The sequence below is a fragment of the Lathyrus oleraceus genome, chromosome 7, assembly GCF_024323335.1.
Source record: "Lathyrus oleraceus cultivar Zhongwan6 chromosome 7, CAAS_Psat_ZW6_1.0, whole genome shotgun sequence".
Lineage (NCBI taxonomy): Eukaryota > Viridiplantae > Streptophyta > Magnoliopsida > Fabales > Fabaceae > Lathyrus > Lathyrus oleraceus.
Window position 1 is genome coordinate 500090637 of NC_066585.1, and position 72089 is coordinate 500162725.

A 72089-nucleotide genomic window follows, 5' to 3' on the forward strand; every position below is an offset into this window, starting at 1 on the left:
TCATCTCCCATTTCGTCTGCTCACCCTGACGGTCAATGTCAGTGGTTAAGAGCCTCAGACACCTTCCCAGTTGGCTTGTTTGTCAAGGTCGATATGACCCCTTGACTAAAGCCCAACCTTGCATGAGCCACTTGTTTGCGTATAGTGTGTGCCGATTGCTTTTGATGTTTATCTGTTTTGCTTCTCATCTCCTTTCTGTAGGAGTCGTATGATCAACTTTCAAGGAAGTTGAATGTACGTAGAGATAGACTTGAGTTGATTCACTGCCTGTGTGAGTCAAACTCTTGTTAGAAACCTCAACCTAGGACTATTGTGGATTACATAACAACTATTAGGCTCGAGTCAGTCTCCCTTTTAATTTGTTATTTCCCAGTCTCTGGTTAGGATAGGAGTTTCTCCCCTGTTCAGGGGAACTACGTCGCCCTGATCCTCATACCAGATGAGGTACGTAGGCAGGAGATCGCACGAGATCTCTTCGGGCAACCTTTTCTGTTTTGTGTGTGTTTGCTTGACAGCTATTAGGCTCGAGTTCCAGACTCCCTATTAGCTCATCTGTTTGATAACCTTTCTGTGTGTGTTAGGAGTCTGATGTAAGTCCAGCGATTGGCATTCAGTTTCCTGTGTGTGTTTGTTTTTGTGGAGTCTGATGTAAGCCCAGCGATTGGCATTCGGTTTCCAGTTTGTTGTTTGTTTGCGGAGTCGGACGTAAGGCCAGCCATTGGCAGTCTGTTTCCATTTGTGTGTTTGCTCTGACGTCTCAGCGTTTTTGTGTGCGTTTTATTTAGGCGTGTGTTAGCCGAACTACGGTAGCTCTGATTCTCATTCCAGATGAGATACGTAGGCATAGGATGCGATATCCTAGCGAGCCCGTTCCCATTTCCCCGAACTATGTTGACTCTGATGTTTGTTTCTGACAAACTACGTAGGACCAGGATGCGACATCCTGCCGAGTTACCTTCCTCCGTCTTTCACCTGTGTTGTATTCCAGTGTTTATGCATTCTTTGAGCAGTTATTTAGCAACCTTATTCTATTCTTCTGAGCGTGGATCACGTCGAGTACGACGGACGTGAGGGGTGCTAATACCTTCCCCTTGCGTAACCGACTCCCGATCCTTGTAATCTCCGGTCGCAAGACCATTTCCTTTCCAGGTTTACTTCGAGCGTTTCCTTTCCCTTCTTTGGGATAAATAACGCACGGCGGAGGCTCTGTTTGTTTGTTTTTTCCCGCTGGTTGTTTTTCGCGTTGCGACACTTCATAGAAAAGCATTTCCCCAACCAATACTTTACTTGTTGTAGGGTAGGGACATTGTTTCAAATGAGTAATATGTCATCTACATATAATACCAGGAAAGTGGTCATGCTCCCACTAACCTTCTTGTAGACACAAGGCTCGTCTTCGTTCTTGATGAATCCATATTGTTTTACTGTTTCATCTAAATGAAGATTCCATCTTCTGGAAGCTTGCTTCAATCCATAGATTGATCTTTGTAACTTATATATCTTTTGGGCTTCTTCTAGTATGTCAAATCCTTCAGGTTGTGTCATGTACACATCCTCAAGAAGATTCCCATTAAGGAAAGCAGTTTTGACATCCATCTGCCATATTTCATAATCATGATATGCAGCGATAGCAAGTAAAACCCGAACAGATTTGTTTATATCCTTTTGCAATCAGCCTTGCCTTATAGGTATGTACCTCACCATCCATGTCAGTCTTCTTTTTGAAGACACACTTGCATCCTATAGGGTTAACTCCTACAGGAGGTTCTACCAAGGTCCAAACTTGGTTTGTGTACATGGAATCAATTTCATATTTCATGGCTTCTAGCCACTTCTCAGACTCGGGACCAGTTATGGCCTCTTGGTAGGTCACATGCTCATCTTGATCCATGAGTAATACATCACCTTGATCAGTTATGAGATATCCATATCTCTCAGGTAGGTGACGTATCCTGCTTGACCTACGCTGGTCTTGTTCTACTTGAGCAGGTTGCTCTTCCATAACTACTTGTGTTTCCTGCTCTAATTCCTCCATAGGTGTATCAATGCTTTGTGATTCTTGAATTTCTTCAAGCTCTACTTTCCTCCCACTGATTCCTTTGGAAATAAAATCCTTTTCTAGGAAAACTCCAGTTCGAGTGACAAACACTTTGCCCTCAGAAGGATTGTAGAAGTAATACCCTCTTGTTTCTTTAGGATACCCCACAAATAAGCATTTGTCAGATTTGGGCTCAAGCTTAGTTGAAATTTTTCGTTTCACATAAACTTCGCAACCCCAAATCTCCATGTAAGACATATGTGGTTTCTTACCACTCCATATTTCATATGGTGTCTTCTCAACCTTTTTGGATGGAACACGGTTACGTGTGTAAGCTGTTGTTAATAGTGCATGTCCCCAAAAGGAGTTTGGAAGATCGGCGTGACTCATCATGGATCAGACCATGTCTAACAGGGTTCGATTTCTTCTCTCAGATACACCGTTCCATTGGGGTGTTCCAGGAGGAGTAAGTTGGGATTGGATCCCACACTCTTTCAGATGGTCATCAAACTCTAAGCTTAAATACTCACCACCTCGATCTGATCGAAGAGTTTTAATATTCTTACCTAGTTGGTTTTGTACTGCATTCTTGAATTCCTTGAACTTTTCAAAGGCCTCTGATTTGTGTTTCATTAAGTACACATAACCATATCTACTGAAATCATCAGTAAATGTGATGAAGTACTGAAAACCTCATCTGGTTGGTATGTTCAGTGGTCCACATACATCGGTATGTATGAGGGCCAAAAGATCATTAGCTCTTTCACCTTTTCCTGTGAATGAAGACTTTGTCATCTTTCCAATTAAACAAGATCTGCATGTCTCATATGATTCATAATCAAAAGATTCCAAGATTCCATCTTTATGGAGTTTGGAAATGCGTTTCTCATTTATGTGGCCTAATCGACAATGCCAAAGGTAAGTTGGATTTAACTCATTAGGTTTCATCCTTTTAGTATTAATGTTATAAATAGGCATTTCAAGATCAAGGACATATAGTCCATTGTTCATTTGTGCAGTAGCATAGAATATATCATTTAAATAAATTGAGCAACAATTGTTCTTTATTATAAATGAAAAACCAAACTTGTCCAAACAAGAAACGGAAATAATATTCCTGCTAATTGCAGGTACATAATAACAGTTTTCTATCTGAATTATTAAACCACTAGGTAAAGTCAATACATAAGTTCCTACGGATAAAGCAGCAACCTTTGCTTCATTGCCAACTCGTAGGTCAACTTCACCTTTTTCCAAATCTCTACTCCTTTTTAGCCCTTACACATTGGTACAAATGTGAGAACCGCATCCAGTATCTAATACCCATGATGCAGAAGTAGATAAATTAATTTCAATAACAAAAATACCTGAAGTTGAAGTCTCTACTCCATTCTTCTTATCTTCCAGGTACTTTGGGCAGTTTCTCTTCCAGTGTCCGGTCTTACCGCAATGGAAGCAGGTGTCTTCCTTTGATATGACTCCACTAGGCTTCAAAGCAGCAACAATGGGTTTGGGTTTGGAAACTTCCTTGCCTTTCCCTTTATCACCCTGCTTGGTGGGTCTTTTGTTTTGTCTCTTTCCATTTCCGATCATCAGAATGGACTTTCCTTTTGACTTCATATTTTGCTCAGTAATTCTTAACATGGCTAGTAGTTCAGGAAGAGATTTATCCATATCATTCATATTGAAATTAAGGACAAATTGACTGAATCTATCTGGCAACGATTGCAAGATCAAATCAGTCGCAAGTTCCTTTCCGAGGGGAAAACCCAACCTCTCAAGGTTTTCCAAATACCCAATCATCTTGAGCACATGGGGACCTATAGGGGCTCCCTCAGCTAACTTGCCTTGAAAAAGGGCTTTTGAAACTTCAAGCCTTTCATGCCTTTCTTGCTCTTGATAGAGCATCTTCAGGTGTTCGATCATATCGAACGCTGCCATATTCTCATGTTGCTTTTGCAACTCTGAGTTCATGGTAGCTAGCATGAGGCAAGCAGTTTCATTGGCATCATCGACATGCTTCTTATAAGCATCTCTTTATGCCTTAGGTGCAGAACTAGGAGGTTCCTCTTCAGGAACAGGTTTCTCCAAGACATACAACTTTCTATCATGTTTGAGGACAATCCTCAGATTTCGATGACAATCCAGAAAATTTGTCCCAGACAATTTTTCCTTGTCAAGGATTGATCGCAAAATGTTGTTAAAGGTGTTTGTTGTCATGGTAATCTACATGAAAATAATGAAAATATAAGTATTAATAACATATTTAATTAGGCCTTTAATTAAATATGCTCCCACTATTTTACTCAAAACAAATGACCCTCACCATTTGATTCGGAAAATCTCGTTGGAAGATTTTCTAGTGGGTCGAGATCCACATTTCACTTTGTTTTAAGTCCGCGTAGGCGGATTACACAAAACTAGGTTATTTAGGTAGGAACTCCTTCCAAATATATCTAATACAACTCTCGAATATTTTAGTTGGGTGAATAACTCCTTATTCCAATCCATCACATGGATCATTTCCAACTCTTGCTTTTAAACATATATAATCTTATTATAATTTGTTTAGTTAAGTTTGACCCATTGTTTTAGCAATTGGATATTACAATTATCCCATCGCACCTTACTAATATAGAATATGCACCTCGCGTAGGCGAAACTTAATATTTAATTTGAGGGAATTTGCAATTATTCTGATCTCAACGGCTTATTTATCATATAAATCGTCTCTCACATGCATCAACATACATTGACATGCATCAACATACATAATGAAACAGTTATGGCCCCTAGCGCAATTGTTCTCCCAAGCCAATGGGAGAACCTAAGTTAACCTAATAACAATCTAAGCTTCTCCAAGCAAGATCTTCAAGGTTGTCATCCTTTGATATTGTATTCTTCTCTTTCTTCATAACATTACATTACATAAAAGAAACTCGTTTTACATACGAGGGAGTGAGATGAGAAAAGAAGTTACACTAAGATATTAAAAGAGAGGCACAACACGCAAGTCGTATTTTAAAATCCCAAAACAAAATAAAGGAAAACTAAGGCCATAACTGATCACCACAAGACAATAATAATAAACACATTATTATTATTAATTTAAATTCTATTAATTAATTAAAACCAAACTAAATTTCGGCGACCGATCACACTATGCAGAGTTAGTCGGGGGTTCCGCTGCCCGATCAGCGGACGGGGGTCAAGGGGGCAGGGGCCCCTTGCGGGATTGCGGGGCAGCGCCGCGACTCAAATTTTAATGAATAATTCATTTGAAATTGACATTGTTTTTCGCATCAACCCTTGATACTTTAAAGCACAACTCTTGTGCAGTCACAACCCTAATCGCATAACTCTTTGACAACACAACCCTTGTGTCGTCATTAACCCTAATGCACCAATTTCAGACCGTCAAACATACCTCGATTGTTAATTCAGTATGACTGATCAACACGTCATTGCTTCACCATACTAATGTCGGATCAAGAAGCAAATGACCATTGATCACTCAAAGGAAAACAACCATTAAGTGTTTGAATGAACGAAACAGAAATAGTATATCATATATACCGTATTTTGCATCAGGATTACTTATATCATATATATAACTTGATCGATCTCAATTACGTAACCTATGGACGATCGATGTATCGCTGCTTCACCATACTAATGTCGGATTCCGAAGCATAGTCAACATCAACCATCCAAATCGTACACACATGATGCCAAATTTAATTACTCGTTTATTCTTTGATTCATTCTTTCTTTTAATCGTATTAATATAGAAAATATAGAAAATAAACAGCTATCAGATGCATGGTTTCGTAAGTGGCTCTGATACCACTGAAGGAGAAGAGCGATCCAAAATGCAGCGGAATTTAAAAAATTTCTCCTTTAGTGATCCTTACGAATGGGCATGATCATTGATAGAATCGTTACCTCTTGTGGAGATTGTAACCTTTGATGCAGATCTACGGAGCGATCAAGAACGTTGAACGATGACAACGCCTCTACTCAGTCCACACGAACAGGTTCCTTCAATCTTAGTGCTAGCTGCTACGAATGAAGGCTTTGAGTCAGTGAGTGTGTGTGTGTGTGTGTATGTGTGTGTGTGTGTGTGTGTGTGTGTGAGAGAGAGAGAGAGAGAGAGAGAGAAACAAAATTGCAACTGCACAAATACTTCTACACAAGGGTTCTATTTATAGAACCACTTGTGTGGGATGTAAGCTAAATGGCCCACTTAAGTGTATGTGGCCCATACCTTATAATATGCCAAAATCACTTAAGCGCGTGGTACCTTACCATATTTCGTATTCTACTTAAGTACATCGTACCTTACGATGTCCTACAATTCACTTAAGTGCACCGTACCTTACGGTTTTCCTGAGTTACTCTATCTCTCATCAATCCGTCCTTTTGTATGTGACCCTGTAGGTTTTCGCGGCATTGGCAATTATATTAAATCACGTATTTAACATAATAAATAGTGAGCGGTATCTAGCAACACATCACGGCTACCCAAGACACGAAAATGTCATGTGATCTGACAAATCCTTTTGTGATAATACTTATGTGTACAATTACCCTTTTGCCCTTATATCTATATTGAACACAAGGCATGGATCGTGTCATCCTTGTCCAGTTCAATATTGGGCCCATAGACATTTATCCTATTACGCAGGATGGGAAAATTCCATCTAGGTCACTCATGTCCCTTAGCATGATTCGTGGAGTACCCATCAACTGTCTTTATGGTCATCCAGTTACGGACAATGTTTGATCAACAATAAGGCACTCGACTATACATCTAGGGTCCATAGTGGTTTCAGGTCGAAGGGTGGTATACACCATTATCACCATGAGAATAACTTATGACACTTTGCATAACATTCTATATAGTATTCTCATAGCGGGTCAAACCAGTATAAATATTACTCTTAATATTCATACCTATGTTTAAGACTTGATAACTCCTTATCCATGATCCATGAGATGTGATCATCAGTCTATATACATAATAGTCTTAATGTTTTAATGTTATCCCACTTCACAATAAGGCTCGACTACGGATACTTTAAGAATAATATCCTTATGTTTAATGTGATATTATGATTAAGTCACACTTGATACATTAAACAGACTAGCTATTCTAGGAACTTTATTAAACAACCATAATAAAGAAAAAGCCTTTTATTATTAATAAATAATTCGATACAAGTACCAAAAGTATTGGCCTCTAGGGCTTACACCAACACATAAAATATTTCAGCTTGATGAGATCAAGCTCATGGTACAAAAAAAGTACTTGAGCTTTTTCTTTCTAAAACCACTCGTCCCCAGTGATGAGGTCATCCATTCAGGCCTCTTCAAGGTCCATTTTTAGACTATCCACCTTGACCTTGACTTCAACAAGCTTATCATACTAGTTATGGCAAAACGTCTCAAAATACTTTTTGTCCCTCAAAATGGAATCTCTCTCTTGATCCACCTTCTAGAGAGTGGCTTGTGTAACACCCCAATTTTAGTAATTTATTTTATGTAATTCATTTTGATTTAATTATATATTTTGTTAGAAATATGTATTTTTATGATTATTTTATTGTTGGGTGTTGGTGGAGTATGTGTCCTTGAGATGAGAGAATAATTATGGGGTTGTGACCATAAGATTAATCTAGAATAATTTAGAGTTATTTTAGATAATTAAAATAATAACAATTTAATTGATTATTTAATTGAATAATAAGAAAATGGAGTGTGTAGAGAATTTAAGGACAAGGTGGTAATTACAAGGTTAAGTTGAGGGCAGTATAGGGAAAGTCTATTGGGAGAAAGAGGTTTACTAGAAAAAGAGGAATTAGGAAAAAAGGAATCAGAATTCACCTTACGTAGAAATTTGGAGAAAAGAGAAGGAAGGTTAGGGCAAGAGGATAAAGGTTATCTAGAGGAAGAGAGTGAATGTTTCGCTTTCGAATTTTTGTAAGGAATTTAGGTAAGGGTGGGAAATTATTTCAATAATAAGGGGTGTGATGGAAGGGTAAAATGGGGGAACCCTTAACCTCCTTAGGATTTGAGTGTTCTAAATCTGAATTCAGATTTTTGTGTTATAATTGTTGTTCTATGATGGAATTGGTGTGAAATTTGTGAAATATATGTATGCATATATTTTGTTTTGATGTTGTTGATGATGTTTTACCATTGATTGATGTTTGAAGATTTTGACCTTAATTGTGTTAATTGTGATTTATAGATGACGAGCACGATGAGATTGTTGTAATATGATGTTGATTCATGAACCTATGGAGTAAATGAGGAGTTAGGAAGCTATAACAGTAAGAAATTGGATTTTGTTTCACGAACCTATTGAAATGAATTCTCACCCCTTATGTTTGAGTGTTGCCTTTAGATAGACATCATGCAGATACTCAGGAGTAGCATTGTTGAAGTAAGTGGAAGCCATCTCTTAGAGTTCCTTCTTAGTTTAGTGTTTTCTTTAGTAGCGTCTTGCTCTAATTATGTAACGTCGGGTTGGGAACGCTTGCTTTAATTTTATGACATGTTTATGTTGAAGTCATAAGACTACTTTTTTTATTGTGCATTCTTAAGCATGTTGAGTGGATTGATTACAACTTTCTTATTTGTTATTAAAGTTGGAGTTTGAGACCAAATGCAATTACTTACCTTATCTTCCATAATTGTTGACAATATTTCCACTGTGATGATACTTTAAAATGGAAGTGATCATGCGATGACAGGTTTAATGTGAATTGATGTAACCCATGTTACGGAGCAGAATATGTTTGATGTGAGTGACACCCTATGTGGTTGTACTTTTTATTAAATTATGTGATAATTTGTATGTGGGGTTTTAGGGTGTTACAACTTAAGCGTCTTTCAAATTATTTTTTAGAGTAATTATCCTTTCATTGATAGTGTTCAGGAAGGTCTTGTTACTCTCTTGGATTTCCTTCATATTCTTCATCGTGACCTTTAGGCTATTTTATTTTTTGTTGGATAAGTTAACATTTTCTAATGATGCTTGCCCTAGCACAACACTCCTCATCAAGTAAGTGTGGAGAAGCTGGAGCATTTTCAGAGTTCCCATCAATCTCGCTTTCTCAACATCATCGATGGCATTGAGATGATTGTAAATGAACACCAACTCGTCAAAGCTCTTATCCCAAAAATGAAACTCCCTACACCAGTGGCAGAAGAGGAACCCCCTTTTTTATGGCCTCCACCATTGTACATCATAATATTTGTCCATTTCCACATCTATAGAAGCAACAACATCCACGTCAATTGGAAATTTATTAGAGTTTAAGTTTCTAGTTTTTATGGAGGTGACTTCGCACCCTCGGTGACAAGAGTAGGCATAAGTGTAGTATTGTCCTTTAAAATATTTCTCTCTGCAACATTTTTCTTCTACTTGGCCACTCGGATTTGGAAGTAGGCAAGATCATTGTGGTGCACAGGTTGAACCTCGCCACTGCGAGCTTTGGCTCTTCCCATCATATTCTTTTTTGGTAAGGAATGCTTAGAGAATAATATAGATAATGTGCTTTAAATGATTATTAAGTTAAAAAAATTAATTAAAATTTAAACACGATAAATTATCGCACAAGCAATTTGTTTTTGTCTCTTTAGCACTATTATTTATTTTTTACTTTAAAAAGAGACATTTATTTAATTTTTTATATTGAAAAATGAATTTAATATGCAAAGTAACAACGGGTTTTTGGTGAGGCCTAAAGCCCTTGGTTTAGTAGCGCCACCCTTGGGTCGGCCCAGATTGTTGTTCTTTTGGCTCTTGTTCTTTATCCATTAACATGGCTTAATTTTGTATGTCTTGAACAAACTAACACTTGAAGGAGACATATCGATTTCTATTTTCTTGTCTTGGCTTTAATTGGCTGAGAGGTAAAATTGTAAATAAAGAAACACTAGAGAAATGGTATGATAAGATAGAAATAAATAAGAAATATATGAGATTTTATATGTTGCTTGAAATAGAGAAAATGAGAATAAATATATGTAAAAGAAGGAGGCATGGCAACAAAACTCGTACCTACGTGTATCTGCCTGAACCGGCTCCAAGTTTAATGAGAAAAATCCACTTTGACGGGATTTGAGTCAAAGTTTGAGTTTTCTCTGATTTTAGAAGATGATTATGAGTTGGGTAATGGACCAAATACTAGCACTCACCCCAAAACCAGTCATAACTAGCTAAAAGCAAATAGAAAGACACTCATGAAAAGAGCACCTTACAGACAAAAACACATCTACATGGGGTAACCCATCTCATATCTGAATTCATCTTTTACCTACATGATACATAACTACTCCAAAAGTTTAATTGCTTCCCTCTTTGTCTCACTAAGTTTCGTCGAGTCATAACCCGTGATGGCAAGAGGTTTGCTCGTATAATATAGGGGAAACCTTTATAATCCATTTTCCTCGTTGACAGCTTCGAGGCATGTGGAGCTGCCTCTAACCCTAACAAACTTATCCTTCAAACTTTTGTAGTTTGAAGTATATGGAGAAATGAGAGGTCGTCATGGGATATATTTCACATAAACCCACCCTTATCGAGCCACACCTTTAGTTTCGCAAAAAGAAAAGAATATTTCGACTGTGGGGGTGTGAGGTCAAGACCCTAGTGGGTGATCGAAAATCTTCAAACAAACACCATACTATTCAGATGGTACTGAGAAGGGTAACGTTGAGTATCCGAAGAAAATCAGTTTAAATGAGGGTGAAGAAGATACAAACCCTAAAGTTTTTAAAAACCTAGTGTAAAACTAGTAGTACTCACTCGCCACTCTAAGAGGTCTCTGCATGCAAGCCTTATTTCCTCAAACACAAGACTTCAAGATCACGTCGACCTCGTTATCAATGCTAAACAAATCCAGACCCACTCAAAAGGAATCCACCCAGTCATCTTCGAGACAAAGGGAATGTAAACACATAAATTACTCCCAAAAGGAACTCGAAGGAGAAGTGGAGAGCTCTATGATGAATTTGACTTAACTTGAGGAATAAGACAACAAATCAGCGTCATTATCGCTAGACGAACAACCGGAAAAAACCAAACATCTCCCTCTTCACAAATTTCCATGTCACTTTCACTGTTCCATGTTTCGAAGCTTGCAAGCATTGATTACATAACTCATATTTCTCCAAAAAAGGGTTGGATTCTATAAATCAATTTAGGTTTCTATGCCTTTTCTGAACATTTCACATTCTCGAATAAACACCATAAAAAAGAAAAGGATAAATGAAAAGTAAAAAGGCCAAGATATTACTTGTGATGTTTATCAACTAGAGAACACGATAAGAGATAGAAGACTGAGCAAAAGCACAAAAGAAAGGGTTTTAGTATATTTAAAGACACAAGTGGCAGACAAAAAAATGACTATACTTAATGCTAGTAGTCTATGGATGAAGAGGTTAATGATGAACCTGGTTTTTGTGTGAGTCTCGATGCACTTGACAATAATTGAGGCTAACTAAAGGTAAATCTCTAGTGGTAATAGAAAGTTCAAGAGGCAAAAAAAAAACTAACAAAAGAAGGTTATAACTTCAGTTGAAAACAATAAGACTAAACATATCGCCCTTGTATAGGACTAAACATCCCGCCATTGCAGAGGACTAAACATCTCACCTTTGCATAAGATTAAACATCTCGCATTTGCATAAGAATAAACATCTTGCCCTTGCAGAGGACTAACCATCTCTCTTTTGTATAAGACAAATCATGTCACCCTTGTAGAGGATTAGACATCTCGCTCATGCATAAGACTAAAGCATTTTTCTACTAGACCTCAATTAAAGCGTGTATAATATGGTCTTTCACCTAAGGCATTTCTCCCCCCTTACATATCTCATGAGAGACGTTGTACAATTTAATCTCTCATATAAAACATTTCACCCGAACAAACCTCGTGTTTGAAGGACTGTGTACGCAATTCGATCTCTCACTTAAAGTTTTCGCCCCTACAAACTTCATGTTTTAGAGATTACATACATATCCAATAAAATTAGACGAGATCAAATCTTAAACTCAATTGAGCCCACCCATTAAGCTATCTAGGGGCAAGGCCGAGCAGTTCGACTTTATAGGCTAAACCAACCAGGCTAGCCCATAATCAACATATTTGCTCCTAACCAATATACTCTAACACAAAGACAAAGAAGCGTGAGACTTATATCTATTAATCGACTGGTTTTAATGGTCAATCAATTCTTAGTAAATTCAATTAATAGTTAGAGATATTTAATTATATAAGAGTTTGAATATGAATTCAATCTCATTTATTCACCATTAAAGAATAAAGTAAATAAAATAATCATTAATAAAGTAGTTACAAGTTACAATGGTGTGAAATGGTATATATGCACTCCATTCCTTTTTAAGTTTCTCTAACTTATAGGTTAAAATAGAATTGTTGTTAAAAAAGATAAAAATTTTAAAAAAATGACAATTACAGAGGAATTAAAGAGGAACAGAGGGAGTACACTAAATTCAGAAAAATGTTTTCTTAATTTACTAAGTAAAACAATACTTTTAATTCAAAATTAGTTACAATGAAATGACGTTTTAAATAGAATTTTCTGCTTTGGTACTGCTGCATTCTTCTATTCACAGAACCTATAGTTATTTAATCGAAATCAAATAATTCAAAAAATAAATTTTATATTACTTTATATATTAAAAGTACCTACCTAGTTTGAATTTAAATGATATTTTGAATGCAATGCCACACTAATTTAAACTACTTAGGAATGAAAAACAATGTAGATTAAAAATATCTTTTAAAATCGAGTATTACACCCAGATATCATAAATCTATTTTATTACCCTTATGAAATTAATTTTAAACATTTACATCATGTGAAATTAAAATACAAAACTACATATACGGATTATCAGACAGAGTAATTAAAAACAAGGCTGGAATGGTAAATTTTACGATAGTACAATCAAGAACGGAAAAATTGGAATTCCTAAAATGGTAACAGTATCAAATCTTAAAATTCAGTCCCAATCATTAAGAGATTATTGCGCACAATCAATAATAATCAAATTGAGGAGAAAATAAGCTATCATAGTATATGAATGAATGCTAAAATAGTACTAGATTCAAATCGAAGTCTCTACAGAAGTTCTCTCCTTGCTGTGTATCCATATTCAGATCTCTGTATGTTTTGCCGGCGCTTCTTGTACACCATCGCTCCCAATCCAACCACACATACACTTGCAATCACTCCAACAGCTATCCCTGCTTTCTTACCGGAACTCATTCCTTCTCCGCTTGATTTATCGTCAGCATCTCCAACGCCTGCGTGGCTTACTTGGGAATCAGCCGCGTCATCCGGAGATGGAGATGGAGAAGAAGAAGGAGAGTTTTCAGGTGAAGGAGCTGGAGGCGAATCGGGATGAGGAGACGAAGCCGGTGTTGGAGTTGGAGCTGGCGGTGAACTTACCGGAGAAGAGTTCGGAGAAGGAGAAGGAGATTTTAGCGATGAATCTGGAGTCGGAGCCGGTGAATCGGCGGATGAAGCGATGTTGACTAATAAAGAGAAGAAGAGAAGAACAGAGAATCCTGCAATTGCGCGATTCATCTTCGTCTCCATTGCGATAGCGTGAATTTGAATTTTGAATCGAAGAAAGTTGGATCTGAAATGGAGTTGAAATGACGGTTATGAAAAATGCGTGAGAAACGGTTTGAACGGAAAAGAAAAGAAGTGTGGATCTGGAAAAGGGAGATAAGACAGAATGGAATGATATGAGGGTTTATAAAAGGATGACACTTCAATGCGCGGATGAAATGGAGGGCGGTGATTGGATTGAAATCTTTACAGTGGGGCTACCGATGTATGACACGTGGATTGTGTGTAAATTTGGGAAGATAAGCGTAGTGTAGCAGAAAGTTGGAAGTTTCGTGAATCGTGAGAAAGCGAACGTGAAATGGGAAATGGGACGCACTTGTGTTGTGTAGCTTGACACAGCTAGCTATCGTTAATTACTCTATTGGATGAATGCGATAATTATTGTTTAATATAAACAGTAATTCGAAATTTATTATTTGAGGCAACAACATAAATATGCAATTATGTATCACTAAATAGAAATTAATCAATCTAATTCAAATTCTACACCAGCCTATGTCTTTGGACGGATGAAAACGACAATCAATAAGTTCCAGTATACTATTTTCATTTTATACCAATGTTTATTAAATTTAAGTCAATGAATAGAACAGTTGATACTTGATAGTCCAATAGGAATATCGGATCCACAAATACAAATTCAAATTTACTGTATCTTATTTGTTCGTATTTAATTAGATGAAGATCAATTATTAAACTATTTAAACCAAAAAAATTAATGTACAAATATTTTCTTTTAATTGACTGATTTTCTGACTTCCTTTTTTAATCTCTTACGAATTTTCTTTATTGTGAAAATTACACCATTTTAATTGTGACTTTTCTTTTTATTTTCTAAATTTATTTATTTATTTGTGATTAAAGTTATTAGCTATTATTTAAACCAATAAGTAATTAAAATATGAAAAAATAAAATTACAAATGTATCTTATAGGAGTCAAATTATTATCTTAAGTTTCATATTAACGGGTCAATGACAGTTTTGTTCGGGAAGTCATTCCTCCCCCTCGTCCCAAATTCCTTTACAAGTCCATTAATAAGTTAAAAAGTGTCTTTTAGATTCTATCTACAGTGTGTGTTTGAAATGTTATGATTTTAAAATATGAACATGATTGTTCTAGACCACCCATAAGATCTAAAGAATAAAAACTAATTGTAATATGAAAGAATAAAGCGTCAAATATGTATGCCTTATTTTTTTATAAGCAATTGGGCGCGTACGAAAGCCTTATTGACCATCCAGATCAAATATGACAGTTGGTCGCGGTTCGCTCCTCTTTTCACGCTTACCGTTGTCAATAGTTTCTCTTATTTAAGAACGAAAACGAATAATTTTTCAAGTACTTAAATTCATTCTCATTCATACGTCACTTTTCACTCTCATATTAACTTAGGCATTTGAGTGTTAACCTTGCAAGTTAATTCCATTTCCACTGCACTTGAAGCTAAAGACCAGTACAGGAAGTTATGCCTCCTTATTTACCGATCAACTCTAATTCCACTACGAAACATTGACGTCGTCTGTGGAAATCTATTGAAAGAAAATCCACAATGCAGCGGAATAACTCAACAACATAATCTCCCCTAAAAATTAAATACAACTTAGAGACAATCAACAAAATACACCAAACAAAACAACACAATTTTAGCGTGGAAAAGCCTTTGTTAACTAAGAGTAAAAAATCACGGGACCCGTAGGCCACTTAAATCTTCACTATAATCAAACAATTGATACAATCAAGGCACTCTCTAACACTAGTTAGAGATATACATCAACATACTCAATACTTACAAGCAATCTCGGAATACAACAAGAAACAAGAGATATAATCAACAAAAATAACCACAAAATTTGCACCTCATAAAACCACTCAGCAGACAGATCTAAAAAACTCAAAATTCAATCTCCACCGTTCAAAATATCCCACTATCAGTTTTGAACACTTTCACCAAAAATCAAGATGATTTGACGGTTGGATTGTGAGAAAACTCCAATCTTGTGGGATTGGTCTGTGCTAAATTGGGACTGCGGGAATAATGTATTCTCTCTGGATTTTCTTCTTTTTCTCTTACACACTCAATTGAATGACCTAATTCTCTGTTTTGAATAATAAAAAAAAAGCTTACACACACATGGGATACTAACCCACATTCATTTAGGTCACTCCAAATAGGAGAGATAGCCCAACAAACTCCCCTGACCGACTAGTTGTAGGGCAACACCAATTTGGCTACCGTGCAACAAAACTCAAATTTTCCCCTAAGCAAAACCTTCGTCAACATATCCAAATCAATGACATCAGTGTGAATCTTCTCAAGATACATGAACTTTGAAGTTAATGCATCACGAATCCAATGATAATCAATATGTTTCGACCTCGAGTAAAAGGAGGAATTCTTCGATAAGTGAATGGGACTTTGATTATCACAAAACAAGACATAATTTTCCTGTTTCACACCAAGTTCCATTTCAAATTTCCTCAACCATAACAACTCTTTTGACGCTTTCACAGCGGCTATAAGCTCGGCTTCGGTAGTAGAGAGTGCAACAAACTTTTGCAACTTTAATTGCCAAGCCACGACTCCCCCGAGAAAAGTCACCATATACACCGAAGTAGATTTTCGATCATCCAAGCTTCCAGCTAGATCTGAATCTGTATACCTAACATGTAACACCCTAATCCCCGACTCGAAATTTAATAACGTAGTTCAAATGAAAATCACATATTAAAGTGTCACGCATGCTTCGCCAAAGCATAAAAATCTCAAACACCAAATAGTCATGTAAAATAAGTAGCGGAAATTAAACGAGTCTGGCGTAAAGTCTCAACATCAAACTCCAACATAAAAACTGATCTCACCTGATCAGGAGGGCCTTCCAAGGTCTTGGTGAATGGGCCGGAGAATGAAATGAGAGGGGGGGGTGTACCTGCAAGGTGCTCCAACGCTTAAGTCAGAAAAGGTACAGAATGAGATTATCAGAGTGTGAGTTAGAATACCTGCCCCTTTGCCATGAAAGGGGTATTTATATTGAGCCCCCAGCGCTGGGCCAAGGCTCCTAATGGGCTGGATTAGCTAGGCCCAAGGAGGAGCTGCCAGGGGACGCGTAAGAAGCGTTAAGACCTAGACCAAGGTCTGCCCCCTGGTCCAACTGCCCCTATCCCTAAGGAGACAATATAGGGGAGTTGGGTGACGTGGTGAGTGAGATGCCGTTATGGCTCTGCCCGACACAACTTAGGTGCCCGCGGCGTGGGTTGACGATGAGTGGATGGAGATCATATGAGGAGGACCCGCTCGTTGTCCGACACGTATTTAAGGGGCCGGGGAGACATTCTCCGGGCGGACGGTCGTTCACCTGACGTGTCCCCGTGGTCGCTTGGATACGGTCGTTTGGACGTGGGCTTGGCGAGCATTGGGCCGCGCCGTGCTAAGCGTCGTGGCCCAGTCCAGAACAGGAGCCCCCCAAGTCGAGTCTCTGAGCCAGAGAGATGACTTATGTTTCAACTAAGGGTTCCCCGAGACGATGGGGAAGCTTGATCGTTAGACAGGTGAGGTCGCAACAGACCTATTCATGACTGACATTTCTCCGGGAATGTCGGGGATGGAGGTGATCGGTTGATCTGCTCCTTCCTTGTAGTAAACGTGGGTATGGCGCGGGGAGGAGGCGTCTTGGTGAGTCGAGGAGACGGACAGGTGCTCGGGTCGTTTCAGCTTCTTATCTTTGATAGACGTGTCTCACGATTAGTGGCGTCGCTTCGTTTCGCGCGCAAAGACGGCGTAGGCAGGCTAGGCAATGATGACCTAGCGTGTTGGTCCACGTGCCAAGCCCTATAAAAAGGGGTTGAGTAACTTCATTTCTACCTTTTTTTCTCGCTCATACGTTCACCGGAGATCTCCACCTTCTCTCTCGTTTGCTTGCTCAACCGTCTGGACCGCCGTCTCCGCCCGTCCTCCTATCTGAACCACCGTCTTCTGCTCGGACACCACCGTACCCTTTCAACTTAACTATGTCAGGTACGATTTTCCACTGTGACCCATTCTTTTTCCTTGTTGTTTTCTGTCAAACGCATGATAATGTTGTAGAAATGTGGTTAGGTTTAACTTGGGAACAGTGTAGTGGACTGTAGGTGTATATTAGGTGGTAGAAAATAGGGTTGGGATCCTACTGTACCGGGCATAAACTTCATATGCTGGGCAATACTTGCATAGGCTGTATGAAGTTTATGCCCGGTCTCCATAGAGTGCGCGCGCCACCGAGTTGAGCACGGTTAGTGTCCGTCGCCGCTACGCCCTTTCACTTGACCTGCGGTGGAAGGGTGGATTTGATATGACGTCGAATTCACTCTTTCTGTCTGCGTTTCAGGTGCTACCGGGCGCTTACGACCGAGGAAGGAAGATTCTGGGTCCTCCACCGAAGACGCGACAATCGCTCGTCTCCCTGTCGGGGATGGGAGTGTCCGAGATGGTACCGAACACGCCTCCTCTTCCGGGCAGGTCGACTTCTCATGGGTTGCGGACGAGCCCTTGGAGGAGGAATCCGACTTCTGTGACGAGGCCATCACTGCTCACGCTATGGTCGAGACCATAAGCCGGGAGGATCCACCAAACTGGTATTGCTGCGCCCCCAAGGAAGAAGACCGCATTTGTCATCATTTCCCGGGGAAGCAGTTCACCATGTATGAATTTGCTTTTCGTGAGGCGGGGATCAGACTGCCCTTCAACTCCTTCCAGATGTCGGTCTTCAAGTGGCTCCGGCTGGCGCCGTCCCAACTACATCCTAATGCCCTCGCATTTATGCGGGCATTCGAGTTAGTTTGCCAGTTCCTCGGCATTGGTTGCACCCGGGCTCTCTTCTTCCACGTCTTCCATCTCCAGAGGTCCGGTTCCCGTGGTCGCCACAGTTGGGTTTCTTTCAAGCAGCCCGTGCGTCTGTTCAAGACGTACGAGGATTCTGTTCGCCATTTCAAAAGCCGGTGGTACGTGGTGATGCCGATTACCCGGGCTGCCCTTCACTCTCTATACTACTATCAACGGGAACCCAACGGGGAGGAGACGCTGATGTCGAAGATACCGCTGAGGTGGCAGCGTGATCATTTCGATCTCTCCACGGCGCATTACCGGGTCAAGTACGCGATGCTCGGCGAGGAGGATAGGCTCGCGTACAAGAAGCTGGTCGATTACGTGCAGAGCTTCAGCTTGGCGTTCTGGGCGAATCGACAGGGCGTGCCCTACCTGGATGAGGCCGGGGAGCTAATCACCGAGACGCGTTATATCAATACGAAGGCTCTGCTCGAGTGTGATACCGAGGAGGAAGCTCTGGCGTTATTGAGTAGGCAGACTTTGTTTAGCTTTTTATTTCTGTTTATGACTTCGGTCGCTAATGTTTGTGTGTAATTTACTTGCAGGTGCCATGCCCAATGCTCGTGATCGGGTGCTGAAGCTAGCGAATCAGGTCGGCGCTCCTGACCGGGTGCCCAAGAAGAAGAAGAAAACTGTGGCCCGTGTCTCGGAGACTGCTGGCGATGCCGGGGTCGGTCCCTCGCAGGCGGCGAGCGTGATTCCTTCCTCTCCTCCTCGATCTAACCCGATCACCATTCCTGATAGCAGTCCGTCGCCAGCGGCTTCTCCCCTCCATAAACGGAAGCGTCCGGCTGGGGCCCTTACCAGGTCGTCTCCAGGAGGTTCGCATGGACCGGGCAGCTATCTTCTGCCTCCCTGCTATGTGGAACGGTCGTTCTTCAAGGCCGAGGAGTCGATTGCTGTGCCTGCGCCTGAGGCCAAGGCTATTCTGGACCAGGATGTTGCTGCCCGGAGGAAAGATCTGGCCAGGGATATTGCTGCCGTCATCCGGGTGATGGAGACGGCCATGGTTCTGACCGACACTTCGGTCTCCACCGCCTCGCTGGAGGAAGCCCTTTTGCAGGTTCGGACAGAGAAGGAAAGACTATCTCAAGATCTGTCGGACTACAAAGAAGAGCATCAGCTGCAGGAAGGGCTGCGCCAGAAGCTGGAGGAGGTGGAAAGGGAGAGGGACCAGTTGAAGGCTGCTAAGGCGAGCCTGGAAGAGCAGGTGGTCGACCATCAGAAGCTGACCGAGGACAACGCCTACCTACGGGCTCAGGTTGAGTCTCTCGAGGGAAAGGTCCGTCCTCTGGCAGATGAGACCGAGGAGGAACGCGCCTTTGGCTCGCGCGGTGAGCTGCTAGGGCATATTCGGACTCTCAACCAAGATCTTGTGGCCTGCTTCAAAGAGGGTTTCGACAATGCTGTCGAGCAGCTCGGGCTTCTGAACCCTGAGTTGGTGACGGAAGGGTCGGCCTATAACTGCTGCGTCCGGGATGGTGAGATCATCTGCCCGTTTGAAGTGGAGGAGGAGCTGGGGGGAGAAGAAGAAGAAGAGGATGAAGAGGAGCTCCGAGCGGAGTCTTAGTTTATATGTTTTTCTTATCATGGCCTGCGTGCCTTATGTATTTTGGCCTTCGGGCGTTGTAATATGGCCTTCGGGCGTACTTGGCTTCGGCCGCTTTTGTCGTTTCTAATGTATGAATATTTTTGTTACCGTTCATTGTGCTCGTTCGTGTTTGATACTTGTTTGCATGAATTCGTACTCTGCTCGACTTTGTTAATCTCCTCGGTTTAGGGAACCGACGAAGTGTCGGGCTTTGTGCCCGTGGGTATCGAAGCCCGGGTCCGTTGTTCGAACCCTGGTCCCGAGGCTTGGGTCCTCCCATCGCGAGCTGGGTGCCCTGCCAGTCTTGGTACTTCGACGTTGGGTCTTGGTCAAGATCCCAACCGTCGGGGAGGGTTGTGTTTGTTATGTGACCCCGGATCGTTCCCGGGTCTCGTGGTTCCTCCCTGGGGTTTTGGGGACGAAGAGCGTGGCCGTACCTGCCACGTCTCCCCGTGGCGTACTTAGCTGTAATATTGTCTAAGTTTTTCTGCGTTCCATGGTCGAGCGAGTTGTTCTCCTTGTAGGTTTTCTAGGTAATAGGCCCCGTTGCTCGTTTTGTCGCGGACGCGGTAAGGGCCTTCCCAGTTGGCCGCCAGTTTGCCCTCTCTCGGGTTTTTCTGGTTTCTTCTGAGGACCAGGGTGCCGACCTGGAACTCTCTTTTTATGACTTTCGCGTCATGGCGTAGTGCTATTTTTTGTTTGAGGGTTGTTTCCCGGAGAGCTGCTTCGGAACGTATCTCATCGACTAGGTCGAGCTCGGCTCTAAGGGTCTCATCGTTCATTTCCTCGTCTAGGGGCTCCTCCGTCCTCCTCGTTGGCGTCCGTATCTCCACCGGGATGACTGCCTCGGTGCCGTAAGTTAGTCGGAACGGGGTTTCCCCGGTGGTAGAATGTGGTGTCGTGCGGTAGGCCCATAGGACGCTATGTAGCTCCTCGACCCATGCCCTCTTTGCCTCGCCGAGTCTGCGTTTGAGGCCACGTAAGATTACCCTGTTGGCCGCCTCTGCCTGCCCGTTCGTCTGCGGATGCTCGACAGACGTGAAATGTTGTGTGGTGCCCAGGCTGGCGATGAAGTCCTGGAATCCTCCGTCCGTGAATTGTGTCCCGTTGTCTGTGACAAGTGCCTGGGGTATACCGAACCGAGCGAGGATGTTGCGTTTGAAGAACCGGAGAATGTTCTGCGCGGTTATTTTAGCCAGTGCCTCCGCCTCGATCCATTTGGTGAAGTAATCCACCCCGACGATGAGGTATTTATTCTGATATGATCCGGTGACGAAGGGCCCGAGGATGTCCATGCCCCACCACGCGAAGGGCCATGGGGAAGACAGCGATTTGAGGTCGTTCGGGGGTGCGAGGTGCATGTCGGCATGTCGTTGGCATTTGTCACATCTTTTGACGTGCTCTTTCGAATCGTTTTGCATGGTCGGCCAGTAGTAGCCTGCTCGAAGGGCTTTTCGTGCGAGCGATCGTCCGCCGAGGTGTTGAGCGTTAATTCCCCGGTGTATCTCTCCGAGTATGTCGGGGACTTTCTCTTCCTCGACGCATTTGAGTAGTGGGATGGAGAATCCTCTCCGGTAGAGTTTGCCTTCGAGGAGTACGTACGAGCATGCGCGTCGTTTGACAGTGGTCGCCTCTTTCGGGTCAGCCGGGAGTTCGTCTCGTGTGAGGTAATTGTAGATGGGTGTCATCCAACAGTGGGCATCTCCAATAGCGTTGACCTCGAGTGGAGGCGGTAGTTTGTTGATGCTGGGCCGAGGGAGGATTTCTTGGATTACTGATTTATTCCCACCCTTTTTCCTCGTGCTGGCTAGTTTGGAGAGAACGTCTGCCCGTGTGTTGTGCTCGCGGGGTATGTGTTGAACTTCCCATTTTTCAAATCTATCAAGTTTTTCTTTGACGAGGGACAAGTACTCGAGGAGGTTGTCGTTCTTGGTTTGGTATTCTCCTCGCACTTGTGAGGCCACGAGCTGGGAGTCGGTGGATATTTTTACCTCTTTTGCTCCTAGGTCCTCGGCTAACCTCAGGCCTGCGAGGAAGGCTTCGTATTCGGCTTGGTTGTTTGATGTTGGGAACGCTAGCGCTAATGATACCTCTATCAGGATCCCTTCTTCATTTTCGAGGATGATCCCGGCCCCGCTGCCTGATGTGCTAGAGGCGCCATCGACGAAGATCGTCCATTTGTGGGCGCTTTCTGCTGGAGTCGGGCAGTGGGTCATCTCCGCGACGAAGTCGGCCAGTGCCTGAGCTTTCAAGGCTTTTCTATTTTCGTATTGTATGTCGAATTCGGAGAGTTCTAGGGACCACTTGAGCATCCTCCCGGCCATATCCGGGCGCCCGAGCAGCTGTTTGATTGGCTGGTCGGTCCTCACCTTTATCGTGTGTGCGAGGAAGTAATATCGTAGTCTCCTTGCTGTGTTGATGAGGGCCAGGGCGACCTTTTCGATTTGCTGATATCGGAGCTCGGGACCTTGGAGTGCTTTACTCGTAAAATAGATGGGTTTTTGTCCTTCGTCGGTTTCTCTTATTAGAACGGCGCTGACGGCCTCGGTTGCCACGGATAGGTATAAGTATAGGGTTTCCTTTTCTGATGGCCGTGATAAGACCGGGGGTTGGGACAGAACCTTCTTTAGATGGAGTAGCGCTTGCTCGCATTCATCGGTCCAGTCGAAGGTAGCCTCTTTGCGAAGGAGTCTGAAGAACGGCAACGCGTGCTGGGCGGACTTGGCGATGAAACGGGAGAGTGAGGCGAGCACTCCATTGAGTGACTGGATCGATTTTTTGGTTTTCGGGGTCGGAAACTCCGAGAATGCCTGGCATTTGTCGGGGTTGGCCTCGATCCCTCTTTCGGTGAGGTAGAAACCGAGGAACTTGCCTGCCCGGACTCCGAACGTGCATTTCTCGGGGTTGAACCTCATTTTACACTGTCTCGCCTGCGCGAATACCTTCGTAAGGTGTCGAGCATGGGTTATCTCCTCGTGTGATTTGACGATCATGTCGTCCATGTATACTTCGAGCATGTCCCCTATTTCGTCCTTGAAGACTTTGTTCATCATGCGTTGGTATGTAGCGCCAGCGTTCTTGAGCCCAAACGGCATCACGTTGTAATAGTAATTGCCCGTTGGGGTCATGAACGCTGTGTGTTTCTTGTCTGCGGGCGACATAGGGATCTGGTTGTATCCACTATATGCGTCCATGAAGGACAAGAGTTTAAAACCTGCAGAGTTGTCAACGAGCGAGTCTATATTAGGGAGGGGGAAAGCATCTTTCGGGCAAGCCCTATTAAGATCAGTATAATCAACACACATACGCCATTTTCCATTATTTTTCTTAACGAGGACTACATTAGAGAGCCAGGTTGTGTACTGGGCTTCAGAAATAAAATTTGCCTCTAAGAGGTCTTTTACAGCTCGCTCGGCAGCCTCTGCCTTTTCGGGCGATTGCTTGCGTCTACGCTGTGCTATGGGCTTGGCTGCCCGGTCTACAGCTAGCTTATGACACGCGATCTCGGGGTCCAGCCCGGGCATTTCTGCGGCATTCCACGCGAAGAGGTCGGAGTTCTCTTTGAGGCATGCTACTAGCTCTTCTCTTGTTTCCTCGGGTAGTCCCTTACCTATCTTCACCGTCCTTTCCGGATCGTCCCCAAGAGGAATGAGTTCGAACTCCCCGTCGGGGATTGGTCGGACCGGGTGTTCGAGAGAGCGTTCCTTGGGGAACCTCCCCTCTTCGGTCTCGTCCAGCCCGATGCGACAGTCGAGGTCGATGGCGTTGACTCCTCGGGCAGGATCCTCGGTCTTGAGTTTTTTGTTGTTGCAGTTGCTCTTCGTGCTGACTACGGCCTGTCCTTTTACTGCGGCGTCGTAGCATCGTCGGGCTGCTTCGATGTCACCATGGATGGTGACCACACGTCCCAATTTGGTGTAGTATTTCATCTTCAGGTGGACGGTGGATGGGACCGCAGTGAGTTCGGCCAGTGTCGGGCGTCCAAAGATGCAATTGTAGAGAGACGGACAGTCTACGACCAGGAATTGGATTTTGACTTCCCTGGCCGTTTCTTGTTCGCCGAAGGTGACGAGGAGCTCAACATATCCCCACGGTCTGGTTGTTGCTCCGTTGAATCCTTGGAGATCTGATCCGACGTAGGGGGCTAAGTTGGTCTTGTCTAGCTTCAGAGTCTTGAAGAGGTGGACGTACATGATATCCACTGAGCTGCCTTCGTCGACCAGGATGCGTCGTACGTCGAATCGGGCCATCTTTGCTCTTATCAATAGTGGGATGGCCGAGTTCGGGGATCCGCCCGGGAGTTCCTCCAGGAAGAAGGATATTGGGTTGGATTTTCCCCGGTATTTTGTCAATGTCGCTTTCTGCTCGGGGGCAGTCAGTAGGAGTTCGTCGAACTTACGTTTGACGGAGAGGGCCGCGGATTCCCCGTTAGTTCCTCCTCCTGATATCACCAGTGTGGTAGGGAAGTCTTCCCAGGGGCTGAGTGCAGTGATCTTGCCCTCGGGTAATGGTTCGGGGAGGAAGAAATCTTCCGGTCGTGACACGCAGAGGGCCACTTGATAGGGAGAGTTGTCAGGGGGTGTGTTTTCCCGGGGTCTCTTCTTCTCTGGCTCGTCGTGTCTGGGAGCTTCGTTCCTCCTCGTGTACTGCTTCAGGTGCCCTTCTTGGATTAAAATTTCAATCGCATCTTTCAGGTGGACGCAGTCTTCGGTCACGTGCCCGTGACTTCTGTGGAACCGGCAGTACTTTGATTTGTCGGTGTGGGGCTTTGGTGCAGACGGTTTTGGGAACCTGACCCTGCCCTGCTTAAATTCAGAGTTGATACATTCTGCGAGGATACGCTCTCGAGGAGCTGTCAGTAAGGTGTACTCGCTATATCTGCCCGCGGGGCCTCTTCCTTCCCGGAGCTCGCGAGGTCTTTCTTCTCTTCGTTTGTCTCCGTTGCGACGGGAAATGCTCGTGTCCTCGCGTTTTGAGTGCTCGGTCTCCCCAGCGTTACGTCCGCTGCGGGCATTGTGTGCCACCTGCTTTTCCTCGTATCTGATGTAGGCCTGGGCTTTATGCAGGAGCTCGTTTAAGGTGCGGGGAGGCTCGATCCCTACGGCTCTGCTAAGTTCACTGCCGGGTAAGAGACCTCTCTCGAGGAGATACTTCTTCATGTGCTCGGTGGTATCTACCTCGACAGCTTCCTGGTTGAATCGCTCGATGTATGAGCGCAGTGTTTCATTCTTCTTCTGCACTATGGCTTCAAGGGTCGCCTCAGTCTTGGGGTGACGACGGGAAGCTGTAAAGTGCCGGGTGAACATGGACCTCATGACTCTCCATGACGTAATGGACTCAGGGGCCAAGCTTTTGTACCAGGCCATGGCCCCTTTCCTGAGGGTCGTTGAGAACAGTCGGCATTTGAGGTGCCCGGTTATATCATTGCGGTAGTCGAGCATCGCGTTGACGTTGTCGACGTGATCGTCGGGATCTGTAGTCCCGTCGTACACAGCTAGGTTTGGCGGTTTCTCCATGCCTTTGGGGAGCGGGGCCTCCATTATTGCCCGAGATAGGGGGCAATGCAAATCTTCCTCATCGCTCCTTAAGGGAGACAGTTCGTTGTTGTCGGGGCTGTGCCCGCGCCTTGGTGATGTTCTCGCTCGACCACCGTCACGACGGGCGCGTGCCCTGCTGGCGTAGGGTTCGGGAGAGCGACGTCCTCGCTTCTTCGTTGGCTCCGAACGCTGTTGTATCCTACTCACCGGCTGGGGCCGGGCTTCTTGTCGTTCGGCTTCGAGGGCCGTGATTCGTTCGTGCTGCTGGTGGAGCATAGAACCGGCTTGATTGAGGGCATTCACCATGGCAATCATTACGGCGTCTCCTTCAACGGGAACGGGAATGGGATGAAATGTCTCTGCCCCTAAATTGTGGGCGTGAGAGGCATCTCCGTTGTTTTGGGGCTCTGGAGACGGGGTGGCTGGATGACCGTCCCGAACGTCCGCTTCATGGGATGGCGGGCCGTCGTCCATATTGTAGTTGACGAGGGGACGGCTGTGATCGCTATGTTGTTCTCCGGCCATGTTGGAAGGACAGAAACAAATGAGCTTTTGATCCTCGTTTGATGAAGATGGGGATAGCTAGTTCCCACAGACGGCGCCACTGATCTCACCTGATCAGGAGGGCCTTCCAAGGTCTTGGTGAATGGGCCGGAGAATGAAATGAGAGGGGGGGGTGTACCTGCAAGGTGCTCCAACGCTTAAGTCAGAAAAGGTACAGAATGAGATTATCAGAGTGTGAGTTAGAATACCTGCCCCTTTGCCATGAAAGGGGTATTTATATTGAGCCCCCAGCGCTGGGCCAAGGCTCCTAATGGGCTGGATTAGCTAGGCCCAAGGAGGAGCTGCCAGGGGACGCGTAAGAAGCGTTAAGACCTAGACCAAGGTCTGCCCCCTGGTCCAACTGCCCCTATCCCTAAGGAGACAATATAGGGGAGTTGGGTGACGTGGTGAGTGAGATGCCGTTATGGCTCTGCCCGACACAACTTAGGTGCCCGCGGCGTGGGTTGACGATGAGTGGATGGAGATCATATGAGGAGGACCCGCTCGTTGTCCGACACGTATTTAAGGGGCCGGGGAGACATTCTCCGGGCGGACGGTCGTTCACCTGACGTGTCCCCGTGGTCGCTTGGATACGGTCGTTTGGACGTGGGCTTGGCGAGCATTGGGCCGCGCCGTGCTAAGCGTCGTGGCCCAGTCCAGAACAAAAACAAAACATAACATAAATGACGGAAGACATCCCATCCCCAGTGCTACATATCAGAGTGCTCCTCTAAGATCCAATGATAAAAGTTAAAAGGGGCATTAACGCGATCCTCTAACTCAACATCTATTATTGTACCCGATTGTTTGTACTCCCGATGAGCACAGACGCCACAACAACAAACAGGGGGGGTGAGAATATGTCTAACAAATGTTAATGGTGAAATTCAGCAAGACAGGATAGTAATAAAGAATATAACAACATTCTCAATCACTCTCAAAGCACAATCAAACAGATCATAATTCAAATGCAATGGAATGCCACTATCTCCAATTAAAATGCATGTGGTACCCAAAATCATTGGGATCAGAGGTATGTTATCATTATGTCCATGTCTTCGGTTCCTCTATGAAGTGTGTCCCTCTCTATACGTGAGACCTCCATAGTCCCTCTCTGAACTAGGCTATCACTGGACCGAAGTCTTACCTATCTCCAAAATACGTGAATGATTCTAAACAATAAACATGCAACATCATCTAAAAAAATTATAACAAAACACATTCTCAACATTCTCAAAAAGGTTTCATTCTCGAACCTATAAATTGTCAATCACATGGCTCACTATAATCCCTCTTTGGATTACTATACTCAAAATGCCAATCAAAGACATCGTTGTAATCTCTCTTTGGATTATTATACTTAAAATTATATTTTCAAAATAATTTAATTATTTCATCCCAAAGGTAAAATTATGTTATTATCAAATATTCTCAACTCATCAAATTGCTCAAAACAACTCAAAAAATTCTAAGGACTCATAGTTTCTCAAAACCTTATTATTTTCTCAAAAACTCTCAAATATTCATATTTTCTCAAAACTCTCAAAAATTCATTATCATTATTATTTGGTCGGACCATCAACAGGGTAATTTCCAACAAATTCCTCAATTTAAATATGCTCCAAAATACCACCGAAAGACTCTCAAACTCCAAAAACTCCAGGAAGTACTCAAAAACTCATAAAATACTGAAAATGCCCAAAAAAGTCGAAAACCACAATTTCGCTTGAAAAGTTGGAATCGAGCCGAAATCGGCCACTGTCGATAGTCGTCGCTGCATCGCACCGGGGCGCGACGCCACCCACCGGCGGTCGTGGAATTCAACATTGTCGCTAAATCACTAGCACGAGATCGCCTGACCACTAACATCCCGGCGCGGCCCATAGACCGTCGTACGATGCGGCTCCCCGAGGCGGCGGCCCGCTGCTGTGGCAACTATCGGGCGACTACGATCGCAGCGAACTCTGACCGTCGCATTTCCGGCCCGACTCCGCCACCTAGCGGCGGCGACACGGTTGAACCCCCCAACCAATTTTCTCAAAAGTTCGATTTAAAAAAAACGTTTTTCCAAATTGAAGTTTCTGCCAAAAATGATTTTTCATAAAATAACTTAAGTTTCTCTTGATTTTGGGAAAATTTCCAGAAAAACAGTCGACTTAGAAAAATTAGGACAAACATGTTAGAGTCTTCAATATCACACATTTGAGGAATCAAACGACCTAGCAGAGTCGTACAAATCCTCGAGGACAAAATCTCAACTCAACATAAACCAAAACAACGAAGAAGCATATCATCATAATACAAAGTTATCACATCAAATAATAACTTATAGAGACATGAGGGGATTTATCTCAAATTCCCTATTAGGGTTTAAGAGCAAACACGTAAATCAACAGAATTCACAATAGTTAAGAAAATATAGAACTGCAGTAAGGATTGTGATCCCAACAACTTTTGGGTTCCTCTTCAGAGACTTCACTCTCCTTCCTAAATAGCCTCTGATCTCTTTGCCTTTTTTCCATGTACATAATGTTTTTTAAAAACCTAACTCTCTCCGCATTTTAGAATATATATGGACATTATTTCTCAAATTTACATTATTTGTCAACTTACTCTCCACTTCTCTCTTCTCACCTCAAACTCCCCATTATTCACAATATTAACACATTCTCTTATTTAATCAATTAAATAATTATTTAAATCAAATAAATTTTTAAATTAAATAAATATTCTATTAAATAATTATTTAATCAAAAAAAATTATTTCTTATTAATTTATTTTATTATTAAAAAAATTAAGTAATAATTCAAATAATACTATTTTATCTACTCTCAATCGCATACCCCCAGTAATTTAACAAATTACTCTTACACTTCTAAAACAACCAAATTCAATATAATCCACAATAATCTGAATAAACAATTAAAAATCATTAAATATAAGTTGGACCGTTACAACTCTTCCCCACTTAAAAGAATTTTCGTCCTCGAAAATTACCTAGCGAGAACAAATGCGGATATGACTCCCTCATCCGACTCTCCAGCTCCCAAATCAGACTCCTCCAACAGGTCCTCCCCATACCACCTTCATTAAAGCAATCTCCTTCCCTTTGAGTTTCTTCACTTTTCGATCTTCAATTCTAATATGTAATGCTTCCACTATAAGATTCTCTCTCACTTGGAACTCGTCCATCTGGATAATATGCGACGGATCTGGAATATACTTCTGACACATGAAAAACGTCATGCAGATTCGAAAGAGGCAGATGGAAGGGCCACTCTATAAGCAGGAGGTTCAATCATCTGAAAAATCTGATAGGGACCAATAAAGGAAGGGGTGAGCTTCTTGGACTTCAAAGTTCTCCCAACACCAGTCACAGGGGTGACTCTCAGAAACACATGACCGCCCTTACGAAATTCAAAACATTATCATCCACCCATTGACGAACGTAACCACAAACTTGTCTGTGCAACAAATCTCATTCTTTCCACTGGATTTTTCACTAGAGAAAATTGACAAGTGAAAGCCTTTATCATAAAATAAATCTTTCATCTTCCCTTTCCAAACATTATTTGGATTGAATTTTGTTTGAGTCTTTATATATCATACACCAACTTCACTTAGTTTTTTGTTGTGGGTACAAGAAATGATCCAAATTAGACGTTTAGCCCAAAATTATTTCTTTTAAAATTTGTATTAAATAATTTTTAAAATTTTAAATAAATATTTAATAAAAAATTAAATAAAATTATTATTTTATTTTATACAAAAATTAAATAATAAATTATCATAATCATCATTGTCACGTCATTAAAAATAACATATTTTATTCTAATCATTTATGTTACGTATGCAAAATTGAAGAGCACCAACAAAATCTCAATTGACATGTCATTAAAAATGATTTTTTTTATTTAATCATCAATACTAAGTATACAAAATTGGAGGGGGTCAACAAAATTTCAAAGAATATAAAATTGAGGAATCGAAAAACTAATTTTTAAAATTAAAAATTAAAAATTAAAAATTATTAAAAATATATTTAAACTTTAAAAAAAAAACAATGAGAAATTTTACTTCCTTCGAAATTTGAAAACACATTAATACTATAATAGTACTCATTTTCCTTTCAATTTTGTAGTAGTCATTTAGCTTTCAATTGACCCGTGAACTCCTAAAGGTATCTCCAATGAGATGGTTATTTTGAGTTACTTGACTTGTTATTTAGGGATCTAAATTGACATTGCATATGAACAATTTATAAATAATTTTGATAATTTTAGGACAATCATCATTACCATAAACAACATGTATTTATTTTACAAATTTATATATTTTTTATTTGCAAAACTATAAAACTCTCCATAATTGTTTTAGAGAATATAGCAAACGACACAATCACAATTTATTTTTTCTTACTTTGATAACTCTAAATACCGCTCTATCCAACCTATTCACTTTCAAAATACAGTAACAAAGACAAGTTTGTGTTTTCTTTCTCCATCTCCTAGACAACTAGTACAACCTAATTTCACCATGAAACTTTCCGTTCTCCTTCAATCAATCTCTCTCACAAGAAAACCGAACACCCTCAAATTCAACCCCTGGAAAAAAAATTATTGGAAAAGACAAAAACCTTTTCCATTGTTTCTATATCATTTAATGTATTATTACATACTCATATATTAGATGCACAAGAGGGTATAAATAGGGAAAAACTCATTAAAGTTAATATTGAGATTATAATTCTACAATTATGAGATTGTGATTCTACAATAATAGAGATATTATATAATAATGATATGATAATCTTATAATCTTCATATTAATGTTGTAATTTGCACTTTAATTTTTCAATATTTTCCCTCAAGTTGGAGAGCGAGATCATGAGCATTTAAGTTGATCATTAATTCATGAAATGATTTGGCTCTCAAATTATTTTGTGAAAATGTCAGTTTGTTGATTCTTGGTTGGGAGGTTTATATGGTACCTGCTTGCAAATGATGACAGACAAAATGACAATTCACCTCTATATGTTTTGTCCTTTCGTAGTATACTGGATTTGTATAAGGCATTTCTTATCTCATCCTATAGTATAGGGTGGAAAAACACTCTATGGAAAACCTCAAATGTCTATCAGATTCCGGAGATCCATCATCGGACGCACCCTTATCTTAAGTCAAAAAGTTACAACTGATCCGAAGATACATCTCTGAAATATTTCAAAACACACCTCATGCATCCCACTGAGTCACACCAACATATTTTGTAAACGCAAATCCAGATATGCGACTCTAAAATATTTAAAAACACACCTCATGTATCTCTATAAAAGGCCAATTTTAAACATTTATTGATCCGAAGATGCGTCTCCATTTAGAATTTACAGAGATGCATCTCTGTAACCAGTCAAAATAGTGCAAGTTAAGTTAATTTTATGGTTACTCAGATGAAAATCATGATTTATAAATGTTAAGGCACATTTCATGTGATGAGCATTAAACTATACAACCGATATATAAAAAATGACATATATAAATTTGGAGTCAAAATATGTCATCATGACATACACAATAAAGTAGAAATAAACAATAAAGTCAAAATAAGTAAAAATAAAACACAACCGAACATAAATCCAAACTATAAATACTATTAACTACTGTGTATGTCGGACTCGAGCTCCTCGGACTCCTCTGCCCCTCATGCTCTGACGTTGTCTCCGGTATATCAGTGTCTCTCGTGCTTCCGTCATAATGGTATTTAGGACCTCTCTCACCTTAGAATCATCAGGAAATATACCTCTATTAATATCTATCTGCGCAATCTCCACAATATGGAGAAATCTTTGCAACACATCATAAGCATGATCTAACCTAGTATCTCCTGATGAGGTGGCCTCAATGGATCGCCTGGAGCAGTCTGCACCATATGGATGTGATAGCCTGAAGAACCACCTAATGTACTCGTCTACATAGATTCATTCACTCTCATCTATGATACTCCGTGCCTCCTCTAGTATCAGATGACTAAGATAATCATCAAACATGACATTCATATCTCTACGTGTCATAGTGCGGGAAGCAGAGACAACATGGTGTCTAGGAATAGTCTAGGTGTAGCTGAACTGTCGCATGACGCGCTCAGGAAAATGAGAAAATGTCAAACGTGAACTATAAGCCAATCATCTCGAGTATAAGACTATGTCGTCAATGGTCACGTCTCTCTGTGATCGACACATGTGTTAAAATGCATATCCTCTGCTACCAAGCGGTCAAAATACACTCGAAACTGCTTTGTCGCCTGGTTCCCTCTGAGTCGGGAAAATGCAGAAGCACGCGACATATTCTCAGTATAAGCCGGTACACACGACCAACCAGAGATGCATGGGAAGTGTTGGGGGATCCAAGCCTGAAAAGTGTTGGAACACACAAATCATTAGTAAGGGTGTTGCAAAATACAATGAAAATGACACACAAACACTAAAAGACCATTAAATATCACCATCAAAAGTGTGATGATGTCTGTCATCTGCTTTGTCTTCCATCTACAATCCTCAGATAATTTAGAGTACAAATAGACTAAATAAGCGCCCCCTAGTTGTACTCATGGATCCGCTCAAAGTCCTCAAATTATTGTAGGTAGAGGACATCCACATAAGTGACACTCTTGTCCATAAAAATGGAAGTGTCAACCAAATATAACATGTATGCTCTCATAGAATATGCTTTATGACCCTCTGGTTTTTTCAAACTCCCTCAAGGCAATGTCTGGGTCAACTCCTAGATAGTCTACCATCAACCCAAGTTCTTCATCTTTGTTAATCCTCTCATGATCTAAAATTTCCCCCTATTCGAAAGATGCACTAGACACGACACATCTTCGAGTTTGATAGACATCTCATCAAGTGGTAGATGAAATGATGAGATCTCAATGTGTCATCTTTCTACAAATTCATTAAGCGCCTCGTGCTTCACTATAAATGTCATACCCCAAAAATTACCCATCATTTTTCCTAAAAAAAAAAAATAAAAAAAATAAAAAAAAATTAATTAATTAATTAATTAATTAATTAATTAAATAATTAAAATAAATAAATAAATAAAATATAACAAATTATTTTGGACTTGGGTCTCCCTCATTCCAAGCCCATTACCCACGAAATTAGTCTATAAATACTGAAGTTTCAGTAGGGGAGTGAGACTTGGAGTTTACACTGGGAGATTCACTGGAGAAAGAAGGAAGAGAAGCAAAACACTCTGAGGTTTCCTTGGAACAAAACCTTGAGGAAAAAGAAAGAGAGAGAACAGAGAAGGACGGATAGAAACTTTGGCATAGGAACCCTGCCTACCCGGAGAATTCAGAGTAAAGAAACCCTGAAGGCAGCCCATCTGCACCGAAGCCATCGCCGTCCAATTCCCGCTGCCTAACTTATTCCGATACTACAAGTGGTCAATCCCTTCAACCTTGAATTGGCAAACAGGTTTGCGTATCTCTATTGTTTATACTTTCAATTGGCCATATCTATATATATAATGCATCATGATTAAATGTTGATATATAATTTGCTTTCGTATGGGAATTTAAATATGCCTGAATACCCTGAATGTTTGACCATGTTATTCCTGTGATAAAATGCCATAAAATTCAAAGTTCCTAACATGGGGCTGTTTTCAAATTCAAAATCCGTGGCCTTCGCTAGGCGAGGCAGAGGCGAACGAGACAGTACCTGATTCTTCTAGTCTGTTTTTTTTATGTTTTTATCATAGCCATGCATTATTCATCCTATCCTATTTATTGTTGTGATATTTCTCCGGTGTAATCTTCGATTGCACCCTGATTTGGTGTTCTGACATGTTTCTTTTTTTGAGTTTCGTAAAGGTTCACATATCCCAGGAAAAGGTTATTGGCTAGGTATTCCACTTTATTTGTGGGATACCCTTGTGGAGTTTCACCCTAAATTAATTTTTAATGTATTAATTTTTTAATATATTATTTTTAATAATTTTAATGTGGAGTTTCATCCTAATTATATAATTAATTGTAAAACTTTGCCTTTGAATAAGTGATCTTGGACCTCTCTTTGTTGCCTTACGATTACGATATTACGGTCATGTCCCGCGAACGTGGGGATACCCTTAGCAAAGACCCTTCGGTTAAATCATCATAAAATAAATTATAGTCCCTCGGATGTTGCCTTCGAATATACAACTTTGTCCCTCGATGACCCTCCGATGTTGCCTACGGTTAAATGATGATAGTCCCTTCGAATGCTAAGGTATCCTCATAACTGTTGCCTTCAATGACCAATCGATGACCCTACGATGACCCTTTTACATCCAAAGGATAAAACTACTTATTTCTCAATAATAAGGACAGTTTTACCCTCATAAGGATCGGAAATGCCCGTAAAGACCTTGGGTCGGTATAACTCTTAATTGTTGGCTCACAACTTAAAACATTTTTTTCACACCTCACACCTTTCAAAATACCTTCAGAAAATCACCACTTGGTATACATTCATACTAGAATCATTACCGAGTTATATTTTTCTAAACAATTTTCAAAACTAAACGAGATAATCACTTTGTATACATTCATACAAGAATCATTACAAAGTTAAATTCTCTTTTCAAAACAATTTTTCTAAACAATTCACAAACACTTTTTTTTTAGACAAAAATAATATAAGTGATCGAGCAATTAAGAGCCCATGGATAACCATGGATACAAAGGGTGCTAACACCTTCCCTTTGTATAATGTACCTCCCGAACCCAAAATCTAAATTAAGGTTTTTCCTGTTCTTTTCCACCTTTTCTTATTGGATAAAAGAAAAGTCGGTGGCGACTCTTGCTAACCGCGACATTGCGATTAAAACCACAAAAAGTCCAGTTCACCGTATGACAGAACTGGCGACTCTGCTGGGGACCCTAAATATTTAAAAAGAGAGGTTACCTTAAAAACAAGATCACTTATTCAATTTGTCTGATTTATTTTTAAGGGATTGCTTGGGTATGTTATGCTTGAGTGAAAGATCCTACACCCGGATCTAGTGTACCTTAGGTAAGTAGCAAGAGATCATCGCGACTGTCCGGCGTATACTGGAATGGTCAAAATGATGGCTACGGTTAATGTGGCACTTTGGATGTCCTGATGTTCCTCATGTTAGTTGAGGAAATATTTGGCATTCGCGTGGTGTCATAAAAGCATTAACCAGACCTTTAGAACCCTAATTGACTCATCCTGGCCATTAGAAAGTAGTGAGATAACTGGCTTCGGTTCCGACTGGAGTTGGTTGAGACTCGATACTACACTCTTTGAGATTGGACTTTAGGGAAGCTTCGGTCAACCACTTGGTGTTGCACTGAAGTGGACTTAAGGAAAGGTCAATGATTTGAGATCCTTCTAGAACCCGGTTACTATTCTAAGACAGGTTGAACCAACCAAACTTCAGTGGGGAGGGTATTTACCTATGGAACTCACGCAAGCCTTAAAACCTAGGAATGATTGTTGTGTGACTTGCTTGTGCTTGTTATTTATCTAACAACATGACATCATAACAACATAACATCATAACATCATGGCATTGTACTAACCATTTCAAGGATTTAGGGATTTAACTCTGCTAAAAAAAAACAGAAAAAATAAAAACAAAAGCAAAAACAAAAGAGAAAAGAAAAAAAAAGCTCTTTTTGTTAGTTTATGCAAAGTTAAATCCCGAAAGTCCTTGAAAACATTTCATACATTGCATTGCATCGCATAACAGGTATTCTAAAGGATCAGTGTTCTCACGATTTTCCTATCAAACAGATTCCAGCAGATTCAAACAGATTGAACAATGGCTCTCGAACAAACTGTCAAAGATCTCCAGGCCCAGAATGCTCAATTCCAGGAAATGATGCTGAGCTTATCTAAGGGGCAGGAAGAACTGAAAGCTCTTTTGATGGAGAAGAAGAAGGACCAGAAACCTGTGGGTTACATCAACCCGGGGAGAAGGCTTAAGGGACAGGTTACAGGAGTCAAGATTAGAATTCCGAAGGATTCAGAAGAAGAGACCGAGAATGATTCGGAAGATGAGAATCCTAATCTCGTCAATTCTGAGGACGACGATGAAGATTATGAACATGAACAGTACTCTCCGAAGGATGATAAGTACAAGTTGCTGGAAGAACGTATGCTAGCTATGGAGGGGCAGAAAGTGCCCGGTCTGGATTTCGAAAACTTGGGTCTGGTCTCTGATGTGGTCATTCCCCGCAAATTCAAGGTTCCCATTTTCACTAAGTATGATGGTGCCTCTTGTCCTCAGATGCATCTAAGGGCTTATGTGAGAAAGATTCAGCCGCACACTACTGATAAGAAACTGTGGATCCATTTCTTCCAAGAGAGTCTGTCTGGCACACAGTTAGAGTGGTATTATCAGCTTGAGAGCTCTAACATCCGCACATGGACTGATTTAGCAACAGCTTTCTACAAGCACTACCAGTATAATTCTGAGTTAGCGCCTACTCGGCTACAACTACAAAATATGACTATGGGCTCTAAAGAAAGTTTCAAAGAATATGCTCAAAAGTGGAGAGATTTGGCTGGCAGAGTCTGTCGCATCGCGCGAAAAACCGGCGGGAAAAGAAAGAACAACAGAGCCGCCACCGTGCGTTATTTATCCCAAAAGAGGGAAAGGAAACGCTCAGAGTAAACCTGGAAAGAACATGGTCTCGCGACCAAAGAGAATGGGTTCGGGAGTCGGTTATGCGAAGGGAAGGTATTAGCACCCCTACGCATCCGTCGTACTCGACGGGATCCACGCACAAAAGGAAGGATAAATTGGTTGCTAAACACTGCTCAAATATTCACACACACTGGCTGAAAGAAACAAAAGAGACTGACTGAAACTGACTCGGCAGGATATCGCATCCTGGGCCTACTTAGTCTATCAGGCATAGACATCAGAGTCGAAGTAGTTCGGACTGGGGAAACGACACATGCTCGCTAGGATATCGCATCCTATGCATACGTATCTCCTCGGACGAGAGAAGAATCAGAGCATTCGTAGCTCGGCTGACACGCACACAAACAAACACTGGCAAAGGCAAACGTGGAGCCCGAATGCCAATCACTGGACTTACATCAGCATCCGAACCAAAACACACTCAAGAAGGCAAACATGGAGCCTGAATGCCAATCACTGGACTTACATCAGCATCCGAACCTAAACAACACAACAGATAGATAGGGAGTCGGGGACTCAGCCTATAACTGTCAAACACACACAAACAAGACAGACAGCAAATGCTAAGGAGTACGGGGACTCGAGCCTAGCAAAGGTCAGACAACACACACAAAAAAGAAAAAGGGCGCCCGGAGAGATCAGCTCAATCTCCTGCCTACATACTTCATCTGGTGTGAAGATCAGGGCGATGTAGTTCCCCTACGCAGGGACAAAGGATCTAGCCTAACCAGATAACAGAGGGAGACACAACTCTAGGGAGACTACGACTCGAGCCTAGATGTTGTCATGCAAAATCAACCCTAAGTTATGGTTTCTAGCTAAATGGCACAAGGGCCAACCTATCCTAAGTATGGCTCACACAGGAAGCAAGCCACACACACTTAACTTGCACAGGAAGCAAGCCAAGCAAAACCTAACTTGCACAGGAAGCAAGTCTAAACTAATCCTAACTTGCACAGGAAGCAAGTCAAACTATCCTAACTTGCACAGGAAGCAAGTCAAACTATCCTAACTTGCACAGGAAGCAAGTCAAACTATCCTACAAGCACAGATAGCACACGCTATACACAAACAAGTGGCTCAAACAAGGGTTAGGTTTTAGTCAAGGGGTCATATCAACCTCAACAAACAAACCTCTGGAACTGGGTGAATGTGCTCTTAACCTTGCCATTGAGAGACTAAGGTGAAGCAGATGAAAGGATGAAGTGAGGATGAGACCTCACAGCTCTTATCCCTGGCCTGGGAGAGCTCAAGACAAGAATGTGTGGGTTCAGAAAGTGGGAACCCTTCTACACATTTAAGACTGACTCAACTGTGCAATGGCACAAGATCTTGGGTTTTTATCTGTAATGCATCAACACAGGGGTGTGAGCAAAGCAGATGACACACTGAATAGTGGGGGATAGATTGCATATCCCTACCTTCCACCAATTGCCTCTTCACTTAGGAGGTCTTTGACTCTATGCAAGGACAAAAGTAAACAGTCACAAACATTGCCTCTTAAGGAGGACTTCAGACAGTTGCCTGGCCAAGTAACAGGCCAGGTCTTCCAGACTACATGAAGTAAAAGAGACATACCTCAATGCAAATTGCTTATACAAGCAAAGCAAAGCAAAGAGTTCACAAGGAACTAAGCAACTAAAGTACCTGAAATCAGTCAAGCACAGTTAGTATACAAGTCAGAGTTAAATCAAAATGAAACAGACATCAACCAGTCAACACAAGCAAGTGAATGTGCAAGGCACAAGGCTTAAGGCATGTGAGCCAAGCCACCTACAAAACAAACAAGTTAGACAATGATATTCAAGCAAGCTCAATCAAATTGTAATGATCTCTTTGAAGCATTTGTAGCTTAACCTGAAAACATAAGCTCAAAAGTGAGTACCAGGACCGCTAGGGCAAGCCTAGGGTCAAAAGTAAATGAGAAAGTCAAAACAGCAAGGGATAATCAACTCAAAGTCAAAGTCAAACAATTAGAAAGCAATCACAATTGGGCCCACAATCATATCATGCATCATTATCATTTCATGAACATTTGAAATCAAAGTAAGGCAAAGGAAAGCATACAAAAGTCAACAGAATGACTTGCATCAAAAGTCAACCTAAACAATCCCAAAAATCATCAAATAAATCACACTCAATCCTAACATCTAACATGGTAGACATGTAAAATTTCATGGCATTTGGATGAGAGGAAGGCAGTCAATGAAAATCATGATGTCAAACCAAATTCAAGCATGCACAAAGAAAGTCAACAAGCATGGGTCAACTTCAAAAAATCATATCAAATTGAAAACAGCTGAGAAATGAATGAGATTAACACCAATGCCAAGTTTGAGATGTCTAGTTATCACATATCAAATTTCATGTCCATCTAATAAAGTATGAGAATTTCACAAATGAAATGGGAACATGTGTCACACAAAGTCCACATTTGACTAGGCAGGGAAGAAAAATCTCAAACAAATGGAAAATTGTTCAAATAAATCCAAGAAAATTCACAAGTCAACTAGACATACAAGAGTAAGTTCATGCAAAATTTGGGGTCATTTGGATGTAAGGAAGCATGTGAACAAAATTAGGGAAAATGCATGATCATGGTATGGCACCAAATGTAACACATGACTTCAAAAAATCATAACCAGCAAACCACAAATGGGAAATCCACAAACTTTATATGGAAATGAAGGTCAATGTGTCTAGTTTTACCACAAAAAATTTCAAGCTCATTGGATGCATCATGACAATTTCACAAAAGGAATGGCTCAAGGTATCATTTTGGCATACATGTCAAGAAAATATTTATCATTTAAAATCCAGGCCATGGAAAATTAATTAAAAATTATGATTAAATAAAGGACACATTCATGAACATGTGAAAAAAATTTCATAATTTTTGGAATAAAAATGAATGAGAAATTAAATGTGGAAGATGGATGAAATTATGGGTGAAGTATGAACAAACTACAAGGCAAAGGTGGTCAACACAAGTCAACGGATGGCAATAGTATAAATATGCGCTTCATTTAGCAAAGCGCTGCGTTTCAAGGCCAAGTGATGAAATGTTCTGATTGGCTCCTAGCCAATAGAACAGTGGATATGCAGGAAATTCAATCAAAAACAAACATCAACCAAGTTCAACATTCTGGGCAATGGCTAAGGTTCATGACTCGACAGCATGCATTCAACATCATCAAACAACCATCATCAATCATCCAAACAATCATCAAGCAAGCAGCATGGTTTTAGCAGCAACATTATGTGTTCATCATTTGTAAAACAAACTTCCAGCAAAAACATAACAACATGGCATTGATAAAGCAGTTCATGCATCAACATCATGCAGCATTAGGGTTTGGCTTCATGCAGCAACACGATTCAGCATCCAACATCATAAACATGGAATCCAATCAACATGAGATAAAAGGCATGGCACACAGTAAGTTCATGCAACACAATGCATCAATCAAGAGACCACAAACAAACATGACAAACACAAATCAATGTAGATTTTCTTGGATACTCAAAACAGCAGCAGGGCACTAAAACTTCATTGAGACTCATCACCAGTCTGCAGCATGGCTGACAGCATAGCAACAACAGTAGCATTCATCATCCACATGTTATCATCATGAACAAAAGCAAGCAAACAGTATGGTATTCAACATGGTATCACCAACACAAGATCACTTAGCATGGAACACAACAAGGTTCATGTAACTAGGGTTTGGCAATGGCAGCATGCGTTCATGGTATCTTCATGCAACATAAAATTCGTCCAGCACACAACAGCATAATATTGAAATGCATCATGCAACATTAAGATATCAACAAATGAAACACGAGCTCGTGGTATCCCGGGCAGAGTAGGGTTTCAAGATAACAGCAGGGTTTTAGCATTTGGTTCACCAACATCACCCTCAATTGAAATTCCAACAAATAAACAACTAACATGGCAGCATTCAAACATGTTTTACATGGATTTCTAGGCATGGTCATGAGGTTTCAATGTAACAGCATGGCAGCACATGTTATCACCAGCATCAAAACAGAATGACTAGCACACCAACAAACACATTATTCAGCAATACACAAACACAAGCATGAAAAATTCTGGACAATTTATGGTTTAACAGCAGCAAGGTTATGCATCAAGTTCATGGTATCAACAACATCAAACATCATGAGAACAAACATGCTCATGGGAAATCCTGTACAGCTTAAGGTTTCAAAATAGCAGCCTATGTTCATCATACATGTAATCATCATCAATTGAAATTCCATCATGGCAATCCTCATGGTAGCTAAACAACATCATTATGCATCATTAACAACAAACCAACAAAATCTTGAGAAAATTCTGGGCAGGACAAAGTTTAACATGAGCAGCATTCACTATCATTATCCATGCTCATCATTTAAATCAACAACACATAAACAATAGTATCAAACAAAAATCATGGCCATGAAATATCATCATGAAGCATCATTAATCAATAGCAACACACAGCATGGTGTCCAACATGGTATCACCAACATCAACACAAAACCACTTGGCATGGTAAACAAGGTTCTTCACGCAAAATTATAAACAACCAAAACAACAGCAATCAAGAAGAATTCTGGGCAGAGTGTTTGGTTTCAAACAGCAAGGCAACATACATTCATCATCATGTATCTCAAAATTTAATGTGTCCAGAAATTGCAATCCAAGGTACCAACAGCATCATTAAACATCAGGTAACACAAATATGGCAATGGTTTTCACTGAAGCAACAACAAACAAGCAAATCGAAGGAAACTAGGTTTGAGCATGCAAAGTGAAATCCAAATTTCTCATGATATGTGTAACCAATCAGCATGACTCAAGTTGCATAAGAACAAGCATGGAAAGACCTTTTAACAAACATAACATAGCAAGGCAAAAGAAAGGATTCAAAAGCTTACTTGGTTGTGAAGAAAAATGGATGCAGGGCTTTTTCATTTCTTTTGTCAATTTTCAACAAAGTTGGAATCTGCAGGATGCTGTCTTTTTGATGCTGTAGGATGTTGGTTGATGTTGGTAAGGTTTTTGATCATCCAAGGCCAAAAAGGCTAAGTCCAATTTTTTAGAGAGTGTATTGGTTTGCTAGGTTTTGTTATGACAGTAAATTGCAAATGGCAAGGTTTGGTTTTGGTTGGAATAACATGGTTGATCCTGCTATGTGGCTGCTAGCAAGCTTTTGAAACATGGCTAAAATGCAGTTAGGTGGTTTTAGAGATTACAAGGTTTTGTTGGTTAGCAAGGCAAAATAGGGTTGGCTATGCTAAGCAAAAGCCGAGTTTCTGTTAGAAAAATGGCCAAATGAGGGCAAGGTGATTAACAAACCTCCTGCTGCAGTGTTATGACAGGGTTATTCAATGAAGGTTGCTTTTGTGGTATGCTGTTTTGACAGCTTTGATGACAGAAAAACCAAATGCAAAATGGCCAAGTGATCTTGTTTTAGGATCAGTCATCAATGGTTTATGCTGCTACTGCTACTTGTTTTTGATGACCAGGAAAAATGCAAAATGGCCAAGTGGGATCATGTTGCTGCTAGGTTGTTGCTGTTAGAAGTTGGCAAGGTTTGTGAGGTGATGCTTGTTCTGCTCATGGTTTTGGACAGAAGACCAATCAATGCAAAATATTAGTTTTTTTGTTCTTTTGTTGCCAACTCCTCCTTTTTCAATCAGCCTCCCCCCTTTCTATTTGCCTTGGCCAAGTTGTTTTTTTTTTCTGATGCCAATTGCTGCTGCAGTATGGTGGTATGGTCCTCTCTGAATTGCACAGCCAGGTGTCATTGCCAAGGTGTTTGGTCTTGTGCTGCTGTAGCAGTTTTTTTTGGTTTTGAGCAATTTGCCAAAAGTTTCCTTTTTGCCTGCTGCAGTATGGTGGCAGGATTGTGAAGGCAAGGCAAAGTTCCTTGAAATCAGCATGTCCCCAACAATTGCCTTGGCTCAGTGGTTTTTGTGCCATGCTGCCCCTATTGCCACTACTGTCATGACAGGAAGAGTGGCCTCAATTCTGCATAGTACATGACATGGTACTGGTCCTTGTTTTTGAAGAGAAATGTCAAAGGGGTTTGTGTGATGCCAATTGCTGCTATTAGTGCCAGCAAGTTATTGCCTTGGTCGGCTATGAGCAGTACCAAGCATGGCAATGCCTCTACTGTTGGATGCTTGACAGTTCCTTTCCCAATGGCCAAGGTGAAGTGGATCTTTTGAGTGAGAGTTGTACAATCAATTTGCCTTGGCCAAAATAAATTGTAAGGCTCCCTTGGTCTTTTATGACAGAGATGTTTTTGACAGCAAAATGGAAATCCAATATGGCTTGTGTACCAATGCATTAGTGAAGAATGGCCAAGGTTCGAAATCTGTTGATGAGTGAAAGGAATGGTCCCTGCTGTGTTGCTACTGCAGAAAAGGAAAATCCTTAAAGCTATCATGGCCATGGTACAAGTATGGTTGTGGAAGCATGGTAAACACATGTACTTTTGCCCATCTTTTAGCAACTAAGCATGGCCCTTTACTGTTGTTGGTTTAGGCTGCAAAATAGGCTCACCATGACAGAAAAGTTGCTGCATAATGCTGTCCTTTTGAGGTACAAGGCAAGGCATGGACAAGTATGGTGCAATGGTACTTTCTTACAATTCAAGCAACCAAGCAATATTCACATGGGCTGCATAATTTGACCTTGCAAACACCTTCTAAATGACATTTATGAGCTGTCCCAATTGGCCAAATGCTGAAAAAATGTTTGAGTCAAAAAGTCAACTCTTGGTCAAACTTCCATTTAAATGAAAAAGGTCAAAATATGCCATTTTGATTGGTAAGGTTTTAGGTCATGAAATTTATATTTTTGGAAAGAGGATGAAAAATGTGGTTTGTAGGAAAAAACCCCACCAAATTTGGCCAAACGGTTTGGGAGATATGGCCCTTTGAAGTTCAAGATTTTCTGAAATCGATTCGATCATAACTTGCCAACCACACATGGGAATTGAGAGTTCTAGGACTTTTTGGAAATGGGAGAACAAGATCTTCAACTTTCATGTTGGGCAAAAATTCATTTGAGGCTTGTATCAAAATGTAAGTTTGAGGATCAAGACTTTCCATTTATGGCAGTTTTCAGTTACAAGCCCAGTTTCCATTTTGGGAAATTCATGATCTGGCTTCAAATTCTTCCATGATGGTGTTTGGCATGATGTATGATGACTATTTGGACATGAATGAACTCTCACAAACCAATTCCAATCATCCAATCACTGATTAAATGGACAGTTGACCAACAGTTGACTTTTAGGGTTTTTGTCTGATTATGCATTGACTGATGAATTCCAAACCCTAATTCCTTGAGAACTTGACTTCAAATGATGTCCCAAGTTGTTTGAACTCTTGATTATTGACCATGGTGCCCAAATTCCACAAGAATGACCACCATCCACTGCTTTGACTGACAGTTGACTTTTCTAGGGTTTTTGACTGTCTGTGCATGAACTGATGACCTCTGAGCCTTCAACCCTTGACATGAACTCTTCAAATAGACCTTCAAGTCATGTGAACTTGTTGGACAAACCCCAAGGCCTTGATTCAATGAGAAATTCTTTTGCTTGCTTGATTGACTGATCAGGAGATTAGTTTGACCTAATTCTTGATTGCTTGCACTTGAGGCAACTGGGGACAATGCAAATGCTATGTAATGGATCATGATATGCTATGACCTAACATGAAAATGTATGCATAATGATAGGTGCAAATTTGAGGTGCTACAGCTGCCCCTATTCAATCAGCTGGGAACCCGAATGGATGATAGCAACGGCTGTCAGACTTTCCGGGTAAACAGGGATTGAATACCAAAGAACCGTAGAATTTGCACAGTACTGGATATGATACAAGAAGAACCACGTCATTTACCGATGACAAACTGCATGACAGCTTCAGAAAAAAGCAAAACCATTTACCGATGGTTGGAGAACTGGAAACTTGATATTTACCGATATCAACTTCAGCACGACCATTTTCCGATGGCGTCTGGGGAAAATAAACTTCTGAAAAACAACAACCATTTACCGATGGTTAGAACTTGATATTTACCGATATCAACTTCAGCACGACCATTTACCGATGGCTGCTGGGAGACAGATTTGATGTAGAAAGGAGGCAAGACCATTTACCGATGGTGGCTTCAAAGAAACTTTGACATTTACCGATGTCAAACTTAGCAAGACCATTTACCGATGGCTGCTGCAACTGGGAATTCGACATTTACCGATATCGAAGAAAAACGGGGCCATTTACCGATGGCGTCTCCACTTGGGGAGGAATAAACTCTTTGTGGCGATACCAGACAAGACGTTTACCGACGACTTCTGGGGATTTTGATTTAACGACCAGACATTTACCGATGACTGGGATGAGACTCGACGTTTACCGACATCGAAAGATGATGTTTACCGACATCAAAAGAATGACCAGACATTTACCGATAACTGGGGTGGGACATGATGTTTACCGACATCGAAAGATGATGTTTACCGACATCTAAAGAAACGACCAGACATTTACCGATGACTGGGGTGAGACTCGATGTTTACCGACACCGAAGCAATGGTGTTTACAGACACCAAAAGAAATGACCAGACATTTACCGATGACTGGGTGGGACACGATGTTTACCGACATCGAAAGATGATGTTTACTGACATCAAAAAGAATGACCAGACATTTACCGATGACTGGGAACGAGAATTTTATTGGGGAGATACGAATATTTGTAACTGGAAACCAGATAAGACATTTACAGATGACTCTACTGGGGATTTCTAGCTGGGGATTTATCAGACATTTACCGATGACTGAGGAAAAGACTCGATGTTTACCGACACCGAAGCAATGGCGTTTACCGACACCATAAAAATGACCAGACATTTACTGATGACTGGAGAAAATACTCAATGTTTACAGACACCGAAACAATGGTGTTTACCGACACCAAACAAAGAAAACACACGCGGGTGCTGTCGTGACACTGACTGGTATCACAAAGTACAATATCTGGGATATGCTGATGCAAGGCTGATCACTTGCTGGAGGGTCTCACTGGGGAGAAACAAACTTTCTGTCACCATCGGGTGAGGAAATAAACCTCTGTGGGGAATAAACAAATCTGAATGCTGTCAAGAGCAACTGTAGCAGTCTTGCTGTGCTGGTGTTGAATGAAATGATCCGCCTCTGCCGGGGATACGGTCTGGTGAAGTTAACACATGAATGCATATGTTTGATTTTTCATGGCGTAATGCTCCATTTATGAATGGAAATGCTACGCAATTTGAGGATGCAATGATTACTACATGCAAAATGCAAATGAACCCTGGCTAGAGAGCCGAAATGATCAGATACTCTGACTCTGTGGGGAGTCTCCTCTTGGGGAAATATTCTGCGGGGAACTCTGCTTGAGGAATGGTAAAGCGACTTCACACTCATGTTGAAGAATAGTACTGCTGATGAGAAAAGGTAAACTCCGTTGGGGATATCCTTCAGTCCACAGGTAGGATAAATGCTGGAGATAAATTTCAGTGAACTGCCTCACTTGGGGAGGAAATCGGCAAATACAGGCCTGCTGGGGATAGGCAATCTTTAGATCTGTTGGGGAATAGAAAGCACTATCCACAGACGTCTGCGCGGGGGAACATAGCTCTGATAGCTTCCAAACTTGCTTGGGGAAAATATCTGTTGAGGCAACGTCCTCACAGATGCCAATCTGAAAAACAGCACAACAAACTGCCCCCAGGGGGTACATGGACAAGATACGCTCAAGTGTCCTCAACATTCAAAATGATTTTCAAGTGTTTTATCATTCTGCACATTGTTGTGTAGCCTTCATGTTTTTTATATGCAATGCTTATCAAAAATTCGGACATTTTGCAAACAAAACAGTAAAAATAAAAACAAAAGAGCTATTTATCTGAATAACGACTTTTATTGATTGAAAATGTGCCTGAAGAGGCAAATACATTGGGAAGCAATTCCTAGAAAGAGGTAATTGCGCACAAAAGGAAAAAATCTATCCTAATGGCAATGTGAACACGGCATCCACTATTTCCCAATTCTGTTATAACTCACAGATCATCAGTTTTCCTCCCAACTCCTTGCTTTCTGAGAAGAATGACTGGACGGATCACATCTTTCGAGATGGCAGACGATAAAGCTTGATGAAGTACAGACAAACTCAGACTGTAGTCTTCGCTTTAATCCCTAACTTTTGCCTGGATCGCCCTTTCGGGTTTTCAATCCACCGGGATACCCATTTTTGCCTAAGCCGCCCTTGCGGGTTTTCGACTTACCGGGTGTACAATTTTTTTATTTTATCCCTAATTTTTGCCCGAACCTTTTCTTTCTGTTTTTTGGTTCGTCGGGATGCCCTTTTTTTGCCTGGACTCTTTTATTCTTTTTGTCCAGCGGGTCGATTTATGCGAAGTATTTTTTGACTACATCTGAGTTGACAGGAGACGGAAAATCTTCACCATCCATAGTTGTAAGCATCAAGGCTCCGCCGGAGAAGACCTTCTTCACAACATACGGACCTTCATAGTTAGGAGTCCACTTGCCCCTGTTATCTGCACCGGGAGGGAGGATCCTCTTCAACACTAGATCACCTATCTGATAGCTTCGAGGACGCACTTTCTGATCAAAGGCTCGCTTCATCCTTCGCTGATACAACTGTCCATGACATACAGCTGCTAGCCGTCTCTCCTCGATAAGGCTCAACTCGTTAAACCTTGTTCGAATCCACTCGGCTTCGTCTAGCTTGACATCCAATAAAACTCTCAGAGAAGGAATCTCCACTTCAACAGGTAGGACAGCTTCCATACCATACACAAGGGAGTAAGGGGTTGCCCCGGTCGACGTACGTACTGAGGTACGGTACCCATGCAAGGCGAAAGGCAGCATCTCATGCCAATCCTTGTACGTAACGACCATCTTCTGCACAATCTTCTTGATATTCTTGTTCGCCGCTTCTACAGCACCATTCATCTTCGGTCTGTAAGGAGAAGAGTTGTGATGTTCAATCTTGAAGTCTTTACAAAGCTCTTTCATCATCTTGTTGTTGAGATTCGAACCATTGTCAGTGATGATTCTCTCAGGAACTCCATAACGACATATGATTTCTTTCTTGATGAACCGGGTAACCACTTGTTTGGTAACGTTAGCATAGGAAGCTGCTTCCACCCATTTGGTGAAATAGTCAATTGCAACCAAGATGAAGCGATGTCCATTCGAAGCAGTAGGCTCAATCTTCCCAATCATATCAATGCCCCACATGGCGAACGGCCAAGGCGAATTCATGATATTCAGAGGGCTTGGTGGTACGTGCACCTTATCAGCATAGATTTGACACTTATGGCACTTCCGAGCATACTTGAAACAATCGGATTCCATAGTCATCCAGTAATAACCCGCTCTCAACAATTTCTTAGCCATTGCATGTCCGCCGGCATGAGTACCGAAGGAACCTTCATGAACTTCCTGCATTAACATGTCTGCCTCGGGTCGGTCCACGCATCTGAGCAAGACCATGTCAAAGTTTCTCTTATACAACACATCATCCTGATTCAAATAGAAGCTTCCAGCTAGCCTCCTCAGGGTTTTCTTGTCATTCTTCGACGCACCTTCAGGATACTCCTGAGTCTTGAGGAAATTCTTGATGTCATAATACCACGGCTTCTCATCAGTCACAACAATCTCGGCTGCGAACACATACGCAGGCCTCTCGAGTCGATTTACCGCAACATGTGGCACATGATTCCACCAATGAACTTTGATCATGGAAGACAAAGTCGCCAAGGCATCAGCCATCTGATTCTCATCCCGGGGGACATGATACAACTTCACCTTCTTGAAGAACGTCAGTATTCTCCTGGTGTAATCTCTATACGGAATCAAATGCGGCTGATTCGTATTCCAATCTCCGTTGACCTGGTTGATCACTAGAGCTGAATCTCCGAAAATGTCAAGTGTTTTGATCCTCAGATCAATGGCTTCTTCTATCCCCATGATACAAGCCTCATACTCAGCTTCGTTGTTGGTGACGTCAAACGTCAATCTGGCAGAAAAAGGTATATGAGCACCTTTAGGATTAATCAATACTGCCCCAACACCGTTGCCGTTCATATTCACAGCCCCATCAAACATCAGTGTCCATTTGTCATCCGGGTCCGGTCCTTCCTCGACAAGAGGCTCTTCGCAATCTTTCATCTTCAGATACATGATGTCTTCATCAGGGAATTCAAACATCATAGGCTGATAATCTTTAATCGGTTGTTCGGCAAGATAGTCTGACAGAATACTACCTTTGATGGCTTTTTGTGACGTGTACTGAATGTCATACTCTGTTAAGATCATCTGCCAACGGGCAACACGTCCGGTGAGAGCTGGTTTCTCAAAGATGTACTTTACTGGATCCATCTTAGAAATCAACAAAGTAGTATGGTTCAACATATACTGTCTCAGTCGGCGAGCAGCCCAGGCCAAAGCACAGCAAGTTTTCTCGAGCAGTGAATATCTTGTTTCACAGTCGGTAAACTTTTTGCTAAGGTAGTATATGGCATGCTCTTTTCGACCAGACTCGTCATGCTGTCCCAATACACACCCCATCGAGTTCTCAGTCACTGACAGGTACATTATCAGAGGTCTCCCTGGAACTGGAGGTATAAGGATTGGAGGTTTCTGTAAATACTCTTTAATCTTGTCAAAAGCCTTCTGACAGTCATCATTCCACTTGATCGCTTGATTCTTTCTGAGCAGTTTGAAAATTGGTTCACATGTAGCAGTTAGATGAGATATGAACCTTGCAATGTAGTTCAATCTCCCTAAAAACCCACGGACTTGCTTCTCCGTTTTCGGTTCAGGCATCTCTTGAATAGCTTTGACTTTTGCTGGATCAACCTCAATCCCTTTCTCACTGACAATGAAGCCTAAGAGCTTCCCGGATCTCACTCCAAACGTGCACTTGTTCGGATTCAACCTCAGCTTGAACTTCCTCAACCGGTCAAACAGCTTCTGCAAATTTACCAGGTGCTCTTCTTCTGTCTGCGATTTCGCAATCATATCATCTACGTACACTTCGATTTCCTTGTGCATCATATCATGAAAAAGAGTCGTCATTGCCCTCTGATAGGTAGCACCAGCATTCTTCAGCCCAAATGGCATCACCTTATAGCAGAATGTGCCCCAAGGTGTAATGAATGTCGTCTTTTCCATGTCCTCTGGCGCCATTTTGATCTGATTATATCCGGAGAAACCATCCATGAAAGAGAATACCGAGGATTGAGCCGTATTATCAACCAATACATCAATGTGAGGTAATGGGAAATCATCTTTCGGACTCGCTCTATTCAAATCCCGGTAGTCGACACACATTCTGACTTTTCCATCCTTCTTCGGCACAGGAACAATGTTGGCCACCCACGGTGGATAACTAGTAACAGCCAGAAAACCCGCATCCCACTGCTTCTGAACCTCTTCCTTGATCTTAGTTGCCATGTCAGGACTCGTTCTACGAAGCTTCTGCTTGACCGAAGGACATCCTTCTCTAAGAGGTAATCGATGCATCACAATGTCTGTATCCAAACCAGGCATATCTTGATACGACCAGGCGAACACTTCCACATACTCTCTCAGCATCTCAATCAGCCTCCTCTTGACAGAGTCTTCTAAAACAGCCCCAATCTTGATTTCTCTTTTGTCGTCCTCAGTACCCAAATTAATAGTTTCCAACTCCTCCTGATGAGGTTGGATGACCCTTTCCTCCTGCTTCAGTAATCTGGCCAATTCTGCAGGGAGTTCACAGTCTTCCTCACTCTCCTCTTCAGCTTGGTAGATGGGATTATCGAAATCATACTGATCCATAACAGAACTGTTCATAGTGAATGCCATAAGATCGCTTCTGCATGTTTGATGCTTTGTTTTAGAAAAAGAGTTCAATAAAGTCACAAAAACAAAAAACATTGCCATTTTTATTGTTTTTGAAAAAGAAAAATGAAAAAAACAAAAAAATAGAAAGACAAGGATCACAAAGTTTGTTCAAAAAAATGTCCTTCATTAATGATAATCATTAAAACATGATGAGGCCCTACAAAAATGAATCACTACGCCTTGGGCAGAACGTAGGATTTTCATGCAAAATGACAAAACAACAGAAAATTACTCTGTCAGAAGAGTAACTTGAACCACTTCTTCAGCCGTCCAGTTGTTGATAGACCCCCCTGGTGCACACGGGCGAACCCAGTTGTCCAAATCACAATCACTGTCATAGTCTTCACTACCGGTTGCAGAAACGTCGCCATGATTCATCAGCCCAGCGCTGGTAAAAGTACTCGGACCCGCTTGACCATTCTGCTCTGCTCGGAGAGGCTCATAACCAACACCAAATTTGTCTTCTTTAACAGGCAAGTCCACCATCTTGCCCCAGCCTTCAGCTTTGCCAGAATCAACAACCTCCTTAGCCTGCTTGTAAGAAGTAATTGAAGCACCCGGCTTCCTCTGCTCAGCGTACGCCACTTTCTCAAGAGCCACAGTCTCAAATGCCTGACATAAAGTTTCGTGGATCTCGCCATCCACCTCAACATATTTGAACGAGGATAGATGACTCACCAAAATCTCTTCTTCACCACACACCGTCACAATCTGACCGTTCCAGACATACTTGAGCTTCTGATGGAGAGTCGACGAGACTGCCCCTGCTGCATGAATCCATGGACGCCCCAACAGACAACTATAGGCAGGCTGGATGTCCATAACATAGAAGATGATATCGAAAACCTCAGGACCTATCTTCACAGGCAAGGTAACTTCCCCACACACAGAACGCTTGGATCCGTCGAAAGCACGAACGATCAGGTCACTAGGATTAAGCACAAACCCTTCCGCATCAATCTTCCTCAGAATCTGCTTAGGCAACACATTCAGCGACGACCCGGTGTCTACCAATACGTGAGACAACACTGCCCCCTTGCACTCCATGGTGATGTGCAAGGCTTTGTTATGGTTTCGCCCTTCAGGCGGTAAGTCCAGGTTGGTGAAACCTACACCGTGTCTGGTGCTCACATTGGCCATTACGCCCTCCAGTTGATTGACAGAAATCTCCTGAGGCACGTAAGCCAGATTTAACATCTTCAGCAAGGCATTACGGTGTGCCTCAGAGCACATCAATAGTGAAAGTATAGAGATCTTGGACGGAGTCTGATTCAACTGATCCACAATCTTGTAGTCACTTTTCTTGATTATCTTCATAAACTCCTCCACATCTTTCTCGAATGACCCCTCGGGCGCTTCCTTCTGGACAGGTTCTTCCTCAACCACAGCTTGCTTCCCCTTTGCTTTGGCGAGAGCTTCAGCATTATTGTCCCTCAAAGGCTGTGGTGCGAACAGACGACCGCTTCTGGTAAAACCTCCTGGACCTCCTACATTATCCACAGCCGGACCAATAGTTGCAGGAACTCTATTTGGTACACCAATCGTCACTGGAGTTTGATTCACTGGTCTTGTCTGACTTTCAGCCCTTCTGTAACTGCGGTGAGCATTATCATACTTCCACGGCACGGCTCTACTATTCTCAACAACCCTTCTTCCAGGCGCAACGATGGTAGTTGGAACACCGATGGTTACAGGCACGGGAATGGTAACTGGGGTACCATTTGCTGCAGGTGCGCTAACAACCCTTTGTCCACGTCCTTCAGACGGTTTAAAGTAAATGGTGATAGTTGATGCTGTTCCACGATCTTTTACAGCCCTACTGAATTGCAAACAACCTTCATCCATCATACCCTGGATACCGGTCCTCAACTGGTCGCATCCATTCTCAGATTCTGCACAGCCCAAACAATCTTCATCACAGCCCGGGTAGACACCCCCCTTCAGCAGACGGCACTTCACAACTAGCAGAGAAGTCTGAACATCATCAACATTAACAACCAGATCTTCAGCTTCTTTCCCTTCAATATTGTTCACTCTATGCCCACCATGCTGAGGCATAGGGTTGTTTACGACATTAGGCACTGGAGCGAAGTTGATTGCCTTGGCATCGATCAAATATTGAACCTTGTGCTGGAGAGCTCGACACTTCTCAGTATGGTGGCCTGGTGCCCCAGAATGAAAGTCACATCTAACATTAGCATCATAGCCAGGAGGCAGCACTGTAGGCGGAGCCATTGTACGCAACTCAATCATCCCCAACTTGAGTAGTTCGGGTAATAACTCTGTGTAAGACATGGGCAGAGGATCAAATCTTCTATCAGCCTGCAATTTCTGTCTGGGCTGATAAGGACGTTGCTGTTGTTGTTGTTGTTGCGGTTGTTGAACTCTTGGTTGTTGTTGTTGACGAGGTTGAGGTGCCGGAATAGTCACTGCAGCTACTGGACGATATTGATCTCTGTTAGCATTTGTTCTGTACACACTCCCCCTGTGTTGTACAGCATTGGTCTCTCCTTCTCTACGGCGAGGTGCCCCAGAGAAAGGTTTCTTTAATGAAGACGAGGAACCAGCATCATGGATCCTACCAGCTTTGATTAGACTCTCAGTCCTTTCTCCACAAATGACAACATCAGAAAAACTACCGAACGGGCAGCTCCCCATCCGGTCCATAAACACCCCTTGAAGAGTACCAATAAACATGTCTGTCAACTCCCTCTCCAGCATAGGGGGTTGAACTCTAGCAGCCAGTTCACGCCACCTCTGGGCATACTCCTTGAAGCTTTCATTGGATTTCTGACAAAGACTCTGCAGCTGAGTCCGGCTCGGTGCCATGTCCATGTTGTGTTTGTATTGCCTCAAAAAGGCCTCACCCAGATCCCTCCAACAGCGGATAGAATCTCTCTTCAATTCCATGTACCAGTCCAAAGAAGCCCCAGATAGACTATCTTGGAAAAAATACATCCACATCTTTTCATCATCGGTATACGCAGAGATTTTCCTGTAGTAAGCCTGCACATGGGTGCGAGGGCAAGAGGTACCGTTGTATTTGTCGAAGGACGGTGCTTTGAACTTGTGAGGGATTCTCAAACCTTCAACCAACCCCATATTAGTAACATCAAAACCGAGAGAATTCTGACTTTCCATAGCACGGATCTTCTCAGCAAGAGCTTCAACTTTGCGGTCTCTCTCATTAACCCTTCCCAGAACGTCTTCGTCTTCACTGAGCAGAGAGAACAAATCCTCTTGTCTGTCAACAATCGGAACAGGATTGCGGGCCGGAGCACGGACTACTCTGGCATTAGCGGCATCTGGAACAATAGGTTGACCGTTGATTCGAATACCCCCTAACTCATCACCTACAGCATAGTTGTTGACGGGTACAGCAGCAACAATATTGTTATCATCGACTGGGCCTCCCTCTGGCGGAGCATGGTTGATCGGTGGATTTGCAGCCTCTTGTCTCTGAACCATAGCTCGGAGTTCTTCTTGACCTTGCGCAACCCCTTGCATCATATTCATAAACTGGGCCATGCTAGCCTTCATCTCAGCCAACTCAGCTTGAAATTGATCCATACTTCTCTGTTGATTCAGTCTTGTTGAGTAGCGGTGCGGACGTTGATCAGCTATCCTGCCTAAAACAGGAACCAGAGTGAGAAGCCACGACCAAGAACACCTGTTATGCAAAATGATATGAGTATGATGCTAATGATGCGTATGATGCACATGATATGCTCATTTCTCAGGCATTCAAAGAGCCTGACCCATCCTGAAAAGATGGCAACCTGCAGCAACAAGAGGACAAACAGATACAGGGAAATGCTGACATCCTTATACATACATAAGGGTAAAAAGGCATACAACCAATGTCAACAGAATATCTGAATAAACAACGTACAAAGAAAAAGAATCCCATCCAACAAGCCTGGAGGTGATTCTCAACAAAAAGATCCAAGAGATGGCTTACACGCAAATGAATCCCATCCAACAAGCCTGGAGGTGATTCAACAAAATACAATCAGAGATACAAACTAAGACAGACGGTCTTTCGGAATGAGGGTCTTCAGGTAATGGCACTGGTCTATCAACAACGAGCATTCTGAACAATCTGGTAAAGGAGTGATCTTCTCTTTCAACTGTCTTCTGAGCTCCAAGACTTCCCCTCCAAGGTGGTCCTCTGATCTTTGTCTCAACTCCATCTCCTTCTTCAACTGAGCATCCTTGTCTCTGAGTTGCTTCTCCAAGTCTCTGATCTTCTTCTGATAACTGGCTTCTGCCCTCTGCAGCCTCAAGCGCTCCCGGTGTTCTGCATCTAACATACTCTCCATCTCCTCGTAGGATCTCTTCTTACCTCTTGCTCTGCTAGCATCCTCTCCTTGCACCTCCCTGAGTTGATGGGCCAAGTGCAGCTTATCAGCTTTGGCTTTGTACAGCTCCATATGAGTATCTTGCTCCTTCTCTCTCAAACGGCGATTCTCCATCAGGGCTTGCTTATAGTGCTCAACAGGTACACTATCAGCAAGGATCAAGGGTGGTTGCTCCTGCAACGGCTCCATCCTATCATAGGGTAGCAGTAAAGTTTCCACTCTCTTCTTGACCCAATCAGTGTAATCGGGCATAGCAACAGCAAACTTCTTCCCTAAGACAGATCCATCCTTCACACCAATAGACTTCCAAGCTCTCCCTACCTGCTCTAATCTAACAGGGTCATCCTTCTTCTCAAAACACACACTCTCTGTTATCTCAGCTTCGAGTGGTCTTCTACTCATAACGAACCCTAACTGGCGAAGAGAAAGAAACGGGTTGTAATTGATGCAACCCCTAGTCCCTACGAGTGGCACATTACGGAATCCTCCACAGCTCATAATGACGTTACGCACATCCATCCGGTAAGATTGCCACCTGATATCATAGGAGGTAAGCGACATGACCCTTTGAGTCCACTTAAGAGTGCTCTGGGTATCCACAAATGGTCCACTGGCTGGCAGAAGAGACAAGAACCATCTGAGCAAAAGTGGGAGACAACACCTGATAGCCCCACCCTTACCATGCCTACTGTGAATAGCATAGTAAGTGTCAGCCAATAGAGTAGGAACTGGATTTCCTCCAATGAAAATACTGACTGCAGCATAGTCAACAAAATTCGGCATACTCGGAAACAAGACGATCCCATAGATCATGGTGGCAAGCTGTGCGTGAAAAACTTCCCAATTCCCCTTTTCTGCTTCAACTCTGGCTACTCTCAACAGGAACTTCAATGGCAGACCCACAACTTCCCCACAGGGCTTCCAATTCTCACCAACTTCCTCAACACTCAACCGGAGAGCTCTGGCAATCAATCTGAAGTCGACCTCCTTTGGGACGTCCAAGAAGGGAGTCTGATGCTGAATAGGGATACTCAACAGGATAGAATACTCCTCGAGAGTAGGTGCAAGCTGATAATCCTGGAAAGTGAAGCATCTGAGCTCTGGGTCATAAAACTGTAGTAGTGTCTGTAGAGGCACCGGATCCACTACTGTCTTCAGCACTGTCAAGATATCTCCATACTGTCTAACGAAACTCTTCAGACGATCATCTGTCACAAAGCTACCCAACTCAATCAGTGAAGTCAACGGCTCACGATGAAAGCTGTAGGAACAGGTCTTCCGCTTCGGCTCTGAGACTGTTGCCATCTCTATCAGTAGACAAGCTCTGGAATGTACCTGAGAAATGATATGCATGCAGAGATTAGTTTTTTTTTCTTCTTTTTTTTCTTTTTTCCTTTTCTTTTTTTTTGATTTTTTCTCATTGCGTTTCTTTTGAAAAATAAATATGCTATGATGCAAATGATGCAGACTGGACTGGCTGGTTGTGCAAACTCTGATACTAGGTCAAAGCTTCAGTCAAAATCAGAACATAAATCCCACTTAAGGTTTACTGAACACTGTCTGAACACAAAGTCACCATCAGAACCAAGTCACCAACAGAACCGAGTCACCGACGGTACCTGTAATGAAAAACCCTTCCCTACTCACGGGTGTAGTCTAGGCCAGGGTAAAGCTTGAGAGAAACGCAGCATAAATAACCTTTCGCAGAATACTGTCATATACACACCCGAAGTATGTAACGACAGCATCCCACCAGGGTCTGAACTGCTCGTGATATCAATGTTCCGCTAAGTGGCGCCATACCACCCGCTTCCCATGAATCACTCTATTCCTAGGTATCCTAGATTGCACTCATGGTCTGGGTATTGGACCTTTTACCTCAACTGACTCTTCCCCCCCACACAGAGAGAAACAAACAACCAGCCAGGTGAACAGATGAATAAATGCAAACATTAATGCAAACATAAATGCAAACAATAGACAATGAATGCAAGCAGTAAATAATGAATGCAATAAATAAACACAGCACAAAGCAACCAAACCCTAACCTAGAGAGCGCTAGGAGAGACTCGCTCAGGGAAGATGGACCAGCATAGGTCAACTTCTCTACTATCCCCAGCAGAGTCGCCAGCTGTCGCATCGCGCGAAAAACCGGCGGGAAAAGAAAGAACAACAGAGCCGCCACCGTGCGTTATTTATCCCAAAAGAGGGAAAGGAAACGCTCAGAGTAAACCTGGAAAGAACATGGTCTCGCGACCAAAGAGAATGGGTTCGGGAGTCGGTTATGCGAAGGGAAGGTATTAGCACCCCTACGCATCCGTCGTACTCGACGGGATCCACGCACAAAAGGAAGGATAAATTGGTTGCTAAACACTGCTCAAATATTCACACACACTGGCTGAAAGAAACAAAAGAGACTGACTGAAACTGACTCGGCAGGATATCGCATCCTGGGCCTACTTAGTCTATCAGGCATAGACATCAGAGTCAAAGTAGTTCGGACTGGGGAAACGACACATGCTCGCTAGGATATCGCATCCTATGCATACGTATCTCCTCGGACGAGAGAAGAATCAGAGCATTCGTAGCTCGGCTGACACGCACACAAACAAACACTGGCAAAGGCAAACGTGGAGCCCGAATGCCAATCACTGGACTTACATCAGCATCCGAACCAAAACACACTCAAGAAGGCAAACATGGAGCCTGAATGCCAATCACTGGACTTACATCAGCATCCGAACCTAAACAACACAACAGATAGATAGGGAGTCGGGGACTCAGCCTATAACTGTCAAACACACACAAACAAGACAGACAGCAAATGCTAAGGAGTACGGGGACTCGAGCCTAGCAAAGGTCAGACAACACACACAAAAAAGAAAAAGGGCGCCCGGAGAGATCAGCTCAATCTCCTGCCTACATACTTCATCTGGTGTGAAGATCAGGGCGATGTAGTTCCCCTACGCAGGGACAAAGGATCTAGCCTAACCAGATAACAGAGGGAGACACAACTCTAGGGAGACTACGACTCGAGCCTAGATGTTGTCATGCAAAATCAACCCTAAGTTATGGTTTCTAGCTAAATGGCACAAGGGCCAACCTATCCTAAGTATGGCTCACACAGGAAGCAAGCCACACACACTTAACTTGCACAGGAAGCAAGCCAAGCAAAACCTAACTTGCACAGGAAGCAAGTCTAAACTAATCCTAACTTGCACAGGAAGCAAGTCAAACTATCCTAACTTGCACAGGAAGCAAGTCAAACTATCCTAACTTGCACAGGAAGCAAGTCAAACTATCCTACAAGCACAGATAGCACACGCTATACACAAACAAGTGGCTCAAACAAGGGTTAGGTTTTAGTCAAGGGGTCATATCAACCTCAACAAACAAACCTCTGGAACTGGGTGAATGTGCTCTTAACCTTGCCATTGAGAGACTAAGGTGAAGCAGATGAAAGGATGAAGTGAGGATGAGACCTCACAGCTCTTATCCCTGGCCTGGGAGAGCTCAAGACAAGAATGTGTGGGTTCAGAAAGTGGGAACCCTTCTACACATTTAAGACTGACTCAACTGTGCAATGGCACAAGATCTTGGGTTTTTATCTGTAATGCATCAACACAGGGGTGTGAGCAAAGCAGATGACACACTGAATAGTGGGGGATAGATTGCATATCCCTACCTTCCACCAATTGCCTCTTCACTTAGGAGGTCTTTGACTCTATGCAAGGACAAAAGTAAACAGTCACAAACATTGCCTCTTAAGGAGGACTTCAGACAGTTGCCTGGCCAAGTAACAGGCCAGGTCTTCCAGACTACATGAAGTAAAAGAGACATACCTCAATGCAAATTGCTTATACAAGCAAAGCAAAGCAAAGAGTTCACAAGGAACTAAGCAACTAAAGTACCTGAAATCAGTCAAGCACAGTTAGTATACAAGTCAGAGTTAAATCAAAATGAAACAGACATCAACCAGTCAACACAAGCAAGTGAATGTGCAAGGCACAAGGCTTAAGGCATGTGAGCCAAGCCACCTACAAAACAAACAAGTTAGACAATGATATTCAAGCAAGCTCAATCAAATTGTAATGATCTCTTTGAAGCATTTGTAGCTTAACCTGAAAACATAAGCTCAAAAGTGAGTACCAGGACCGCTAGGGCAAGCCTAGGGTCAAAAGTAAATGAGAAAGTCAAAACAGCAAGGGATAATCAACTCAAAGTCAAAGTCAAACAATTAGAAAGCAATCACAATTGGGCCCACAATCATATCATGCATCATTATCATTTCATGAACATTTGAAATCAAAGTAAGGCAAAGGAAAGCATACAAAAGTCAACAGAATGACTTGCATCAAAAGTCAACCTAAACAATCCCAAAAATCATCAAATAAATCACACTCAATCCTAACATCTAACATGGTAGACATGTAAAATTTCATGGCATTTGGATAAGAGGAAGGCAGTCAATGAAAATCATGATGTCAAACCAAATTCAAGCATGCACAAAGAAAGTCAACAAGCATGGGTCAACTTCAAAAAATCATATCAAATTGAAAACAGCTGAGAAATGAATGAGATTAACACCAATGCCAAGTTTGAGATGTCTAGTTATCACATATCAAATTTCATGTCCATCTAATAAAGTATGAGAATTTCACAAATGAAATGGGAACATGTGTCACACAAAGTCCACATTTGACTAGGCAGGGAAGAAAAATCTCAAACAAATGGAAAATTGTTCAAATAAATCCAAGAAAATTCACAAGTCAACTAGACATACAAGAGTAAGTTCATGCAAAATTTGGGGTCATTTGGATGTAAGGAAGCATGTGAACAAAATTAGGGAAAATGCATGATCATGGTATGGCACCAAATGTAACACATGACTTCAAAAAATCATAACCAGCAAACCACAAATGGGAAATCCACAAACTTTATATGGAAATGAAGGTCAATGTGTCTAGTTTTACCACAAAAAATTTCAAGCTCATTGGATGCATCATGACAATTTCACAAAAGGAATGGCTCAAGGTATCATTTTGGCATACATGTCAAGAAAATATTTATCATTTAAAATCCAGGCCATGGAAAATTAATTAAAAATTATGATTAAATAAAGGACACATTCATGAACATGTGAAAAAAATTTCATAATTTTTGGAATAAAAATGAATGAGAAATTAAATGTGGAAGATGGATGAAATTATGGGTGAAGTATGAACAAACTACAAGGCAAAGGTGGTCAACACAAGTCAACGGATGGCAATAGTATAAATATGCGCTTCATTTAGCAAAGCGCTGCGTTTCAAGGCCAAGTGATGAAATGTTCTGATTGGCTCCTAGCCAATAGAACAGTGGATATGCAGGAAATTCAATCAAAAACAAACATCAACCAAGTTCAACATTCTGGGCAATGGCTAAGGTTCATGACTCGACAGCATGCATTCAACATCATCAAACAACCATCATCAATCATCCAAACAATCATCAAGCAAGCAGCATGGTTTTAGCAGCAACATTATGTGTTCATCATTTGTAAAACAAACTTCCAGCAAAAACATAACAACATGGCATTGATAAAGCAGTTCATGCATCAACATCATGCAGCATTAGGGTTTGGCTTCATGCAGCAACACGATTCAGCATCCAACATCATAAACATGGAATCCAATCAACATGAGATAAAAGGCATGGCACACAGTAAGTTCATGCAACACAATGCATCAATCAAGAGACCACAAACAAACATGACAAACACAAATCAATGTAGATTTTCTTGGATACTCAAAACAGCAGCAGGGCACTAAAACTTCATTGAGACTCATCACCAGTCTGCAGCATGGCTGACAGCATAGCAACAACAGTAGCATTCATCATCCACATGTTATCATCATGAACAAAAGCAAGCAAACAGTATGGTATTCAACATGGTATCACCAACACAAGATCACTTAGCATGGAACACAACAAGGTTCATGTAACTAGGGTTTGGCAATGGCAGCATGCGTTCATGGTATCTTCATGCAACATAAAATTCGTCCAGCACACAACAGCATAATATTGAAATGCATCATGCAACATTAAGATATCAACAAATGAAACACGAGCTCGTGGTATCCCGGGCAGAGTAGGGTTTCAAGATAACAGCAGGGTTTTAGCATTTGGTTCACCAACATCACCCTCAATTGAAATTCCAACAAATAAACAACTAACATGGCAGCATTCAAACATGTTTTACATGGATTTCTAGGCATGGTCATGAGGTTTCAATGTAACAGCATGGCAGCACATGTTATCACCAGCATCAAAACAGAATGACTAGCACACCAACAAACACATTATTCAGCAATACACAAACACAAGCATGAAAAATTCTGGACAATTTATGGTTTAACAGCAGCAAGGTTATGCATCAAGTTCATGGTATCAACAACATCAAACATCATGAGAACAAACATGCTCATGGGAAATCCTGTACAGCTTAAGGTTTCAAAATAGCAGCCTATGTTCATCATACATGTAATCATCATCAATTGAAATTCCATCATGGCAATCCTCATGGTAGCTAAACAACATCATTATGCATCATTAACAACAAACCAACAAAATCTTGAGAAAATTCTGGGCAGGACAAAGTTTAACATGAGCAGCATTCACTATCATTATCCATGCTCATCATTTAAATCAACAACACATAAACAACAGTATCAAACAAAAATCATGGCCATGAAATATCATCATGAAGCATCATTAATCAATAGCAACACACAGCATGGTGTCCAACATGGTATCACCAACATCAACACAAAACCACTTGGCATGGTAAACAAGGTTCTTCACGCAAAATTATAAACAACCAAAACAACAGCAATCAAGAAGAATTCTGGGCAGAGTGTTTGGTTTCAAACAGCAAGGCAACATACATTCATCATCATGTATCTCAAAATTTAATGTGTCCAGAAATTGCAATCCAAGGTACCAACAGCATCATTAAACATCAGGTAACACAAATATGGCAATGGTTTTCACTGAAGCAACAACAAACAAGCAAATCGAAGGAAACTAGGTTTGAGCATGCAAAGTGAAATCCAAATTTCTCATGATATGTGTAACCAATCAGCATGACTCAAGTTGCATAAGAACAAGCATGGAAAGACCTTTTAACAAACATAACATAGCAAGGCAAAAGAAAGGATTCAAAAGCTTACTTGGTTGTGAAGAAAAATGGATGCAGGGCTTTTTCATTTCTTTTGTCAATTTTCAACAAAGTTGGAATCTGCAGGATGCTGTCTTTTTGATGCTGTAGGATGTTGGTTGATGTTGGTAAGGTTTTTGATCATCCAAGGCCAAAAAGGCTAAGTCCAATTTTTTAGAGAGTGTATTGGTTTGCTAGGTTTTGTTATGACAGTAAATTGCAAATGGCAAGGTTTGGTTTTGGTTGGAATAACATGGTTGATCCTGCTATGTGGCTGCTAGCAAGCTTTTGAAACATGGCTAAAATGCAGTTAGGTGGTTTTAGAGATTACAAGGTTTTGTTGGTTAGCAAGGCAAAATAGGGTTGGCTATGCTAAGCAAAAGCCGAGTTTCTGTTAGAAAAATGGCCAAATGAGGGCAAGGTGATTAACAAACCTCCTGCTGCAGTGTTATGACAGGGTTATTCAATGAAGGTTGCTTTTGTGGTATGCTGTTTTGACAGCTTTGATGACAGAAAAACCAAATGCAAAATGGCCAAGTGATCTTGTTTTAGGATCAGTCATCAATGGTTTATGCTGCTACTGCTACTTGTTTTTGATGACCAGGAAAAATGCAAAATGGCCAAGTGGGATCATGTTGCTGCTAGGTTGTTGCTGTTAGAAGTTGGCAAGGTTTGTGAGGTGATGCTTGTTCTGCTCATGGTTTTGGACAGAAGACCAATCAATGCAAAATATTAGTTTTTTTGTTCTTTTGTTGCCAACTCCTCCTTTTTCAATCAGCCTCCCCCCTTTCTATTTGCCTTGGCCAAGTTGTTTTTTTTTTCTGATGCCAATTGCTGCTGCAGTATGGTGGTATGGTCCTCTCTGAATTGCACAGCCAGGTGTCATTGCCAAGGTGTTTGGTCTTGTGCTGCTGTAGCAGTTTTTTTTGGTTTTGAGCAATTTGCCAAAAGTTTCCTTTTTGCCTGCTGCAGTATGGTGGCAGGATTGTGAAGGCAAGGCAAAGTTCCTTGAAATCAGCATGTCCCAACAATTGCCTTGGCTCAGTGGTTTTTGTGCCATGCTGCCCCTATTGCCACTACTGTCATGACAGGAAGAGTGGCCTCAATTCTGCATAGTACATGACATGGTACTGGTCCTTGTTTTTGAAGAGAAATGTCAAAGGGGTTTGTGTGATGCCAATTGCTGCTATTAGTGCCAGCAAGTTATTGCCTTGGTCGGCTATGAGCAGTACCAAGCATGGCAATGCCTCTACTGTTGGATGCTTGACAGTTCCTTTCCCAATGGCCAAGGTGAAGTGGATCTTTTGAGTGAGAGTTGTACAATCAATTTGCCTTGGCCAAAATAAATTGTAAGGCTCCCTTGGTCTTTTATGACAGAGATGTTTTTGACAGCAAAATGGAAATCCAATATGGCTTGTGTACCAATGCATTAGTGAAGAATGGCCAAGGTTCGAAATCTGTTGATGAGTGAAAGGAATGGTCCCTGCTGTGTTGCTACTGCAGAAAAGGAAAATCCTTAAAGCTATCATGGCCATGGTACAAGTATGGTTGTGGAAGCATGGTAAACACATGTACTTTTGCCCATCTTTTAGCAACTAAGCATGGCCCTTTACTGTTGTTGGTTTAGGCTGCAAAATAGGCTCACCATGACAGAAAAGTTGCTGCATAATGCTGTCCTTTTGAGGTACAAGGCAAGGCATGGACAAGTATGGTGCAATGGTACTTTCTTACAATTCAAGCAACCAAGCAATATTCACATGGGCTGCATAATTTGACCTTGCAAACACCTTCTAAATGACATTTATGAGCTGTCCCAATTGGCCAAATGCTGAAAAAATGTTTGAGTCAAAAAGTCAACTCTTGGTCAAACTTCCATTTAAATGAAAAAGGTCAAAATATGCCATTTTGATTGGTAAGGTTTTAGGTCATGAAATTTATATTTTTGGAAAGAGGATGAAAAATGTGGTTTGTAGGAAAAAACCCCACCAAATTTGGCCAAACGGTTTGGGAGATATGGCCCTTTGAAGTTCAAGATTTTCTGAAATCGATTCGATCATAACTTGCCAACCACACATGGGAATTGAGAGTTCTAGGACTTTTTGGAAATGGGAGAACAAGATCTTCAACTTTCATGTTGGGCAAAAATTCATTTGAGGCTTGTATCAAAATGTAAGTTTGAGGATCAAGACTTTCCATTTATGGCAGTTTTCAGTTACAAGCCCAGTTTCCATTTTGGGAAATTCATGATCTGGCTTCAAATTCTTCCATGATGGTGTTTGGCATGATGTATGATGACTATTTGGACATGAATGAACTCTCACAAACCAATTCCAATCATCCAATCACTGATTAAATGGACAGTTGACCAACAGTTGACTTTTAGGGTTTTTGTCTGATTATGCATTGACTGATGAATTCCAAACCCTAATTCCTTGAGAACTTGACTTCAAATGATGTCCCAAGTTGTTTGAACTCTTGATTATTGACCATGGTGCCCAAATTCCACAAGAATGACCACCATCCACTGCTTTGACTGACAGTTGACTTTTCTAGGGTTTTTGACTGTCTGTGCATGAACTGATGACCTCTGAGCCTTCAACCCTTGACATGAACTCTTCAAATAGACCTTCAAGTCATGTGAACTTGTTGGACAAACCCCAAGGCCTTGATTCAATGAGAAATTCTTTTGCTTGCTTGATTGACTGATCAGGAGATTAGTTTGACCTAATTCTTGATTGCTTGCACTTGAGGCAACTGGGGACAATGCAAATGCTATGTAATGGATCATGATATGCTATGACCTAACATGAAAATGTATGCATAATGATAGGTGCAAATTTGAGGTGCTACAGAGTCAAACCCCCTATGACTGATCGAGAGTTAGTGGACATGTTCATGGGTACACTGACTGGCCCATTCTACAGCCATCTACTGGGAAGTTCCTCGTCAGGTTTCACTGAACTTATCTTGACAGGTGAACGGGTTGAAGGCGGCATTCGAAGTGGAAAGATACAGGCAGCTACTTCTGCAAGCACCAAAAAGTCCTATCAGGGAAAGAATGAATCAAATGCTGTGTACAGTGAGAGGAAGCATAACAAGAAGAATCGTGACCATACTGTTGGGGCAGTTACAATTGCCGCACCGCCATCTCAGAACTTCCAACACAGACAAGACAGGTCGAGAAGACAGTTTACCAAGATCAATATGACTTTAACCCAAGCACTGCAGAGTATGTTAAAGGCCAATTTGATTACCCTCAGAGGCCCTCCTGCAAATCCCAACACTACTTCTCCTCGTTATAATCCCAACGCCAGGTGTGCCTATCACTCCGATAGCCCCGGGCATGATACGAATGATTGCTGGTTGTTGAAGAACAAGATTCAGGATATGATCGACGCTAGAGAAATTGAATTTGATCCTCCGGCGACCCCCAATGTCATCACAGCACCTATGCCTAATCATGACCAGAATGTTAATGTTGTGGACGACAATTCTCACGTTACTGACGTTGCTGATTTAGCATCTCCTCTCCTGATCGTTAAGAAGAATTTATTGCAAGCTGGTTTATTTCCAGGTTGTGCTGAAGATTGCGATCTCTGTGTACTCCGACCCAATGATTGTTTGAAGTTGAAGAACGGCATTCAACGGTTGATGGATGATCGTACAATTCTATTTGAAAGGGTTCCTAAGGTGGACAACTCTATTGAAGAGGTATCTGTGATTGCTAGGTCCAAAGCTCCAGTGAAGATTACCGCTACTAGAGTGCCTGTGAAGATTACCGCTGAGCCCAAAGTGGCTCCCCTGATTATTACCGCACCTGGCCCCGTGCCATATTCCTCCAGCAAAGCTGGAACTATGGAGGCGACGTTTACATCCATGGCATAAAGCAAGTTGGTAGTTCTGCTAATCCTAATGATATTGTGGGGACTAGTAAAGTTACTCGAAGTGGAAGGATCTACTCCCCAGAAATCTCACCTCCCGCTCCCGAAATTCGAGGAAAAAGACCAGTCAATCCTCCTCAGTCAGAGACATCGGTCGAAGTTACTTCTGAAGATGTTGCCAAACAGGAAATGGAAGAGATGCTGAAAATCATCCGTAAGAGCGATTTTGATGTAGTGGAACAATTGGGGCATACTCCGTCTAAAATCTCAATGTTGTCCTTGTTATTATCCTCTGAATCCCATGCCAATGCATTGATGAAATTCTTGAAGACCGCTCATGTGCCTCAAGAAACATCCGTCGATCAATTCGAACATTATGTTGCTAATTTGACTGTTGACAATGGCCTAGGCTTTTCCGATGCTGACCTGACGCCAGCAGGAAAGAATCACAATAAAGCTCTGCATATCTCCATCGAGTGCGAGGGGATCACCTTGGCTCACGTGTTGATCGACAATGGCTCCTCCTTGAACGTACTCCCGAAAGCTGTGCTCGATAAATTTGACTACAAAGGCATTGAACTGAAACCTAGTGATGTTGTGGTGCGTGCTTACGATGGTGCGAAGAGTGTTGTCTATGGTGAAGTGGTTCTCCCTATCAAGATAGGACCTCAAGTCTTCAACACTACCTTTCACGTGATGGACATTCGTCCCGCCTACTCCTGCTTGTTGGGCGCCCTTGGATCCATGGGGCAGGTGCGGTAGCTTCGTCGCTTCATCAAAAGCTGAAGTATCCAATAGCAGGCATGGTTGTCACTGTATGTGGAGAAGAAGAGTATATTGTCAGTAGTGTGCAAGCCTTCAAATACGTTGAGATGGATGGTGAATTCTTTGAGACTCCTTCTCAGTCATTTGAAGTGGTTCCTCCACCCAGTCCTGTCCTTAAGCCAACTCCCCTTGTGCCCAAGGTTGTTCGTGCTCCCCCTGTCATGATCTCTCTGAAAGATGCTCAAGCCGCGATTGAAAATGGTGATCGTGCTGGTTGGGGTCAACTGATCAATGTACCGTACAAGTCTGATAAAGCTGGCCTGGGGTTTAACTCTGGAAAGATAGTCAAAAATCAGATTAATGCTATGGAAGATGCTGATAGTGATTGCGACTTGGATAGCTGGATTTTCCCAACAATTGGTGACGGACTCAACAATTGGAAGACTGAAGACATTATCCCGATTTCCTTTAGTCAGGAGTAATTGTTATTGTTTATTCTAGAATTGCAAATTTTAATTTTCTTTTACAATCAAACTTCTTAAAGCATTGTGTCTATGCCCGAGGCACAATGGCTAATTTGTTAGGGGTTTGTCATTTTCATAAGCATATTCATATTCAATAGATCAATGGACTTTTTGCATTCAAATATTGCGCTCTTTATCTTTCCTGTCATTTTTCAAACAAGCTATGTTTCTTGCACACACTCACGTAACAATTTGCCGATCCATATCCACTCTGGATCCTGTTGGTAATGACTCTGCTACTGTTCATTATGACTTTGAAAATCCGATCTACCAAGCCGAGGATGGAAGCGAGGAAGATTGTGAAGCCCCTGGAGAACTTGCCCGACTACTGCAAGAAGAAAAGACTATACAGCCGCATGAGGAATCAATTGAAATTGTAAATCTGGGTACTGAAATAAACAAGAAAGAAGTCAGAGGTTTCTTGGGGCACTCGAATTACATTGCCCGATTCATTCCACACTTGACTGCTACCTGCAAACCCATCTTCAAATTACTGAGACAAAATCAAGAGATGGTATGGAATGATGAATGCCAAGAAGCTTATGACAAAATCAGGAAATATCGCCAAGAACCTCCAGTTCCGATGCCACCAGTTGAAGGAAGACCTTTAATTACGTATTTGACCGTGTTAGAAAATTCAATGAGGTGTGTTGGGGCAACATGACGAGTCTGGTCGAAAAGAGCATGCCATATACTGCCTTAGCAAAAGGTACCGACTGTGAAACAAGATACTCACAGCCTGAGAAAGCTTGCTGTGCTTTGGCCTGGGCTGCTCGCCGACTAAGACAGTATATGTTGAATCATACCACCTTATTGACTTCTAAGATGGATTCTATCAAATACCTAATTGAGAAACCTGCTGTCTCCTGAAAGAGTTATCACTGACAATGGTACTAATTTGAACAACAAGATGATTACTGAACTCTGCACGCAGTTCAAAATAAAACACCATAACTCTTCTCCGTACCGGCCAAAGATGAACGGCGCCGTGGGGACTGCTAACAATATCAAGAAGGTCATGCAAGAAATGACAGTAACATACAAAGACTGGCATGAGATGTTACCCTTTACTCTTTACGGTTATCGCACTTCAGTGCGCACTACGACAGGGGCAACTCCGTTCTCTTTAGTCTATGGAATGGAAGCCATCTTACTAGTGGAAGTTCAGATTCCCTCTCTAAGAATCATGAAAGAGGCGGGCTTAGATGAAGATGAATGGATTCAGACTCGACTCGATCAGATAAATCTGATTGATGAGAAGAGACTTGCGGCTGTTTGTCATGGGCAGATATATCAGAAATGCATGACCCAGGTGTAACACCTCAAAATTTGCCCTCTTCTCTTGGGACTAGCATTAACATATTGCATATCATTTTAGGTCATTAGGCATTGCATATTGCATATCATGTGGTTACATTGTGCAAGTCATCCTCCCAAGTCTTTGTTGGAAGATGAGAAAGTCAAAGTGCAAGCCTAGGGTTTATTGACTGATCATGGGCCATCTGAGGATTGGGCTGTGAATTAGGGTTTCATGATTCTCAATGGATGCTGGTCTTCATCTTGATTGCAATGGTACATCATCATCATCATGGTTGGTTATCATCAGAAGAATCAAGAGTGTGGAGGCAGATTCCTTGAGATTAGGGTTTTGACCACTGGTCAACCCTAATCAGTTGTATTGGGCCAATCAGGGCATAATCAGGAGATGGGGTTTATGATGGTTATGGGGTTCATAATATGATTATATGGTGCTTATTGAGGCTAGGGTTTCACCCTTGAGCTATTTCAGTTGGAGATTGGAGCTCAGATTGATCTATGCATTGCCTGATTTATCTGTCAGTTGAAAAATCAACTGTGGTCAACTGTGCATGATCTGATGGATTTGGAGGTGGAAATGAGTTGGATACACTTCATTCATGTTGGAACAAGTGTTATTTGACATCTCAAAGCTTAAGAATGAAGAAAATCAAGTCAGGACAAAAACTGCCAAAAATAGAAAGTGACTTGTAATTGAAGTTTCCAAAAATGGAAAGTTTTTGACCTCAAAGCCACGTGTCCAAGTAAGCTTCAAATGAAAAATTGTTCAACATGAAAGTTGTAGATCTTGTTCTCACCTTTCCAAAAAGTCCAAGAACTTGAAAATCCCATGTATGGTTGGAAAATTATGGCTCAACGAATTTCAAAAATGACCCATAATCAGGAGGCCATAATTTCCACATGGTTTGTCCAAATTGCAAGTTCTTTATATGCACAAACTCCATTTGACATGTACTTTCATGGTGCATAATTGGATTTTCTCAAAAGTGGCCAATGCAAAAAGTCAATTTTCAACTGGACAGTTAAATTGGACCAAAGGCAAAATTGTCCAACTTTCAAAATAATTGGAATTTTTGAGTGGGGATTTTTTCTACACCTCATGAATGGCATTTAAAATTTGTTGGAATCATCATTTCATGGCAAAGGCTTGTGGTTTGGAATTTGGCTTGAAAAGTGAAATTGCAAAATTGGACAATTAGCCATCACATAGTGAAAATGGGAATTACACATCCAATGAACATCCAACAAGTAGCAACAGCTCATGACAGGTGTTTAGAAGGTGTATGAGGTGGCATTGAGCTGTCATGAGCTGGCTTTGGAAAGTTCAATTTTGCCCTCACTTGGGAAATTACCATTTCACTAACAAATGCATTTGGTTGATTAAACATGTTTAGGTGGTAATTAAGCATTGGTATATAATCTTAATCACTTTCTAAGCATAACAGAAAAACACATTTCCCCAAATTGGATCTGAAAACCTCTCACATTCTCTCAAATTCATCAAAATCTCAAGAACACTCCAAAAACCAAAATCCATCAATCTTCCTCAAATCTTAACCAATTCTCGAATTTCTTCTTGATTTGAACTCCTCTCATCATCAACTCAAACTGTTTTTGGTCATTGGAGCACAAGGAGTGGTAATTCATAGTTGTCCAAAAGTGCATCATTCATGGTGGATCTTGAATTCGAGCATTAGAAGCCATTACATTCGAATCCAACTCTTCTACTCACCTTCCACGAGCATATACTACACCTGTTTGGAGCTAAAACACACGAAGAACGCCGATTGCAGCACTGCCATTGCCGGTATGTCGAAATTTCGAATCTCCTGTTTTGTTCGATTGATAGGTGCTTTGTGTAGTGCGTCTCATGTAGAATCCAATGGTGCTTGTGGTTTATAAAATGGTGAATCGTAGGTTACGAAATCGTGATTTAAAGTTTCGAACTAGAACCCTAATCTCTTCGATTCACACGATTTAGGAACAGTTAGGTTTAGATAAGTTGATATTCGGATTGTAGAGGATGAGACGGTTACAACGGATCCTCGTTTGCTCATTTCCATGGAGATTTGTTGTTCTTCGTTTTCGTGAAAAATCTGGAAAATTATTGGTTGACGGTGATGAAGTTAGGGTGCCAGATCTTGTTTTCTGTTTGAATTTTTAAAAACCGTGTTTCCCTCCCCCGCCACTGTTACTTACAATACTGCCATTGTCAAGTTTTAATTAATTCAAAAAAATTCTAACAAATCATTAACACATTAAATAATTCATAAAAAATAGTAAAAAATCATAAAAATGTGGAAATTTTTTCCTTGACTTTGTTGACTTGTGTAGGATTTTTTTGACCTATTGGTCAAAGTTGTGCATGGTATATTTTTGGTTTGACCTAAGGTTCTTTCACATGTATGACATTTCGACACACTTTACCATTTTAATTGTGAAATGCACATGCTTGCAAATAAATTCTTGAAAATTTTTGTGGTGGTTCTTGACTCATTGAGGATTATTTATATGTAAATTTCATGAATTTTTGATACCTGGTTAGAGAGCAGCAAATTCTGGAACTTAGGTGTGACAATTTGTGTCACACCTCTTGATGTCAACTTGTTGAATTTAATTGGATGACCTATGCATGTTGGAATTGGCTGAAATTTTGCATGGTGAATTGTTGATATGTTAGGATGTTGTATGAATTTTTGTAGAATTTTTCACTGCCTTTTCAATTTAATCTTGATTTTTCATTTCTGGTGATTGAAATTGCAAGCTCATGTGATACATGTTGGTAGATTGATTGGGAAATCCTCATATTGTATTGTATGGCCATGAAATTTGATATGCATGAACTAGACACATTGTGTGACCTCCCTGTTTTGGTCTCATCCATTTCTTTTTTGTTTTCATTGAGTTATGAATTTTTGAAGTGGATGTATGCATTGATGTTGTGAATTGAAGCATGTAACTGTGTCTGTTTTTGTTGATTTTCATTAACATGGTTCCATTTGCCCAATTAAGCTCAAATTTGACATGGTAGACCTTGATTGACCCCTGTTTAGGTGTAATTAATTTGAGAATTTTTGGATGTGT

At 41.7% G+C, this 72089-nt stretch overlaps 2 protein-coding genes across 2 annotated transcripts; both read right to left on the minus strand.

Moving 5' to 3' along the window:
- Positions 1 to 12985: 12985 nt before the first annotated feature.
- Positions 12986 to 14004, minus strand: LOC127105082 (alpha carbonic anhydrase 8). Its single transcript, XM_051042248.1, has one exon. The coding sequence runs from the start codon at positions 13676 to 13678 to the stop codon at positions 13199 to 13201; it is 480 nt and encodes a 159-aa protein (XP_050898205.1). The 5' UTR covers positions 13679 to 14004; the 3' UTR covers positions 12986 to 13198.
- Positions 14005 to 20626: 6622 nt separating this feature from the next.
- Positions 20627 to 26227, minus strand: LOC127104589 (uncharacterized). The gene is made up of 2 exons (XM_051041769.1): positions 21768 to 26227; positions 20627 to 21128 (listed from the first exon to the last, which is right to left on the minus strand). The coding sequence occupies exons 1-2, from the start codon at positions 26225 to 26227 to the stop codon at positions 20627 to 20629; spliced, it is 4962 nt and encodes a 1653-aa protein (XP_050897726.1).
- Positions 26228 to 72089: the final 45862 nt, after the last annotated feature.

Excerpts from the sequence above, each read along its gene's own strand:
- LOC127105082 (XM_051042248.1), bottom strand. The coding sequence starts at position 13,678 with ATGGAGACGAAGATGAATCGCGCAATTGCAGGATTCTCTGTTCTTCTC.
- LOC127104589 (XM_051041769.1), bottom strand. The coding sequence starts at position 26,227 with ATGGCCGGAGAACAACATAGCGATCACAGCCGTCCCCTCGTCAACTAC. Across the intron at positions 21,129-21,767 it reads GTCAAACGACGCGCATGCTC|ACTCGGCGAGGCAAAGAGGG; the intron begins GTACGTACTCCT and ends CCTCAAACGCAG.